This window comes from Octopus bimaculoides, chromosome 4 (genome assembly GCF_046866305.1).
Source record: "Octopus bimaculoides isolate indiv1 chromosome 4, ASM4686630v1, whole genome shotgun sequence".
Lineage (NCBI taxonomy): Eukaryota > Metazoa > Mollusca > Cephalopoda > Octopoda > Octopodidae > Octopus > Octopus bimaculoides.
Window position 1 is genome coordinate 146,865,395 of NC_142931.1, and position 71,415 is coordinate 146,936,809.

A 71,415-nucleotide genomic window follows, 5' to 3' on the forward strand; every position below is an offset into this window, starting at 1 on the left:
ACAGGTGGATGCCTTTCCTGTTCATAACCCTCACCTATTTCCTAACAAGGCAATGCTTCTCCATGGACAGACATACAGGAAGAACAGAGAGCAACTGACATCACTTTGTATGGTGACATTCATGTACAATTGTCATGCAGTAATATCAAGACATGCATGAATACACACATGCATATGTTCACACACACACACATGATGAGTTTCTAACAGTTTCTGTGTCTGAAATCACTTTACAAGGATTTAGGGCTGTGGCTAGAGTAGAAGACACTTGACCTGTGTTTAGGAAGCATGTTTCTTACAGTGTGTGTGTGTGTGTGTGTGTTTGGTTAAGAATGTTGTTGCATAGCACTTTGAGGAAATGTTTACTAGTATAGCACCAGGCTGACTACTAAAGTGTTGTGAGTAGAATTGGTAGACAATAGCTGAAATTAGCATGCATTGTGTGTGTGTGTGTGTGCATATTTATATATATTAATTGAAGTGTGCAGAATTATATATCCATTATAGTCAATCCTTCCAATCAGTTTCACACTGGGGTCCAACAGGATGTTAGATAACAGCCCAATTATGTAATCCCACACTCTTCAGAGAAAGCAGTTATGGAAGAAACTATGGTGACTGCTCTCTATTGTTGGAGACAGTATATGTATATGTATGTATCTATGTGTGTGTGTGTACATATATCTGTATGTGTGCATACACACACACTCAGATTGACAGACAGATATATTCTTATGTTTTTGATTGTGTACGTATTATTTTTGCATTTATATTTATTTACATATGCACACACACACATGTGCACACACACAGACACACACACACATATGCACACATACATACATGAGTAGAATGTTTATGTGTGTATGCACACACACACATATTTTTGTATTTATTTTTGCCAGTTGAATTCAAAAATCTTTACAACTAATCCACCCTGGTTATATGACAATGACCCAATCATTATGACAGCTATATCTTCTTTTACTGTTTTACTACAGTATCAGCCATATTTTAGTAATAAAAACTGTTTTTTCTTTGACTCCTTAATCTATATTTTTCCAGAATATACCATCCATGCCTTTTCTATTTCTCCACAATGGTTTTTTTTTTTTTTGCTTACTACATTTTTGTTATTCGTACATCTATTTTGCAATCATTGTACAAGAACTTTTTACAGGTCAGCAGGTCAGGAATTAGACCAATCAGAGCCATTATTACTGTTCCATTATCTGGGATGGTGCTGATACTGGACACAGAGACATCTTAGACTGTTTGTCACTTCAACTGTAGCTTCTACTGGTCGGTCTTGTGTTCTCTCTAACTAATCCCCGTCTAACTTGCTAGATTTTTCACTTCTCATCATCCATATCATATCCTACCCACTGTCCCTGTAGCCACTATGCCATTCCTTCTTTCCCTTGAATATCATCCCTCTGGAATTCTCTCCCTGGTCATATTTTTTCCAGCAGTCATTGACTTATATCTGTTCAAGACAAAAAACAAAACAAAAAGAAAACCCTCCTCAAACACGTCGATCTCGTTGGCCTGGAGTGCAGGAGGACCCTGCAAACGTTTCGGTGCAGCCCCTCACCTTCAGACCAAACCATTAAATGCTGTTATATTCAATGGTACAAGAATTCATGTAGAATGGTGCAGAAGAAAGACACAAGCATTTACAATAGTTGTAACACAGCTGTAACATTGATGTAACGCAGTTGTATCATTGATGTAAAACTGACACAACACAGTTGTGACAATAATATAACATTGATCTAACATATTTGTAACATTGATGTCACACAGTTTTAACAATACTGTAATTCAGTCATAATCTTGATGTAACATTACTATAACACAGTTGTAACACAATCCTTAACACCAGTGTGACACGTCAATAAAGCTATCATCACCATACAGTTGTGATATAGGGTAACACAACTGCAATTTAGTTGTTACACCATCATAACACCCCTGTAACACACTATGTGACACTGTTATTATGGTGGTGACATAATACATTGTAACACTGATATAACACTGCAGTATTTCAGTTGGAACTGAATACTGTAACAAAACTGTAACATTTATACAGCTCATTCAATAAACATTTGTAACACTACTTGAGCACATATAATATAAATGTAACAGTTTTAAAATTACTGTAACACATTTGTAACACTACTGTCCCACATTAGGTATCTCTAATTCTGCTTCAAATACTTAAAAAAAAATTCTGTTATATTTGTAACATAACTGTTGTCAAATTGAAAAAAATTGCTATCACATCAATGAAACAGTTGTAAAACTATTATTATTATTACAATGTTACAGTTAGATCAACTGTAACAATATTATTGTAACACATTTATAAATCTACTGTAACATTACTCAAACATTGCTGTAACGATACTGTAATAATACTGCTACATAATGTGACACAGTTTTAAAAAAAATCACTGAAATATAGTAACACTGCATCAATTTTACTGTAACACAGTTTACTGTAACACACTGTAACATTGCTTCAACATAGTAACAATAACGTAACGGTCATCACAATTCTTCTGTACCTCAGTTGTAACAATGCCACAATGCTACTGTAACACACTTTAATAATAATGTTACAATGTAACAATGATATATTGCTATTCAATAATAATGTAACATGGTTTAATACAGCTGTTACAATTTTGTAACATAGACTTATAAGATTGTTACAATTTGTAACACGTCAATAAATCTGTTACAATTTTGTAACACTTTAAGAAGAATGTAACTCTTACAGTATATCAATACTGTACCAATAATATTGTAATACAATTATATGACTACTGTGTCACACGGGTGTTACACTGGTGTAACACAGCAGTTATTGTGTCCACCTTTACAAGAAAAAACTTATATAAACATTTATCATCAATCTCTCTTGACTTGTTTTTATTTATTCTTTCACATTCATTCACTTGTTGTTGTTGTACTTATTGACATTCATGTTGTTGTTGCTGTTATTGTTTCTAAGAGAGGTGGAGGTAGTAGTGGTGGTGTTTGACCCTGAGTAAGCAGACTTATAATCAAAGACATTCCAGTCATAGCCTTACATTTTTTCTTTAAATCAAGCCATCTTTTCATTCTTAAGACAACAGGGTGTAATTTGAGTGAAAATTGGCTATTATTTCTAGCAGCTCAGAGGATCACATAGAGGCACCTTTGTGTTAAGCACAGAAGTAGGAGAGTTGATGAAAGGTTGAAGTGAAAGTGAGGTGCTGGTGTTTTACCAATGTTTTTATATATATATATATATATATATATATATATATATATATATATATATATATATATATATATGTATATGTATGTATATGTAAATACGACGGGCTTCGTTCAGTTTCCATCTACCAAATCCACTTACAAGGCTTTGGTCGGCCCGAGGCTATAGTAGAATGCACTTGTCCAAGGTGGTCATCACTGTTACTGCTGACAGCAGCATCATAGTGGTAGCAGAAGCAGTGGTGATGGGTGTGTTGTAGGTGTTAATAATAGTTATGGGGGGGGGGGGGGGTAGAGGTCAGTGATTGTAGTGGTTGTGGCTGTAGCAATGGTTGTAGTAGTAATAATGGTTGCAGAGGCCGTGGTGATGATGTAGGTAGTGGCAGTAGTAGTAGTAGTAATAGCTGGTGTTGTTAGTGGTGGTAACAATGGTGGTGTCTGTGGTAATGGTGGCAATGACAATAGTGGCAGTAGTGGTGGAGGTGGTGGTAGTGATGCTGGTGGTAGCAGCGACCATGGTGCTGGTGGTGGCAGTGACAGTGGTGGTGGTGGTGGTGGTGGTGGTGGTGGCAGTGACAGTGTTATTAGGAAGTTTGATAAATTGTGTTTTTATATATTTTATTTCGTCGTTGTTTCTATTGTTGCTGAAGTTGTTGTTGCTGTTTGATATCTGTCTGTGTGTCCTACAGCAGTATTGGCAATCTGTTCTGTCTGGTATTGTTCCACCATTCCTCCGCAGCAGTGTCTTATCTCTGAAATAAGAAGACAACCCCTTCTCAAATGGCTGCAAGTGGAGACAGTTTCTTCAAATCCATTTCTTCTTCCATCTTCTCCGCTTCTCTGTTTATTATCATTGACAAGCTAGCAGAATCATTACCATGCTGGATAAAATGCTTAGCAACATTTCTTCTAACTTTATGTTCTGAGTTCAAATGGCACCGGGGTCGACTTTGCATTTCATCCTTTCAGGGTCGATAAAATAAAGTACCAGTTAAGTGGTGGAGTCAATATAACTGACTATCCCCATGCCTGCAAAATTACTGACCTTGTGTCACAATTTGAAACCATACTATTATCATTGCCTTTGCACAGCTTCTAACACTGGAGATGTACGACAGTGTCAGCTGTTCACTACCAGTGAACTAAGGTAACACCTCTTATTTTTCGAGCACCTTCCGGAGTATTCGAGCAGTTCCAAGCAGTGCTGTTTTCTGCAAGTGCTCCACCCTTGTTACAGCCCCTATTTCTTCCATGTACTTTTCAAGATTTTTGCTCACTGTTTCCAGGGCTCCGACAATTATTGGTACTACTGCTACCTTTTTCATCGACCACAACTGCTTAACTTCCCAAGCTAACCTGTCATATCTATCGACTTTTCTTTCTTCCTTATCACATACCTTGTTGTCAGCTGGGCATGCTATATCTATGATCCAGCATAGTTTGTTTTCTTTCTCAATTAAGACTATGTCTGGCTTCCTATTCTCTATCTCATGGTCACACTGAATCATAAAATCCCATAGGATCTTCGCATTTCTATTTTTGATGATGCCTTCAGGTTTGTGGTCATACCAATTTTTTGCTCTGTCAAGTCCAAACTTGTTGCAAAGTGTCCAATGGACAAACCTGGCCATATTGTTGTAGCATCACTTATATTCCTTCTAGGCTAGTGACATTCATTGGCTGGTAATATACCATACGCTTTCACCATTTTGTCCAAAGATTCTGCACTTATCACTTTCTGATGCATTGTCTATTCTACTATTATCATTATCATTATTATTATTATTATTATTATTATTATTATTATTATTATTATTATTATTATTATTCCTTCGTAACACAGTGTAAGTAAAAATGTACCAGAGTCTTTAGTCATCCGTCAAGTCACAACAAGGACCTCAGACAGATGATACAAGCTGTTACAGTACTGGGTCCTTATTTCTGTGTACCCATTCTCCCTCATAAGACGAGGGTTGACATGAGCCAATGGTAAAAGACACTTGTTCAAGATGCTGTGCAATGAGATTGAACCCAGGGCCTCATGATTGTGAGGCAATATTCTCAAATATTTGGCCATGATGTATCCACATTTATTTATTGTATTTATGCAAAGAATAAATACGTTTTAATCAGATTTTATTTGAAGGATGAGAGTTGGGTGGAAGAAATGTCAATCAGTTTTAGTAGAAGAAGAGTGAGGAAGAAGAAATGGTAAGAATGAAGGAAGATTAATTTGAAGATGGCAAGGAACCTGTCCAGCCTATAGGAGCATAGAAAAACAGATGCAACATGATGATGGTGGTAAGTGATGATAGTTGTGGTGGTGGTGGAGCTGAGGGTGATGGTGACCATGATTAAGAAGATGATGTCAACAACAATGGTGGTGAAGTTAGGAGGTTGTTGTTGTTGATGATGATGATGATGATGATGATGATGATGATGATGATGATGATGAGGGGGTGGTGGAGGAGGAGGAGGAGGAGGAAAACAACAATGATGACAATTGTGATGAAGGCAATGATGCTGATATCATTCATTTGTCCTCATCCAAACTAAATTCTCTCTGGAGGTGTAGAGTTAACAATTAATGTATGGGAAAGATTAAGTCATTTCCCCCAATCCACTCCACTCCACTCCACTCCACCAAGGTTGTAGGAAATAATTAAACTCTCTCCATCACAAAAACATGTCTAAATTACTTTAAAACAATTTTGCTGTAGGTGCCACATATAAAGCACCCAACACACTCTGTAAAGTGGCTGGCTTTAGGAAGGGCATCCAGCCATAGAAACCATGCCAAAAGCAGACAATTGGAGCCTGGTGCTGCCTTCTGGCTTGCCAGCTCCTCTCAAACCATCCAACCCATGCCAGCCAGCATGGAAAGCAGACATTAAACGATGATGATGATGTAAATAGACCCAGCATGATGCTGATGGAACCCGTTATTGGAATTCAACAATTCTTTCCCTGTCAACTCTTTTTCCTGCAAATGTTCACACTGGTCATCGGACATACCAATCTTAGCATCTGAAAGTGGGATCTGTAAGCAGAGCCAGATTTAGGTATGAGCAAAACAAGCAAGAAATTAAAGCCACAAAGTTCTCAACATTGTCTTCATTGTTTAACATCCTCTTTTCATGCTGGCATGGGTGGGACAGTTTGCCAGGGGTTGGCCAGGCAGAAGCCTGCACCAGACTTCTGTGACTGTTTTGGCAGGATTTTTACAGCTGGATGCCCTTCCTAACATCAACCACTTGGCAGAGTGGACTTAGTGCAAAAATTCCAGTTTTGTGCGCCACTCCTTAGTGTAACACAGAATACGTGTGTGTGTGTGTGTGTGTCCTTCACAATCACTTGGTTCCAAGTTTGATCCCATTCAAAGGTACTTTTGGCAACTGTTCTCTGACAACTGTTAATCTTAATCAAGATGAACTGAAGGCAAGGATTATGGCAGCATTAAACAACTTAAACAAGGAGACCGTCCAGAAGAGTTGCAGGAGATTCTGAAGCCATCTGGGGACTGTGCTTGAAAACAAGGCCGATTTTATTGAATAAATTTACTCTTTAGTATTTCAAGATATTTTTATGTAATTTTGGTAAATATATCTGTTAAAATGAGATGTCAGTGTTATTTTCATTTTCGCGTAATTTAGACGACAGTTTATTCACCACACCCTGTACATACATATATATACATACATACACACATACACTCACAGAGAAAGAAAGAGAGAGACAGAGAGACAGAGTGGGAGAGAGAGATGTACATACACACACATATATACACATGTATACACACACATGATATAAATATTTACAGCAAACAAAAGCTGCATTGATAAACACTAGTCAAGCTATAAATAACTTTATTGATAAAAGATATATTGATAAATTCCATTCAATGTTACAGATAAAAAAAAAACACCTCTAATGATTGGCTGGGGATATTATAAATCTGTCAATAGACAGAGATGTATGTCTGAAATTGTAGTATTAATAGGTGATATTTATCCCCACTTAAATGTAGATACTGCGTTAGAACAGAGAATATTGTAATAGATATCATGAGAGGACCTCTTATAAGGACTTTCTGGTGCATATGAGCACACCTGTTTATATTGCTAGTGGGAGATCAATTACCTGTCATCCTCCCACTTGTGATATAAACAGGAGTGTTTATATGCACCAAAAGCACATATAAGGGGTCCTCTCGTGATATCTATCACAGTATTCTCTGTTCTAAAACAACATCCACTTTTAAATGGGGATAAATATTACCTTTTGGTATTAATACTGCTTCTATCACTATTACTTATACATATACATATTCGATAAAAACAAATAACAAAGCTGTTATCTGTTTTCGTCAAATATATATATATATATATATATATATGTAGGCTAATACAAGAACCCACACTAAACTCCTCAATCGTATCATGATTGAACCAAGAGTTTAACTATGGTCTGTCCTTAGCACTTACTTAGCATTACCTGCCACTCTTTGGGTCTCCTGGATACCAATACCGTTTATACATATATACACATGATGCTTGAGATACAAATAATTACAGAGGTATCAAGTTATTGGATCAGGTAATGAAGGTCACGGAGACGGTCATAGCCCAACTAATTAGGGAGAGAGTCAGTTTAGATGAGATGTAGTTTGGATTCATGCCAGGGAAAAGCATTACTGATGCTATATTTCTGCTAAGACAGCTGCAGGAGAAGAAGCGATGAACAAATTTCATATCTGCGCATTTTCTGATTTTCATTCAAATCGTATGGTACACATTTGTCAAGCTTTTCTGATTATTCAATCGCATGCAATTGGTTGCAGGCAGTTTTTTGGCTAACTTGAAATCCTTTCGCCAGTTCTCAAGTGGTTTTACATAGACCTTTCTCAATGACAGTCTTTAATTGACCGTCATTGATGACAGATGGCCATCCACTCAGGTCTCCACTGCGAAATCATTTAAACCATTTTTGAGTTGACCACTCACTGGTCATTTCCTCACCAAATGTTTCATTGATATTGTGAGTAGTTTCAGCTGCTTTACGTCCCTTTTTGAAGTTGAATAGCAAAATTGCTCGAATATCAGGCTTTGACAGTTCCATTTCAAATGGTTGTAACAATGGTGAAAAAAATATCAATGTTAATTTATTGATCCATTTGGGCAAGTCTATGTCTGTATTATCAGAAAATTGCAAAAAAATGTTTAAAAAAAAATTTGACTCTTCAAAAATCTGGTACAAATTCTTCATGTTCAAAACATTGCTTACTTTTTACACAACCTGATAGAAAGAGAGATAGATAAATAGACAGATGGATGGATGGATGGATGGATGGATGGATAGATAGATAGATAGATCGATAGATAGACAGAAAGATAGAGAGATGGATATAGACGTATATGTACATATATGATGGGCTTCTTTTAGTTACTATCAACAAAATTCACCTGGGGCTATAGTAGGAGACATTTGCTCAAGGTGCCACACATTGGGACTGAACCTAGACTCATGTGGTTGGGGAGCAAACTGTCTACCACTTGCCTGTCAAAAATTGTGAGAAAAATCTTATTAAAATTCATGTAGTTTATTTCACCATAATTGAATTGTCTCTTCTCTACATCAACATCATCATCACCACCGGCATCGTCCTTATCATCATCTAGATCATCATTATCTTTTCCACCACCACCGCCACTGCCATATTTATCATGTCTAATTAAAGATGATGGTTTTATATTCCATTGTCTGTACAGAATCTGTCTCTACTGGGATTGAGGAATCTTTCTATTAATGTTGGCACTACCCCAACCACCACCACCACCACCACCACCACCATCACCATTACCATAGCCATTAACAAACTGTTCTTCGCACAATAACACCAACACTACTGCCAATGACACCATGACCACCACCACCACCACCACCACCACCACCAACAACAACAACAACAACAACAACAAACACAACAACAACGAAGGCAATAACAAGAACAGCAGCAATAATGGTAACAATAACGACAATAATAGTTGAAACAACAACAGCAACAAAAACAACATCACCAACTACTACTACTACTACTACTACTACTAATAATAATAATAATCATGGCAAGGCTGGTTGAGATTGTACAAATGTGCAACAAGGATATAGGGATGGAATTTGGTATCTCGAAGTGTGCAGTGCTTACTTTGAAGCAGGGGAGAAGAATTGCAGAGAATTGCCAAACGGAGAGAGAATGGAAGATCCAGATGATGATGGATACGAGTACCTTGGGATCTTGGAGCTGGACAATATCTTGCATTAAGAAATGAAGGACAAGGTCATTACTGCATATTTCAAGTGCCTTAAACTTCTCTTGAAATCAAAACTTGACTCAAGAAACCTTGTGACAGCCATCAACATATCGGCAGTTGCTGTAGTCTGCTATAGTGCACCCATCCTGAGATGGACACAAGTGGAGACTGACCAGCTCAATCGCACTACCTGAAAGACAATAACAATGCATGGTACCATCCACCCTAAGACAAATGTATACAGGTTCTACATGAAGAGTGGTAAAGGTGGACATGGGCTGATTAGCATATGGGAGAGCATCAACAGTGAAAGAAGAAACATGGCAGAGTATTTGGTAAACAGCAAAGAAGACTTGCTACAGTATGCTGCTTGTGCAGAAGGATGTAACAAAAATGGACTTGAGAGTGCTGCTCATGAATTCCGATCAAGAACAGCCAACGAGAGTGAAGAAATGCTACTCCGTATGGAATTACATGGTCAGTTCCATTGTGAAAGCAACAAATTAAAAGACCAGGAAGCATCATGGAGGTGGCTCAACAAGGGTGACCTAAAAAAGAATACTGGAAGCCTAATCATCGCTGCCCAGGACCAGGCATTGAATACAAACTCAGTGAAAAAGAATATGTCACTATCCTCTAGGATTTTCCAGTCAACATCGACAGAACAATCTAGGCTAATCGACCAGACATAGTCATTAAAGACAGAGAAGAAAATACTCGTAGACTAATAGGTGCAGGTGTTCCCACTGATAAAAATATATCTGTAAAAGAATTTGAGAAATTAAGTAAATATAAGGACCTGGAAATTGAAATAGAAAAGATGTGGCATCTTAAGGCAAGAACTATTCCTGTTATTGTGGGTGCCCTAGGTATGATAAAAAAAGGAATGTCAGAAACATCTAGATAAGATCCCAGGAGAACCATGTCTCAGAGAAATCCAGAAGATTGTGCTGCCCACATCTTTAGAAAAACCGTATCCATTTAAATGTCTGTGTTGTATTACATGAAGATATTTTGCTACAGCCCCTGCCACTTCCCTTCCCCAAACTTTCAGTCATACTGTAACATCTCTTACCCTTCACTCGCCCTAGGACGCTGGGTGTGTCTTGGCAAGTGATTGTAACAAGCATGCAGATTAAAAGTAAAAAATAACAACAATAATCCTTTCGACTATAGGCACAAGGCCTGAAATTTTGGGAGAGTGTGTAGTGAAATTCATCGATCCCCAGTACTCAGCTGGTATTTATTTTATTGACCCCGAGAGGATGAAAGGCAAAGTTGACCTGGGGGGAATTCGAACTCAGAAATGTAAAACCAGATGAAATACCATCAAACATTTTGCCTAGTGGGCTAACAATTTTGTGCCTTGAAAAAGATGAAAGGTTAAAGTTGACCTCAAAGAATTTGAACCCAGATTGTAAAGAGCCAGGAAGAGAGAGTATTGCTGAACATTTTGTCCAATGTGCTGATGATCCTATTGAATCACCACCTAACTGCTGCTACTGCTACTACTACTACTACTACTACTACTACGACCACCACCACCACCACCATCACCACCACTACTACTACAACTACTACCACCACCACCACCACCACCATCACCACTACTACTACTACTACTACTACTACTACTACTACTACTATTAATAATAATAATATCAATATGATACGTAACAAGGTTGGGGGTGGGGGAAGGATGGTTAAAACCCTGAGGGTGTTGAACTTAGGGTATCGAGTTGCATTCCTTTAATTTCTGAGTTCAAATCCTCGCAAGGTTGACTTTACTCTTTCATTTTTCCCCAGAGTTAATAAAATGAAAATAAAATGCTTGTCAAGTTACTCCTGGGGGTTGATGTAATACATTGTCCACCCCCACCCCCACCCCTCCACCTTCCACCCTTCGCCCTAATCAATAATTTAATCAATGTCAGAAATGGTAAATACATTATCGAAGTGACAGACATAAATAGAATTAGTTTTTTTTTAATGTTGAAATATTAAATGGCTTGTTGTTGTTGTTGATGCTGTTGTTGTTGCTGCTGTTGCTGCTGCTGCTGCTGCTGCTACTGTTTTTATTGTTATCACAGATGCTGTGGTTTGCATTTGCAGTTGTTGTTGTTGTTGTTGTTGCAGCTGGTGTTGTTGAGCTATTGACTGTCAGAGAAAATGGAGAAATGATATGGGGGTGGGGATTCGGGTTGGTGGAGGGGGGTGGGTGTCGCAAACGAAGGAACTTTAGTTTCTCTGGAATTGATTTATGGCAGTAGTTTAGAGGGTGGGGCAGGGTGTTCATGGGGTGGCGGTGGTGAAGAATAGTAAGAATGTATATAGTCAGTATAGGGTAGTGGGTTGTCAGTGATACTATCAAGATTATACATATATATATCTTAGTATATATATATGTGTGTGTGTGTATAAATAAATATGTGTGTATACATATATATATATGTGTTTGTGTGTGTGTATGTATATGTATATATATATATATATATGTGTATGCATGTATACATGTGTGTGTGTAAAACATACTGTTCTGTACACTCATGCACTCACATATACAAACACACAGAAATATAAATTTTAACTTAATGGTTTAAAAAAAGATTTAAAAATGCAAGTTGTTCAAATTTTGCTTTGCTTTTCTTCCAGCTGACAAAGCAAGCCTGTTGCCTCTTAAATCAACAGGTATTTTAATATATTTTAAAATACATGGAAGCTATCAAAAAACACTTACCTCAATGATTTTTAAAATGCCAGGCAAATGATATTTGATAAAAATCAGTTTTCAAGTTTACATTTTCTACCTCTTTTCCCCGGCTCTTGTGGCAACAAAACCATTAATCTAAATGCTTCCACACTTATGATTTCTCATGACACGTAGAATCCAACCTTGTACAAGAAAGGTCACATTAAAACTATTCTTCTCTTATGAAATTCTATTACTGTTTAAACAATTTTTTTAAACAATTTTTTTAAACAACTATCTGAAGTGAATTACAGTTGTAAAACAAATAGTTTTGGTTTAAACCAGGTTAAAAATCAAGGAGATTGATACTTACATAAAAGATATTTGACATTATGAATACAAGGTGCTAATAGTTCTAATCTTTTTTTCAACCTATAATTGTCTTGGAGCAAAATTTTTATTTTCTTATTCAAAGGTCATGCTACATGTTTGATCTGAAGTTACCATCCCTATAAACTTGTGCTACCTCCAACTGACCATGTAATTTTGATTTCATGAGGATTTGTCTCATATAAGAAGCACAAAGATTCTGACAAGCCATAACTCTTTTTTATCATGGTTGATAAATGAATGTTACTGCTTTTAGTGTCTATTTTTGAATGTGAATTCAGTTGCACCAAAAAAAGCATTTGTAATTTGTTGCCTTTTGCTGGATCATCAGAAAGGGATCAAGTGGTTAGGGTGTTGCATTCATCATCACAAGATCATGGTTTCGATTCCCAGACCAGTTGTGCATCGTGTTCTTCTGCAAAACACTTCATTTTATGTTGCTTCAGTCTACTCAGTGGTAAATGGGTGACCTGTGAGCCCTGTTCATTGTACAACAGCATGAATCAGGTGAACACCATGACAAATTCCAACAGAAAAATTACGAATGCAGGACCTGTAATGACTCGTATCAGGAAAATCAGTGGCAACAAATTTTGTCTTAGCATGCGATTGTCAGTGAGTAAATGCTACTGATAAAGTGCAACGAGACAGAAATGTATACCTAGCATTCTCACTACCATTGCCCCATGATTTTCGTCTGCTACTGATATATTCATAAGAGACATCATATTCAGATGAATACTGCAGTTAACTTGGACTCTCAAAAAGGTTGTTTTTTTTTCTGTAGTTTCAGCTCAGAGCTGCGGCCATGCTGACACACCACCATTGTAAGCTCTATTGGATTAATGGGTGGTGCTTGCAAATTCTTACAAACTTCTACATAGATGGCTATATTGATAGAGGCAAGAACTTTGAGAGAAATAGTATTAGTTTGTTGTTTACACAACAGTGCAGATGGATTGCATAATATCCTGTAAGTCCAAACAACAAAGAAATCCAACGTAAACTAATGCGAAAAATGCCTGAAGAAGTATGCATGTTGAATTAATGGGCCCTCATAGGGTCCACGGATATTATAAATAATATTTAATGATATCCTATGGTGAGGTGGTCACAGGAAAACATGCATGAAATGCCGAAACATATGTAGCAATGCATTAATAAAAATGAAATCGCCATCCGTGGAGTATTTCTTGTTATTAATGTGTGTGTGTGTGTGTGTGTGTGTGTGTGTATGCTTGACAACTGGTGTTGGTGCGGTTACTTTGTCGTAACTTCCCAGTTCGGCAAAAATGATCGATACAATAAGAATCAGGTTTTTAAAAAATAATCTCTGGGGTCGATTCATTCAACTAAAAGTTCTTGAAAGTGGTGCTCCAGCATGGCTGTAGAAGTCTAACGACTGAAACAAGTAAAAGATAAAAGGGAGTCCGATTTAAATTGCTCGGCATATAACCAATATTTGGAAGTCTATGAGAATATTTATACATCAAAAGAGAAAGCTGTGAGAAAGAACACGTGTATTATAGACAGTTTTCTACCACTGGTCTCCATAGTAACAAAGGCGACAGGGTCCACACGGAAAAAAAAATTCTTTTTCTATTCAAGAATGTATATACACACATTATACATACATTCTCCAAGTCTGCCTGTGTATGCCGACCTGTATCTTTGTCCATGTTGATATTAATAAATCCATGTACGTTGTCAGGTTAAAATATAAATAACTCTTAGAGAGGTAATATTTATGAAAATGTCAAAGTCCCTTTGAAGTTTAGAGACATATTAAGATAAATAAACTAAAGTGTTTTAACATGAATCTATTTGTAACTGACAAAATATAAATAATATTTTCACTCGATCCACCTATCTTTAACCTGTCATCAACAGCTTTAGCCCTCGCCTCCCCTCTCAATTGGTTTGTCGTTTTTATTTCTGACATGTGAACAACGTGCTTTCAGGCCTTGCGTGACAAGGACACTAATTATGAAATATCTATGCTGTCAACATAGAACGTTTACATGGAGTTTCGATTCATTTTTCACACTGAAGTTTGGCTCTTCCAGCAAGTATTAAACAAAAGACATTTTTAACCTGTTTCGTATATTGAATTTTTTCTGAAGCGGATCCAAAAAGCGTGACGTACGTGACATCGCACAAACTTTTTTTTTTTTTTTTTTTACCTGATAATTGTAAGCGATAATTCCTTTGAATTTTTTCTTAGCAGTATGAAAAGTCTCGTGGTGTTTATAGACATCGATTTTAAAATTTCAAGAGAAAAAAGAAAAAAAGTGGTAATGAATTTGCTGGACAACAATGTCTGTGGTCACAATTCTCATCTACCTGGTGTGACGTACGTGACAAACGGTTTCATGTTGAAGTCAACGATGCAAGGACTTATGTTGTTGATACATAATGGGTATCTGGTCGAAAAGGAACCATTGCAACATTCTTGTAAAAATACATTCTCTTGTTTTATTTGTTCCAGTCATCGGAGTGCGGCCGTGGAGAATCCTAGTCGAACGAACTGACCCCAGTACTAATGTTTTTGAAGCCTGGTGCTTATTCTATTGACCTGCTTTGCCGAACCGCTAGGATACGGGGACGTAAACGCACCAACACCGGTTGTGAAGTGGTGGTGGTGGTGAGGGGACAAAACAAACACAAACACACACACACACACACACACACACACAAACACGCACACAAACACGTACACAAACACACACACATATATATATACATATACGACAAGCTTCTTTCAGTTTACGCCTACGAAATCCACTCTCAAGGTATTGGTCAACCCGAAGCTATAGTCAACGAGGCTTGCCTAAGGTGTCATGCAGTGGGAGTGAACCTGGAACCATGTGGTTGGGAAACCTGCGCCTATACAGAGCTGTAGTTGCAGTCGTTTAACCTAGGTCAGTCCTACTTCAGTAGACTTCTGATTAAAGGTGTTCCAGCTGTCGTCACTTGTTTATTTTATCGAACATAGTTGTAGCTAGGTTACATTATAATTATTACATCTTGTCTACACAATTTCTAGTTCAACCAAGCTGTGCCCAGACGTTAGTGTAATGCGTGGACACAGAATGGTTCCACAAAGTCCAGGTTTGATCCAGTTGTGTGGCATATTGGACAAGTGTCTTTTACTACAGCTGCTTATGGCTGGCTAAGATTATCCTACCCAGGGTGCGGCGGGACATCGACGTGTTGCTGAGGTTCAGCGTCTTGATCAGGCCAACAGAGATGGGGGACTCCGCTGCATTCAGTGGTAGCATGTTGTCGACAAATAGGTCTACAATCCTTCTGTCCACCATGGACTGATGGACACCAGTGCCAGCAGTTTGGGCAAACACCACACCAATGCTGGTCTGGCGTACTTTCTTTGCACATGGCTGCGACGACTGGCTACTGGCTCTGCCACCAGAAAATTGCCTGTGTTTCCCACGGGGAGAGCCAGCCTTGATCCTCTCCTCAAACTGGATGGCATGCGCTGGGTGTTGGTTAGAGCGCCAGTCTTGTAAACTGGAGGTTGAGGGTTCGAATTCCTCTGGAGCCTTCTTTTGCCATTTTCTTTTTTGGATTGTTTTCAAAGTCTGTCATATATCGTATGCTTGTTTTTCTTATTATTTCATTTTTCTTTTCACACTTCCCAAAGTGACAAATGCACACGGACAAAAGTAGTCGTGGCTCACTGCTTGTCCCTTGATGGTAGTCTCCTTGAACTTGCACATGATGCACCGGCAGTACAGGATTTTGGCGTTCCTCTTATCCCTTGACGTAAGGACAGAATAGTCCTTCAGGTGGGGCCACGGGTTCTGAGATTGTGGCTCTCCACCTGAGCGACCTCTGCTTCACCCACAGCCGTTGCGGACTCCTCAACAAGCTCTTTATCCCCAGGCCAAACAAAAACATCTACACCTCACATAACGATAAGTGATAACTTGATAAACCGATAACATACACTGCTGTCGCTAACAATGTAAGACTATCAGTAACGTGACAACGTCGTAAGTGAACACAACTCAAAACTGCAGAATTATACAATGCTGCTCAGCTGGCTGCTGCTGCTGCGTCGACCAATCACGTCTTGACACGTGTACACGTAATTAGCCAATAGCGTGCCTGACGGACTCTTCGACACACGCACACAACAGACAGGTACAAACGAATGAATTTTGTTGACAGACTTAAAGTTAGCGGAACTAAATTTAGCGGAAGCTAATTGGTCTGCTAACGGTTTCCAAAGTTAGCGAAAACGTTAATCTGCTAATTGAAAAGTTAGCTTCGCTAATTAGCTGTTAGCGGATTTGCGGAACCGTGCCCACCACTGTTGTATACCCATTTTTATACTCATTTTCACTTATCGTGCACAACGTCGGTAGCTGAGGATTGCGTTAAAGGTACACGTCTTTGTAGAATATTCCACCAGGTTCACATTTATTTAACCAGTTGGAAGATAGTTCGAGTGATTGGACAAGCGAATGATCATCGTCGAGACTGATGGAGTAAACGTCGCAGTGGGTAGAATATATTACGGAAGTTATCAAGAGGATCCTTGTGCTTGCTGGGGACTACATAAGCACTTTAGATAATAAGGGGAAACTTAACACACTACTACCAAGTCATACACGTGAGCAAGTGGTGTTTTAAATATATCTGTAGTGGATCTTGCATGCATGAAGTGGATTCGATCCACCATAGCCAAATTTAAATTAACACTGCAACAGAACTTTTCTCACGCTGGAACAATGGTTTTTCTCTGACAGCAGTTTTACATTTTCCAGATGCCTTTAGCTTGGCCGAAATAATGTCTTCACCACTTGACCCTTTCTAACCTCTTCTACTTCGCCAAAAGCTAGAATAGAGATAACAAGACCATCAACTAAATCTATTTTCTCAATGATATGTCTATCCTCCTGGCCAGTTATATATATATATATATATATATATATATATATATATATATATATATATATATATATATATATATATATATATATATATATATATATATATTATATATATCGTCGATAAATCAAGTTAAGTTAAAGAGCAGTAGGGTAGTTAAATATAGTTATGGCCGGTCTATGGTGTTACCCTGGGTTTCACATGTCCATAAAGTGCTTAGCTTTACGCTGTTTCCTCAGTCCCTAATGACCAGTGGCCGATAACCGCTCTTCAAAGTATGTATATATATATATACATATATATATATATATACATATATATATATATATATATATATATATATATATATACATATATATACATATATATATACATATATATATATATACATATATATACATATATATATATATATATATATATAAATAGATAGATAGATAGATAGATAGATATGCATAGCTACAGAAATGACCCATCTCCGATTTTGTTTCCTCATAACTTGACATTTTTTGATGAAATTTCCCACAAATACTTTTCAGATGGTGTAGACTCTTGATTATATCTGGGTTTGTTGTGAAAAAATATATATACAGAAAACACACGCACGCACACGCACGTACACACACACGCACACACACACGCACACACGCACACACACACACGCGCACGCGCGCACACAATCAACCGATTATTGTTTTCGAATAACCAGCTTAGAATAAATATGATAAAAATTTTACAATACCTCATCTCCAGAACACGCTTTGTCTCCTAGTTTGCGCAATCTTGGTCATAATGGCTCACACACACACAACACACATATCACAATACTAAACGTATAGACTTACAATGTATATACACACACACAAAGAAATCCCTGAGTGATGTAACACAACTGCAGCAAGCGTGTGTAGAAATTTATCAGAAATATATGATACGTAAAGGTAACTTTTTGCACAATGGCTCAAAGAACAACCCGTAAACTTCAATAGAACAGACGTGACTGTAGACGAAAAAGACATTTCAGTGAATGTTAAAGCAGATGACCACGCCAGGTTGCGTCACGAAAGCGACAGCCGACATATATATAACGATCAGGAATAGAAAATGTTGCCATTACAATACTGAACAGCACATGTTACTTTATATAGCTTAATTTTCACAGTTTCAAGCAACTGAGGCTCCATAGCTCAGTTGGTTAGAGCGCCAGTCTAGTAAACTGGAGGTCGAGGGTTCGAATCCCCCTGGAGCCTTCTTTTGCCATTTTCTTTTTTGGATTGTTTTCAAAGTCTGTTACATATATTATGCTTATTTTTCTTATTATTTCACTTTTTTTTCACACTTCGTAAAAAGGCAAATGCAAACGGACAGAATACCATGAGTTGGTTAAAATTACCAACATTAAGCAAATAAATTCTACCCGTTTGCTCTTTGTGTGTATTATTTTTGCTTTATGTAAGAGTTGATCTCGAAGTAAATAAAGCTATAAATGATAGCGTATAAAGTGTGAGATAGGCCCACGAGCAGCCTTCGACTTTTCTATCCACGAAATTTTCTTTAACTCAATATTTACATAGTTTTATTGAGAGCTTTATTAGCTTCGAGATTCACTGTTCCAAAACAAAAAAAGAAAGAAAGAAAAAAGTCACATCCTCTCGAAGTTTCTAAATTTTCTTTTACGTATGTGTGCGTGTGTATATATATGTGTGTGTGTATAAATATATGTATATATACGGATAGATTGTGGATATAATCATTAAAATGATTATATCAGTGGCTAGCGTATAAAAAGCCACCATATCGGTAGAATTAATTTTTAAGTATATAATTATAATTATAATAAAGGGCGCTGGAGGGCCGTCACCAATACGCTAGAAATAGATGCCAAATGCCTACAAACCACTCGAAATTTGTTCTCTTTTTATAGACATTTGACATCTACTTCTAGCGTATTGGCGTTGGTCCCCCCAGCGCCCTTAATTATAATTATATAGTGAAAAATTTATATATATGCTTTGCTTTTATTATTTTATTCTTTTACTTGTTTCAGTCATTTGACCCGCGGCCATGCTGGAGCACCACCTTTAGTCGAGCAAATCGACCCAAGGACTTATTCTTTGTAAACTTAGTACTTATTCTATCGGTTTTCAAGCGATGGTAGGGGGACAAACACACACACAGAGTCAGGTGGCACTGGCAATGACCATGCTCAAATGGTATAGGCCACGGTTACGGTCTCACTTAGCTTGCCAGGTCTTCTCAAGCACAGCATATCTCCAAAAGTCTCGGTCACTCGTCATCGCTTCCATGAGGCCCAGTGTCCGAAGGTCATGCTTCACCACCTCATCCCAAGTCTTCCTGGCTCTACCGCTTCCACAGATTCCCTCAACTGCTAGGGTGTGACACCTTTTCACACAGCTGTCCTCATCCATACACAATACATGACCATACCCGTGCAGTCATCTCTCTTGCACACCACATCTGATGTTTCTTAAGTTCAACTTTTCTCTCAGCGCACTTACACTCTGTCATGTATGCACACTAACATTACACATCTGATGGAGCATACTAGTTTCATTTCTTGCAAGCTTATGTATGTCCTCAGCAGGCACGGCCCATGTTTCACTGCCATGTAGCATGGCTGTTCGCACACATACATCATACAGTCTACCTTTTACTCTGAGTGAGGGACCCTTTGTCACCAGCAGAGGTAGGAGCTCTCTGAATTTTGCCCAGGTTATTTTTATTCTAGCAGCTACACTCGCAGAACATCCACCCCCACTACTGACTTGGTCACCTAGGTAACAGAAGTTATCAACTACTTCTAGTTTTTCCTCACTGGAATGTGATGGAACCTGTTTTCTGCACATTTTCAGTGTTTTATTGCCCCTGAGCATTTGCCACATGCAAAAACTATCTTCCCAGTTAGCCTTCCTTTGATATTGCTGGGCCATCTACCTGAAGGGATTTGTGATTTGTCTACCTGCCTACTTATTAAGACTTTGGTTTTTGCTGTGTAAACGTATTTCTATATGAAAGAAATTTACACACACATGCATACGCATGCGCACGCCACATACACACATGCCCTCACACATGCACACGCACACACACACACATGCATGCATCAAATTTAGGCATAATGGAATGTTCAATAGATCAAAATAGCTGTCAGTTTCATCTTGTGTTTCACAGTCTCATGAATCGCAAGATAAAACTGACAGTCAATTTGATCTTTTAAACTTTCTGATGTTTGAATTAAATCTTATTTTACCGTCAGTATTAGTTCCTCTATTTCATATTGGTTTATATACATGTGTGTATGTGTGTGTGGATATATATATGTATATATATATATATGTGTGTGTGTGTGTGTGTGTGTGTGTGTGTGTATATATATATATATATATATATATATATATATAGAGAGAGAGAGAGAGAGAGAGATAAATAGATAGATTGATAGATAGATATATAAATAGATATATATATATACATATATATATTCGATTTTAGGTTGTGTTAACTTCATGAAGGTACGATTTCATCCAAGAAAAAACTTGATATTTACTTAATACTTACTGAGTATTAATTGAAACAGCTGTAAAGGGTAATGATTAATTTGCTGTTAATAATAAACAATTATTAACTTCCCAATCTCCATTTTCTTTTTCTTCTGTTATACATATATGTTGGGTGGAGGTGCAATGGCCCAGTAGTTAGGGCAGTGGACCCACGGTCATGAGATTGTGGTTTCGATTCTCAGACTGGGCATCATGAGTGTTTATTGAGCGAAAACACCTAAAAAGCTCCACGAGGCTCTGGCAGGGGATGGTGGCGAACCCTACTGCATTCTTTCACCACAACTTCTCTCAGTCTTTCTTCTGTTGTACCTGTGTTTCAAAGGACCAGTCTTGTCACAGTCTGTGTCACACTGAATCTCCCCGAGAACTAAGTTAAGGGTACAGGTATCTGTGGAGTGCTCAGCCACTTGCACATTAATTTCACGAGCAGGCTGTTCTGTTGATCGGATCAGTTGGAGCCCTCATTGTGGTAACCGACGGAGTGCCATGATATATGATGGACTCTCTCATCATTAGATGATGTATGAGGGCTCAACGTATGAGGGCTCAATGTATGAGGGCTCAACGTATGAGGGCTCAACGTATGAGGGCTCAACGTATGAGGGCTCAACAATGTTCTTACCGAACAACCACACAGATGATTTCTTTATAGTGATCAAATATTTGCGTATACATAAGCTCACTGTCTCACTCAAATCGACATTACCTGTACAGATGCAAATGGGTGCGACATGTCAGATGACGAAATGATCGCAGAGCAACGTGAAATGAAGTGCCTTGCTTAAGAACACAATGCAACACCCGGTCTGCGAATTGAACTCACGATCTTGCAATCGTGAATGCAACACCCTAACCACTAATCCATGTGCCTATATATAGAAAGTCCTTATATATGTAGACACATGCCCTTATATATATATATATATATATATATATATATGTATAAGAATATGCAGGTTGTACCTTGCACATGTCTATAAAGAACCTATGTAAATAGGCTCAAATAATGCTTTATATATTCAGTGTAGGAAATACATATTTGTATATACACATACTTATATATAATTCAAATAATGACGGTTATTATTTTATACATTCTCAGGGAATAAAATACTTCTTTTTAGTAACACACACACACACACACACGCGCGCACACACACACACACACACACGCGCACACACACACACACACACACACACACACACACACACACACACACACACACACACACAGATATGCATTCGTCAATCTTAATGACATTAAGCAAAATCAGAAATCGATTTTGTTCTCTGGTTCTATATTTAATTCATTGCAGAGGCAGAACTCATGGCACTCCTGGCTTTCAAAGGGTTGGCTGCAATACATACATTGGACCTGGAAAGCAGTGGAAAAATTATTCTGGTCGAAAATCAAAATAATTGTCATTTTTTTTTCATGCATCAAATTAGCATTTTTCTATAATAAACAGGAAATTATATATTTTCACATCATCATCATCGTCACTACTCTCCTCCTCCTCATCATCATCATCGTCATCATCATCATCATCATCATCATCATCATCATCATCACCACCATCACCACCACCACCATCACCACCATCACCACCACCACCATCACCACCATCACCACCACCACCATCACCACCATCACCACCATCACCACCATCACCACCGCTGCCGCTGCCGCCGCCACCAACACTACATGGGCTGGTTGGTTTGGCAAAATCCAGTGAAGGGCGCATAACAATGTTGAGCTCAACTGTCAACTCTGGCTTGACCCAAACAACTGGATGCCCTTTCTAATCCCAACCAGTGCAAACTGCAAACCACATCTCATCTAAACCAATTCTCTTCCTAATTAATTGGACTATGACTCTCTCTCTCTCTCTCTCTCTCTCTCTAACTTTAATGGTCCAATAATTTGTGGAACCAGCATGGATGTTTTTTACATGTAAATGATAAATGAAATTATATCAGACACTTGAGTGACATGAATCCAAGATGGGAAAAATGTACCAAAATGAGAAGAAAAAAGCCAAACTGCCAATGGCATTCAGACCGTGCAGCTGTCATAATCTTGACAACCATTTTAACCTTTACATGAAAGCAACCAGGAACAACATTCACACACACACACACTCTCTCTATATATATATATGTGTGTGTGTGTGTGTGTGTGTGTCTGTGTGTGAAGGCACATGACTCAGTGGTTAGTGCCTCGAGCTTACGATCGTGAGGTTGTGAGTTCGAATCCCGGACTGGGCTGCGTGTTGTGTTCTTGAGCAAGACACTTTATTTCAAGTTGGTCCAGTTTACTCAGCTGTAGAAATGAGTTGCGACATCACTGGTGCCGAGCTGTATTGGCCCCTTTGCCTTTCCCTTGGATAACATCAGTGGTGTGGAGAGGGGAGGCTGGTATGCATGGGTGACTGCTGGTCTTCAATTACAAACAACCCTAGGTTGTGCAATCGCTGGTGAGGTGGCTTTTCACGCAGATTTGTACCCCGGAAGGGACTCTCTTAGGTGCACCCATGGTCATTCGTGACCGATGGAGTCGAGAGAATATATATATATATATATATATATATATATAGGCATGGCTGTGTGGTGAGAGGCTTGCTTCCCAACCTCATGGTTCTGCGTTCAGTCCTACTGTGTAGCACTTTGGACCTCAGACCGACCAAAGCCTTGTGAGTGGATTTGGTAGATGGAAACTGAAAGAAGCCCGTCATGTATATATATATTTATATGTATATGTCTTTGTGTCTGTTTGTCCCCGATCACCATTGCTTGATAACCGATGTTGGTGCATTTATGTTCCCGAAACTTAGTGGTTTGGCAAAAGAGACTGATAAAATAAGTATTAGGCTTACAAAGAATAAATCCTGGAGTTGATTTCTTTGACTAAAGGCAATGCTCCAGCATGGTTACTTCAGCATTTAATCTCCTTAGAAGTTGTCCCATTCTGGAGCCACACCATTTATTGAGCATTATTTCCATGGATGGAAGCATTCCTTGAACTCTTCTTTCGGGATAGTGAGCAGCTTGCCCTGTTGCATTCTCTTGCATTTTCTTCTGGGATGTCTTGAAATCTTGTTCCATACATGTGCAATTTGGTTTTTGGCTGCAATAACCATGCTCCACACACTTTGCTTCCAGGCAGTTCTATAAATAACGGAAGTGAGCAAGAAATTTATAACTTGGAGTGCCTACGTGATAGATTTGAAAGTCAATCTGTGCCAAGTGGCTTCACTCTGCGTACTTTAGCTCCGTTACCATAGCAACATTTGATACCATTTGACCAGACCATCTATCTGGCTATCTATCTATCTGTCTGACTGTCTGTCTATCTATCTATCTATCTATCTATCTGTCTGTCTGTCTGTCTGTCTGTCTATCTATCTATCTATCTATCTATCTATCTGTCTATCCATTTATCTATCTATCTACTTATCTATCAATCTTTCTCTCTTTATCTCCCCCTCCCCCTCTCTCCCTCTCTCTCTCTCTCTCTCTATCTATCTATCTATTTGTATGTCTGTTATTCTCCCTCTCTCTCCCTCTCTCCATATATCTATCTATCTGTCTATCTATCGATCTTACCATTGGTTTCATTAATTCATATCCAATTCGTTAATCTGAAGTGAATGACTGAGCTCTTTCACCCTGATGCCTGAGGTGGCTATTCAGGCCAAGTGCACGATAGAAGGGGCCAGGGCCATGCATTGCAGGTGAGGGTTGGTGGGGAATGAGGAACAGTGAGTCACCCTTGGCGTTTTTGATGTCTGATCTCTGCCTGATCATGTCTGTTACTTTCCATCTGGTCCATTCCCTTGATAATTACAGGCTGCCAATTTGGGAAGTCCTTGGTGATTGTCTCCCAGGTATTTGGGTCAGTACACACACACACACACACACACACACACACACACACACACACACACACACACACATATATATATATATATATATATATATATATATATATATATATGTGTATGTATTTATCAGTATATATACATATATATATGTATATATATATGTATACATCATCATCATATATATATAATATGTGTGTGTATGTGTATGTGTATTTATAATGTATATGCATGTGTGTATGTATATATGTGTGTGTGTGTGTGTATATATATATATATATCATCATCATCATCATCATCATCATCATCAAATGATGATGATATATATTGCTGTATCTTGGGAGGGTCATTCTGCCATAAAAAAAAAAGAAAAGGAATTGGTTGTTGTCTAGTTCTGTTTTATTATCAATTAACTAATTAGCTAATTAATAAATTAGGTTATAAAAATGCTTTCGCGACCTGATGGAGGCTGTGTCCCACATGTACACTCTCCATAATATTCTGCTCTTACTCTGGGTTGTGTTCAATTCCTCAAAGTAGTTAGACACGCACACACACACACACACATACACATACACATACACACACAGATACACACACATACACACTCACTCACACATGCACACAAATACATCCAGACACACACATACACATGCATGCATGCACACACGGACACACTCACACACATGTGCACACACACCCACACATGCACACACACACACACACGTGCATACAAACACATCCAGACACACACATGCACATGCATGCATGCACACACACACACACACTAACACACACACATGTGCACACACAGACACATGCATACACTCACTCGCACATGCACACACACACACACACACATGTGCACACAAACATATTGAGACACACACATACACAAGTGTGCATGAACACACACAGCCACACACACACACTCACTCACACAGAGGCACACACACATACATGAATACACATACACACATACATGATAACTACAGCGTTTGGTTTTGTGAAAAAATGCTTACGTGATAATGTGGAAAAGCTGGGTGTTTTTAGAAAAAGAAAGCAACCGGCTAAGACGGACATTACAAATGCAATCTGTAAGTGGAACAGTAAAAACATGCAAGACTTTTCTCAAGTTTCAAATGTGACATTGTTTTTGTTATCTTACATTCCAACTTTGGAGCTTTGTGCTTTTGTTTGAAACCAATTCCTTCCAAAGAGGAAGAATTTAGATAATTATAAACAAAGGAGAACACACATCCGTCCATCCATCCATCTATACATACATACATGCATACATACATGTATGCATACATACATACATACATGTATGCATACATACATACATACATTCATACATACATACATACATGTATGCATACATACATACATACATTCATACATACATACATGCATGCATACATACATACATACATGCATGCATACATACATACATACATACATACATACATACATACATACATACATTCATACATACATATATATATCATCATTTAACATCCGTTGTCCATGCTGGCATGGACTGGACGGTTTGACAGGGGCTGGTAAGCTGGAAGGCTGCACCAGACTCCAGTCTGATTTGGCATGGTTTTCTATGGCTGGATGCCCTTCCTAATGCCAACTGCTCCGAGAGTGTAATGGATGCATTTACATACCACCAGCACAGGTGCCAATAAATAGTAGAGGCACACTCACACACACACACATATATGCAAACAGATATACAATGTTTGTAATGGTGGTCATGATGATGGTGATGATGGTGGTAATGATGGCAGTAATAAAGATGATGATGATGATGATGATGATGATGATGATGTTCTTGGTGATAATGATAATGATGATGTTTTTTTTTATTGTGAAGATAATGATGATGTTCATGGTGATGACAATGACAACAATAAAAATGACAATGATGACAGCGGTGTTGATGGCAGTGGTGGTGGTGGTGGTGGTGGTGGTGATGATGATAATGATGATGATGACAGTGTGACAACGACGACAGTTGCAATGATGACAACGACGACGACGACAACGACAATGATGATGATGATGACGTCTGCGATAATGGGTGTAACAGAGAAAACAGAAAGAACATTCTTCAGAGAAGCCATTGCAATGCTGCTAGTAATATGGCGTTTCATGTGGAAACAGATAATTCTTCTTCTTATTTATTATTATTACTTTTTAAAACAAATGATTGGCATCATCATCATCATCATCATCATCATCATCATTATCATCATCATCATCATCATCATCATCATTATCATCATCATCATCATCATCATCATCGTTGCCATCATCATCATCATCATTCTTATTATTTGTTTGTTTTATTCCTATTGCAAGTTTTGGCACTGCATCTGCCAAGCACAGCTCTGGGAGATGGAAATAATCTGGATTTCTGGAACTGAAAACAGAACCAGCTCCTGTAATAAATAATCGGTAGATTGGGAATGGCAAACAATGGTGCGAATGAATCCCTAACCGCAGACCCTAGGACTTCCACATCTCTGCAACATGCAGTAAAACATCACCACTAGGCATTGAGTACTTATTACATACTGTCAATCGACAAGAGACTATGAAACTAAAGGAAAATTGCAAATGGGCCGGGTGAACAGAGCTGTACTCAATGAGGGCAGTGAGTACAGTGGAAAGGAAGACAACTCTATGAGATAATTATGAGAATGACATACATAACATACCTAGGGACATAGCATACATATGTACATATGTATGTACATGCATATATGCATACATACATACATGCTTACGTACATACATACAGATATACATACATCACCACCATGACCACCACCACCACCACCACGACCACCATGACCACCACCACCACCACCACTACCACAACCACCACCACGACCACCACAACCACCACCACCACAACCACGACGACAATGACCACCACCACCACCACCACCACCACATCAAAAAATACCTTAGGAATGAGAACCCAGGTTCGAAATTTCCCCAAGACACCTGATGAAGGCTATAGGGTATATCAGCTGAAACGTTGTGTTAACAGCAAACAAGATGAGGACAAATATCCGTCAAATGTAAATAATGTAAATAATGATGATTTTATTTAACATATTCCCCTCTCAGATTCACCCACTTATGGCAGTAGTCCTTCAGTTTTTCTAAGAAGAACTCAAAAGGTTGGGCCTCCAACCAGGTCTTTTGTGATGCCCTTAAAACCAGGACCTTTTCAGTTCTCTACCCTCATATATAGGTTGCAGTGGGGTTTCCCCTTAAACCTAAAGTTATCAACTGCAAAAACTGATCATTAAAAGCCTTCAACAAGCAGAGATCCATCTGTAATATACTTTAGTGGGTAAAATTATGTAGCAGCATATTTTCTTATTTAATAAAAGTCTTAAAATCTATGTTGGGGCTCTTCAATGTTAAGCAATATGATGTGTGTCTCTTCTTATCAGGTAAACTGACCACCCTCATATATAATGCATGTGTGTATGTATGTGGGTATATGTGTGTGTGTGCTGTGTGTTTATTTCATATCACATGCTAGTTGTAAATGAACATCACCATAATTCATTTGCAATCTACTGTAAAAACATGTCCAGTCATTGAGCTGCTTGCTGTTGGAAGGACTAAGGTAACTGTTATCTATCATACGTGGAAACAAGTGAGGGTTGGCAACAGGAAAAGCATCTAGCCTTAGAAAATCTGTTTCTGTCTATCTATCTATCTATCTATCTATCTATCTATCTATCTATCTATCTATCTGTCTATCTGTCTATCTGTCTGTCTGTCTGTCTGTCTGTCTGTCTGTCTGTCTGTCTGTCTGTATTTATATAAGTATGTGTGTGTGTGTGTACATATATACACAGGAGTGACTGGCTGTGTGGTAAGTAGCTTGCCTACCGACCACATGGTTCCAGGTTCACTGTGTGGCACCTTGGGCAAGAGTTTTCTACTATAGCCTCGGGCTGACCAAAGCCTTGTGAGTGGATTTGGTAGACGGAAACTGAAGGAAGTCCGTCGTATATATGTATTTATATATATGTATGTGTGTGTATATGTTTGTGTGTCTATGCTTGTCCCCCCCCCCCCCCACCATCACTTGACAACCGATGGTGGTGTGTTTACGTCCCCGTAACTTAGCGGTTCGGCAAAAGAGACTGATAGAATAAGTATTAGGATTACAAAGAATAAGTTCTGGAGTCGATTTGCTCGACTAAAGGCGGTGCTCCAGCATGGCCGCAGTCAAATGACTGAAACAAGTAAAAGAGTATATATATATATATATATATATATATATCATAAGGTTTTTAAACTTTTAAATTTTCATATTCAAAAGAGACAGAGACTTCAAATTCGATATATCGATTTATTCACCACTCTATGTTAACATAAGGTAAGTTCTTATGCTATATTGGTAACGGTTGCTACATCCTCTGGGAAAATTATATATATATATATATATATATATATATATATATATATATATATATATATATATATATATATCCCATTATTTCAAGAGTATGTAAATTTATAACCCCTTCATTCTTTATAAAAGATGATAGAGATGTAATCCAAAGGAAAGTTTAAGCTACTACTTCTAGCATGTCAAAGCTCCCTTCCAGGCATACGAGGCCGTCTCACTTTGATCTATGAGTCGTGCATGCATTGGTCAGTCTGGCTTCTCTGTAAAAATAGGAAAAACAAGTGCAAGGGAGATAACTAGGTAACCGTGTCAGTTTGTTATTATTACTATTATTTGTTGTTGTTGTTGTTGTTGTTGTTATCATTATTATTATTATTATTATTATTATTATTATTATTATTATTATTATTATTATTAGTGGCAGCAGCAGCAGCAGCAGCATGTTCAGAAGGACAAGAGTGTTTGTGATTAAAACATTCATAAATCTGTTGAATAACGATTAAGTATATTAAGCTTTTGATTTTCCTGAGTACTACACGTGAACCTGATTCACAAGTCATATTTCCTTGGCTTCCATGCATCATATACAATACACATTCCTAATTCTTTTCCCAGCCCCCAGAGCAGGTCCGCCGCCAGATTTCGGTGCCCGGGGTGTACTTCAGAATATTCTGGGTGGGCACTGATTTGTAATAATGCTAAAGTGAAGTTTCGAAATAAGTGTATCACTGTAAAGGTGAGGGTGCACCATTGAATAGTGAGGGGCCAGTGCCGTCCAGTGCACCCCTAGGGGCGTGCACCAGAGTGACTTAGGGCTAGTGAAAGGAGAGCTTTATATTATTCAGAAAGTATGGCACAAGGACTGGCAAAAGAAGATCTAAAAACAAGCAAGGGCGTTTAGGATAAACTTATGAAAATATTTTGGACAGGTAACGGGTTAACATGTAATTAAGGTAATTTATATATTTATTTATTTTAATGACAATCTTAAATCATTCCTGTTGTAAGCTATTGCTGTAGGCAATACATGTTTTTTTGTGGGGTCCAGGGAATGGGAAACGGAAGGGCCGCCCCGGGCGGCTCACACTCTAGCCACGCTAGAGGGCTGGATGCTCTTACTGTTGTCAACCCTTGTTTGTTTTCAAGTGAGATAATATTTCCCATGGCCAGACATGTTTTCATGGAAAATTGGAAATGAAGGACACTGCTTGTTTGGCAGTGATACTCGTTTACAGCTATCATGCATACAATGTTAAGGTAAAGAGACAGTGATACATGCACACGCACGCACACACACACACACACACACACACACACACACACACACACACACAATGGGCTTTTTTCAGTTTCCGTTTCCCAAATCCACTCACAAGGCTTTGGTCAGCTTGAAGCAATTGTAGAAGACACTTGCCCAAGGTGCCACGCAGTGGGGCTGAACCTGAGACCACATGGTTGGTTAGGAAGCATCTTAAAGCACACAGCCACGTCTGTAGAAACAAAGAACAGACAAGCAGAGTTAATCTCGGCAGGTGTATTAGTATGAAGGTATTTATTTACACGGATTATAATAAAGATAATTAAATATTTCCGGGTAATGATGAAAAATAAAACAAAACAATCTCAACGAATGATGAACAATGTTTTTGTCTCTTTGAGAATAAATACAGAAGACATCACGCGGCGGGTTTTCTTCTAATTCATTAATTCCACCATTCTTGCTCAAATGGAGATAAGAGAACCATTTCGTAACTGTACGAGAGAGTATAACTATTGTCTTAGGAAAATAGAATTGTTTAAGGAATGAATAATTTGGCAATGTTGTCTGTATGAAGAATATATTTATTACATGGTGCTTAAAAAATACATGGAGCTCAATAATAAATATATCTTTATTGTAAAATATAATAAATCAAGTGGCTTAAAACCGTTTGTACTGTCCCCCAACTGCAGGAAGAATCTACTGGAAATCCGTCTGTCGGAATCTAACTTAAGGCTGACAGCCACAGCTTGCTTTTGCCTGAGTGTATGGTGTGTGTACGGAGTGTATGGTAAGAAGTTTGCCTTCCAACCACATGGTTTCTGGTTCAATCTCATTGCATGCCATCTTGAACAAATGTCTTCTACTATAGCCCTAGGTCGACCAAAGCCTTGAGGCTGGATTTGGTTGATGGAAACTGAAAGAAGTTCATTGTTTGTGTGTTTGTGTGTTACTATCTCCTTGTCTTGATATTTTGTGATAGTTGTAAATGAGTGTGACTGTTGTATGCGTGGTGTTCCTTCATTTCCAATCTTCCGTGGAAAATATGCCTGGCCACGAGGAAATGTTACCTTACATGGAAACAAATGAGTGTTGGGCACAGGAAGGGCATCTGGCAATAGAGAATCCGCCTCAACAAATTCTGTCTGACCCACGCAAGAATGAAAAAGTGATGGTGATGATGTATGTTTACCAAGCATTTATCTTCCTGCAGATTTGTGCAAAGAGGTTGTTACCATTATGACTATGATGGTAACAACTTTCCAAGACAAATGTTCTGACAAGAATCAGGATTCCATCACTTTCAAAGGGGTCTCATATTGCATTCGTTAACCATCTCCAGAAATTCTATGGCCCTGCAATCTATTGTCAGTTAGTTGTTGATTCTAGACAGGGTTCATGTTTATATATACTTCTATGTTTCTAATATTCTACAAAGACCTTTGTGGAGAACGGCATGAACATCACAACATCCTGTTTCCTCCTTCGTAATTATCTCAAGTGCGTTGTGTCTATATCAGATCAGATTCGGATAAGATTTTGTTCTAGGATAGCGACTAAAACACCAGGATTGTCGAACTAAAAATAAGAAGATACTGTGAGAATTTTTTCTTCAAGCCGTCATATTTTAGCTTCGAATTAGCGACTGTTTTATTTAATAAACAGAATTAAACAAAAGTGAGATGTTCGATTTTTAGCGAACAAAAACAGCAACGGGGTCTCAAATTTCAATTGATGTGTGTGTGACTAAGGCACAACAAGAATCTTCAGTTAAAATTAGTAAGACTCTTGTGGAAGACATAACTATCACAACATCACTTCATGTTTAACGAGAGAGCATCAATGAGAACGCGTGATTTACTAGAAATAGCAACTAAATCGAGTAGTGGTTGTGTGGGGTGATGGGGCAGCACATTTGGGTCTTTTGTGTAAGCCTGTACGAAAGGGTTGCCCCGACGGCAGACACTGTAGCTACGTCACTAACTGAATCTCCCTCCAGTCTTTAAAAAAGGGGAAGACTCCCGTTGGATTATTTAATGCTCGATGCTTATAAACAGACGTGATGCTCATGGGTGGAACATCGCTGATCATAGGTCTGCTCGATCAGAATTGATCTGGGGTTAAACAATAACAATGACGATAGGTGTTGTTATCTATTTAGAGAATTCAGCGAGTAAAGCTGTGGTTTACAGCTTGACGAAATGCTTCCCAGCTGCTGCTGCTGCTGCTGCTACTGCTGTTTCTGGGGCATGTGTTCACTAGCGTAGCCGATTGCAGGAAAGACGCCACGTTACAAAAAACCGCTGCCGGTTTGCCTTATATTGCCACACTAATCACCGAAAAAGCTAAACCTATAATGTAACTGAGGTGGAACAAAACATCAAAGCAACAAAACAAGGCTTCCGTGGAACCCTTTACATTGTTTTAAGACGAGAAAAGAGTCTGTAGATATCCAGAATTCTTCAGTAAATCGCTGAAAGTATGCGACGTCGGACTGCGAACGGTGAAACCACTGTGAACCAGGCACATGGAGAGAATCGATCAGATTCTCACGGACCCCATCATCATCATCATCACCAACAGACACACAACGTAAGCATGGACGCATCATTTTAATATATTTCTTATTTATCCCTTTATTTAAAAAATATTTTCTCTTCCTTTACTGCATTTGGTAATATATATGTTACTTGCTGCATGGAATATCGAACCTTTGTTAAGCTCTGTTTGAAATTTAGGGTATATTCAGGGTGTCAGAAAACCTTTTTCGATTAGGGTGCGTAGTATTTATTATATTACGACTATACATATTATATACAGCATTGTATATAATCTTCTGATTACCATTAACTCTGTTAAAAGAGGTTTCTGGTGCCTCATATAGAAAACACTAAAGGGAAGTTTATTGTAATTAAAATTTACAAACATGATTTCTTTCACCAAGTAACATGAAATACTGTATACACATACACAAATTATATATATGTATGTGTGTGTATATGTATATATATATATATATATATATATATATATATATCTCAAACTTAGGCTTCTATGCAGGTACTGTTAAATACACGTATATAACTGTGTGTGTGTATATATATATATACAGTTGGTTATATATATAACCAACTGTATATACATATACGGTCCCTTCTGTACAATTATATACTTGTATGTGTATATTCGTTTAGTATATACGTTTGCTCATATTTTCATATTTTAATTAATCTTTAATTGCAAATGTGTCTCGTGTTCGCACCCGCCACTTTATCAAAACCAGTGTTTATTATCTGGACGGAGAAATTCGTTTTATCAATTGGAACCTTTTATTAACCAAAATTATAAAGGGCAGATGCAACATTAACTGTTCCCTTAATGTTAACTACATGTGTTCCTCCTTAAATTTAAGCGGTATAAACAAGGTTAATATTTGTACAAGTTGCTTATTTTATCATATACTAAATGATGCTTCTTTTTTTTTTATGATATCGATCCTTTTGTAAATCCAAGCAGTTTATGTATCAAAACAAACCTTAGAAAACTTGGATGGCTATGCTAATACTTGTTTCTTTCGCCAGAAATCTTGTGTAATTTAATTATTTGTGAAGTTTCTTTTCTTATTTTTAATTTCTGATTTTATTTATAGCGATTTCTAGAGAGGAATATTAAACTATATACACTCGTAAAATTTGGTATTATGTAGAAAATTGAGCACCTATTAATTATTAATTTAAAGGTCCCCACTTCTCTCCATCCTCCTGGTTCCCGTCTGCAAATACTTTGTTTTTTTAAAAATTTCTGAATTGTTTCTATTCTTATAGTTTCCTCTGGTGTTTTCTGTTCGTCTTTATTTTTGTGTGTAAACAAACCCACTCTTTATCTGTGGTAGCTAGCTCAGTTTAATCGGATATTTATTCTGGTCCTTCAGTGAACTTTGGACCCTAAATTCACAACTGTTCTTCGTTCGAATGACATTTTAAAGTTTATTAAATTCCACGTAGGACCAATATTTCCTTTGTGTTGCGTTTTAAACACTAGTCATATGTAATCCCATTTGTATTAATACTTTTAATATATTTACAGATAGCTACCCACAACTTATAGAATTCTTTTTTGGACTCTTTGAATAAAACCTTAGGCGAAACTATGAGTCCCAGTCAACGTGTATCTTACAATATTTTTGACTCTACTTTCAATATTGAGTCTACCTATCACACCAATGTTCCATAGTTATTCTTGAACTAGCTTTAAAATAATAATTACCTCAGTTTATAACACATAAGCAGCCTCCCAGATATATTTGTTAAATTTTACTATTATCCAAGTTTAAATTAAATTATTTGGCACAGCATCTACTCTTAAAAACCCATAATTGTTGTTAGACTGAATTCAGATTTTATTGAACAATTTTTTACTTTGCCGTCGAATGGTTTTGTATTTCTTCTGTTATATCATTCTTCACGCCTCCGCATTCATTGTATTAATTCAGATTTCTGCGACAACCTGCTTATTACGAAGAACGGTTATCATATCCACGACTGAAGCAATTCTTTAAATAGCACTTCAGCACTTACGTGCAATTGGCGCACTTGACTCAGAATCAAAGAGGAAGTTTGGTTAGAGCGGAGGGCAACATCAACAACTCGATGTGTCACGAACCTGTTTCAACTGGCATTGGGTTCGTTGTTGATTTAGTTTTCTTGCAATCTTGAAGAAGAAAACAAAACCACTTGGAATCAATTCCTCACCTTGCGGTGCGATTGGATGGCAGCTATTAAGTCTCTAGTGTTTCTAAATATCTTTTTACCTTTATTATGTTTTTTCTTTCATTCATCATACATAATCCTTGTAAAAGACACGTCTTCAATATAGTTTCTTAACAAGCAAAGTCACTATTATCTCCACCACCATAACCAATATTGAAAGTACTAAACGACTAAAAAACATTGTTTTAAAAGATTTGTATTTTTCTTTATTAAAATTACACTGTAATTAAAATAAGATAGTTTACTGTATTTATTAATTCATTATTAGTCACGATGTTCTATTTATAGCCATTTATAATAGGATTAATTGCTTTTTTTTTAATCTGTGATTTATTATTTATTCAATTAATCCAGGAACGACTGTTACATTGCTAGATTTTGTAGTTTTTCTCCATCTGTGAGTCAGCTGACGAGAGAGATCGTTAATTTAATAAAAGACGATTGACATGATAATACAACAGCAGTCGGAATCTGATAGCTGAGTGTATTTATGGTGTTGTTGTTTGTTTTTGCTGTTGTTGGCATAAATATAATGAGTTGAAGAGGTTTCCTCTACTCTTCGCATAAAATATCTGCTGGAACACTGTCAAACAAAAAGTTCGCCGCTATTTCGAGAGAGATTCGCTTCAATAATCAAATAAAACCTGTGTATCAGATATTGATTTCGTTATAAAGTTAGCAGCCATCTCTTGTTGTTTAGCATCATTTCAGCTCTGCCTGAGCACACCTATGACCAAATGCATCTCAGACGTGACCATTCCATCTGTTTTATATATCGATTCAGGCGTGATTATGTGGAAGAAGTTTGCTTCCCAGCCACGCGGTTTCTTGTTCAGCCCCGTTCGTGATACTTTGGGCAAGCGTCTTTCTACTGCAGCCCTGAGCCGACCAAAGCCTTGTGAGTGGATTTAGTTGATGGAAACTGAAAGAATCCTCTGTGTGTGTGTGTGTTAGAAGTTGGACCCGGCGTTGCTCCTGTTTTCCGTGTTGAAGTTAAGCCCACCTCTGACCTTGTATTTAATAAGCATTTCCTTAGAGACTATTCTATCGATTTTGTTGAAATTTTACATTTGAAAAATGCAAAAGCTGCAGGAATAATAGCATCGTTATGGGAATTTCCGTTCAAACGCCCGATTGAGCTCACAAAAATCGATGCCAACAGAGCATTACCGAGTTTTCAAAGAATTCCAGCCTTATTTGAACTTCAGAGCATGTGACCTGCCTATGTGCCAAAAATCATTAAAATCAGTTGGAGGGTGTGGGAGGAGTTAGAGTAACCCCAAACACACAGACACACCATCTATTTTACTCTCTCTCTCTATGAGCTATATCGACCTTGTTGATGTGGGCACTCCAACTGAGATTGTTATCAACAATTGTACCTAGGTCTCTGATATTATTGGATGCTGTGAGCAGTTCCCCTGAAGGAAGAGAGTATGGTTGGTTTAGTATAGTCTTTCTTCCAAAATGCATCAGCTCAAATTTTCCCTCGTTTAGTTGCATTTTGTTTTTGCCTGCCCATTGACTCACAGCATATAGATCAGTCTGGAGTCGGCTTCGGTCTTCTTCTTCTTTGATGATTTGCTGGAGCTTAGCGTCATCAGCAAATATCTTCAGTTTGCAGTGATTTACGATGCTGGAAAGGTCATTTATGTAAATTATAAAGAAGAGTGGACCCAAGACAGTCTCCTGAGGGACACCACTGGTGACTTTTGCTGGGCTTGAGTGGACTCCATCGACCACAACTTCTTGTGTTCTATTCGCCAGGAAGTACTTAATCCAGTGTAGAAGTTTTCCACGGACTCCAACATTTGCCAATTTTGAGAGTAAGATATTATGGTCAACCCTGTCAAATGCTTTACTGAAGTCAAGATATATGACATCAGAGTTCGAACCTGTTCCCAAGGCTTTAAGTATATCTTCAATGTGGTGTAAGAGTTGTATTAGACAGTCCTTGCCACAGCAAAACCCATGCTGGTTTACATTTAAGAGTTTGTGGGTCTCCAGGAAGTCAGCTATCCTTGATCTTACCACTCTTTCAAACACATATATATGTATTTGTGTATTTACATATCATCATCATCATCATCATCGTTTAACGTCCGCTTTCCATGCTAGCATGGGTTGGACGATTTGACTGAGGACTGGTGAACCAGATGGCTGCACCAGGCTCCAATCTGGTCTGGCAGAGTTTCTACAGCTGGATGCCCTTCCTAACGCCAACCACTCCGAGAATGTAGTGGGTGCTTTTACGTGCCACCGGCACGAAGACCAGTCAGGCGGTACTGGCAACGGCCACGCTCGAAATGGTGTCTTTTACGTGTACCTGCACGGGAGCCAGTCCAGCGGCACTGGCAACGATCTCGCTCAAATGTCTTTACACGTGCCACCAGCACAAGTGCCAGGGCACAGGTGCCATCTCGATTTCAACAGGTCTTTGCAAGCCGAGTTTCTGTGTCCAATGAAGGAGACGACGTTGGCATGGGTGCCATCCGTTGAAATTAGTTCGATTTCACTTGCCTCAACAGGTCTTCGCAAGCGGAGTTTAGTGTCCAATGTAGGAAGGTACGCATCCTGGCAGAGGCCTTGGATTTAGGTCTCACTTTGCCTGCCGGGTCTTTTCACGCACAACATAATTCCAAAGATCTCGGTCAGAAGTCATTGCCTTGGTGAAGCCCAATGTTCGAAGGTCGTGCCTCACCACCTCATCCCAGGTCTTCCTGGGCCTACCTCTTCCACAGGTTCCCTCAACTGCTAGGGCGTGATACTTTTTCACACAGCTATCCTCATCCATTCTCGCCACATGCCCATATATATATATATATATATATATATATATATATGTATGTATGTAGTTCCGCCTGACTGGCCCTCGTGCCGGTGGCACGTAAAACACCCACTACACTCTCGGAGTAGTTGGCGTTAGGAAGGGCATCCAGCTGTAGAAACTCTGCCAAATCAGATTGGAGCCTGGTCCACCAGTCCTCAGTCAAATCGTCCAACCCATGCCAGCATGGAAAGCGGACGTTAAATGATGATGATGATGTGTGTATATGTGTTTATATATCTCTTTTACTTGTTTCAATCATTTGACTGCGGCCATGCTGGAGCACCGCATTTAGTTGAGCAAATCAACCCCAGGATTTATTCTTTGGAAGCCTAGTACTTATTCTATCGACCTCTTTTGCTGAACTGCTAAGTTACGGGGACATAAACACACCACCATCGGTTGTCACGCGATAGTGGTGGTGGGGGGAACAAACACAGACACAAACATATACACACACACACACACATATATATATATATATATATATATATACGACGGGCTTCTTTCAGTTTCTGTCTACCAAATCCACTCACAAGGCTTTGGTCGGCCTGAGGCAATAGTAGAAGACACTTGCCCAAGGTACCATGCAGTGGGAATGAACCTGGAACTATGTGGTTGGTAAGCAAGCTACTTACCACACAGCCACACCTGTGCCTATGTATATATATTTATATATATGTACATGTATTTATATATATGTTTTTATGTATATGTATTTATATATGTATATGTATTTATACATATGTATTTATGTTTACACACATAGATATACATACATGCATACGCAAACACTCGTGTTACTTGGTTTACGTAACACATTGATTGTGTCAGTCTCCAGGCAAATAAAAATGATGCAAATCAAAAGGAATACATTTTTAATGGTATTATCAATAGAAATAAAAACAAAAATATGCTAACAAAATTGAGACCATTATGCATTGGAATGGAGATAATCAGTACAATTATTTTGTGTGTGTGTGTGTGTGTGTGTGTATGTGTGTGTGTCTAGACCTATCATCATCATCATCGTTGTTTTAATGTCAACTGGCTCAGACAGAATTTTGTTGGACCAGATTATTCTAAGGTTGGATGCCCTCCCTGTCACCAACCTTCAATTGTTTCCATGTAAGGTAATATTTTTCCATGGCTGGACATGTTTCCATAGAAAATTGGAAAAGGAGACCACTTGAATGACAGTGACACTCGTTTACAGCCATAACCTGATGTAAAGACAAGGAGACATTGGTTGGAAAGCCCTGCTCTAACACATTGACCTCTTTTTCTTTAACATTGACAAGAAGGTGACTTTTAGCATTTGGATTACCCTCTCAGATGTTATGTTTATTTATTCCAGTTGTTTTGAGTTAATCACGCTTTATTATCTTGTAACTTTGAGATTTCAATGATGTGATTTTTTATTTTTAGAATGACTTTGTAGGGTAGGTGTGAAAGGCTGGATCTGGTCAGTTTGAATATAAAACAGGGAGAATATTTGGACTGGATATGGCTGGTTTAAACACTCAAGTGTTCTTTCTTTGAAGTTTGATGGCGTTTTTCATGGTTTCTGAGACTGATTGGAGGAAGGGTGGAAGTTATTCTCAGAACGGTTCCCTGGGCCTAATTGCTTACAACTCTGCCAGAAGTAGCCAACAACCATGTGGTGGTATTAAACCAAATACCAGAGTATATCTCCCCCCCCCCCCCCCCAATACAAAACTGTTCCCTTCAATGGGTTTCCTTCTTTCTCTCTCCAGTGCAATCTATTTTAGGGGCTGGTAGATTCAGCAGATAAGTTGTTATACATTCCCAACTGGATTCTGACTTCTATGGTCACCACCCTACTGTCTATAGCTATCAACACCCTATCAAAGATCTAATGGGAGAAGCCTGGGCCATCTTGGCTAGGCATTCACTTCATCCCACATCACCAGGTCTGCTTTACCAAAAGTGGCCCTCCTGGCATCGTGCATTTATTGCTGCTTTGTCTGGCACAGCTGCCTCTGACTGAGGCAGGGTTGCCCCGCTTTGACCTTTCAGAGTTCAAGAGTACATTGAGGCAATCAGCACACCCAGACCTAAATTCACACACAAAACTTCATTGAACCCAAGGCCTTTGTGGAAGCCAGCCAAGGTACAGTGCAGTAGGGTTGAACCCCAAACCACATTGCTATGGAATGAAGTTCTTCTCCATGTAAAGATTCCTGCACCCATTGACCAATATTGAACTCTGGAGGTGGGCCAAGCTGAGGTGTAGCAGAAAGTGAGTGGTGGTGGTGGTGGTGGTGTTCTGGTTGTTATTGATCACTCATCTATTAATATTTCATGGTTTATTGATTTGCTAAACACACGTATAATACAATATAATATATAAATATACCCATACACAAATATATATATACACTTTTGTGTATGTATATATATATATATATATATATATACATGTGTATACATACATAGACACATATACTTATGTGTGTATACATATATATATATATATATATATATATATATACTCACACGTATATACTTGTGTGTTCACATACTCATGTGTGTGTGTGTGTATATATATATATATACTCACACGTATATACTTGTGTTCACATACTTGTGTGTGTGTGTGTGTGTATATATATACACACACACACACACACACACACACACACACACACACACACACACACACACACACACACACACACACACACACACACACACACACACGACAGGAGTAAATAGACACCCTTATAATCACTAAAATTTATTCAAACCTGAAATTATACATTCAAATTATTTATCAGTTGTTATAATGTGAATATTTAATATTTAATAGACATGTCCTTTGCATTTTTCAATGCAAGGACCCTGGTTGATCTGGGCAGGGTTATGTGGACTCCGTCCTCTTTCTGATGAATTGCACAATCACTCTATTAACTGTAGAAAGCAGGATCCCAAGGTTTTCTGTGATGTTATGCCAACTATGTCCACCTTGAGATTGACCCACAATATGGCCCCTTTGAAATTCAGACAGTTCCAAGACTTCTTTTGTATATGGAATGATTAAAAAGTCACACATAGAACCTGAAACATAAAAATGTCAATTAATGAAAAATATAAACCTTTACAAGTTAGGATAAACTTAAAATAATGTTTTATGGGGTGTATATATATGTGTGTGTGTGTGTAATTACAAAAATTGTTTTAAGAAAATATATATATAGGGTAGGAAAATTAGAAAATGTTTCTACCATTGGCTAGCATGCATAAAATAACCAATAGTGTACATTTATACACAAGAGGTGACCCTAACAGGACACCTTACATGCTAAAAGGAGCAGTCAAAGTTTGGACTTTGACTGCTCCTTTTAGCATGAAAGGGTCATTTCTTTTGTGTATAAATATACACAAATTTTATATATGTGTGTGTATATATATATATATATATATATATATATAGACAGATATATGCACACACATAGACACATATATATCTAAATACACACACACACACACACACACACATAACCTTGTTATTTCTTTTCAGACCCAGAGCAGCCGACCTGGTATCCTCTCACAGATCTTCTCCTGGGGTTGGAAGATTGCAGTGGTGGCCCTAATCGCTCCACCATTCTTGAATTATGCCTCCTTGAAGAATGAAGAAATGCACTTAAAGCCAGAAGGTAGTTTTCATCACATCATCGTTTCCATTCCATTCTCTCTCTCTCTCCCTCTCTCCCTCTCTCTCTCTCTCTCCCTTATTCTTTTACTGGTTTCATTCATTGGGCTGTGGCCATGATGGAGCACCACTTCCAAGGATATTTAATCATGTTAACCACAGCCTGCAGTTCAATCTGTTTCTTTTATTGAACGCCTGAGTCATGTTTTGGTATAGGAGCATCTAACTTTGCTGCACTGCTATATGCTTAGTTTCAGGGTATGTTTCCATTTTATCAAAATTTCACTCACAAAGCACTATTGAAGCTGGGGCGCCAATATAAAATACTTGCCTAACATGCTGCACTTGAGGATTGAACCCATAACCACATGGTTTCCACAATAGACCTTTTAACCATGCTTCTACAGCTACATTTATGTTATTTACTATTAATTAACAAACATAAAGTGGTTTCTGTATCTTTGTTGGGGTGTTAAGGTCATCACCTGAGAAAATAGGGTTTTCTACCTGTATCAATTGATGAGGTTTTGCGCTTGAAAATGCCTCTGCTCTAAACGAGTCTGGCACTTTCTCCATCTCTTTTACCTGTTGGACTACCTCATCCCTTATTCACAGGTGTAGATCCACTGGGTTTAGAGTTTGTTGTTCAATTTGGAGGGTTTATGCCTTCTTTCTCTTCATCCGCAGAGCAGAGACAGATAACTTGATAACTTTAAGGTCTCTCTCTCTCTCTCTCATTCTCTTTCTCTCTCTCTCTCTCTCTCTCTCTCCTCATCAAGATTTTTGTGTTCTCTCCATGTGCTGGCTTTAAGTCTTCTTTCTCTCTTCATCTTCCTAATTGATGGTCCATTCCTTAACTTGCTGGATCTAGGCTTTACTCTGTTTCCATTGACTGGGTTTAAGGTTCCTCTCCCCCTCACTCTCCTGCTCTCTCTTTTGCCCCTCCTTTCTCTTTAGCTAAACGTAAACCACACATTCCATTCCTCTCTTCAGCAGGTATCTCCAATCTCTTCTCTTCGCTGCTTGCCATGCTTTCCACTTGAATTTCCATGTAAAAGGCAAAATGTCTGTGTTTACAAATAACCCCCACTCTCGCTCCCCCTCCCCCCCCCCCGATACCTGTCAACCAGAAACAACTTCCACTTTGCATCTGAGTCTTTCTACCTCATTGCTCTGAGTTCACCTGCTGCTCTTTCCCACTCCCCACCCTTCCCCCACCCCCTGGGCTCTTCCAGTCACTAACAGCTACTCAACTATTTCTCACTTACTTACGTTAGTGACATCTATCTTCCCTTGCATCCTGTTTAACATTTTAAACTGTCTGCACTAGTTATCATCATCATCACCATCATCTTCACCATCGCCATCATCATCATCACCATCACCATCATCATCTTCCAGTTGTTTATTTTACTGATCTAATACATTGATATACAGACATGGCTGTGTAATTAAGAAGTTCATTTTGCAACCATGTGATTCCAGGTTCAATACCAATGTACTACACTTTGAGTTAGTATCTTCTGTTACAGACTCTGTTGATCAATGCCCCAACAATAAGGGGCGTTTTAATATGCATGTCCCCTGCTGGGATGGGTTGGACAGTTTGACAGGATCCAACGGACCCATGGACTGCATTGTGTTTCAGTGTCTGCTTTGGTATGGTTTCCATGACTCGATTCCCTTCCTAACTCCAGCCACTCTACAGTGTGGACTGTCGGATTTTCTGCATGCTACCGATGCCAGACAAATTTCCATTCAGCTTTCATGATTATAAAACCAGCCATTGGAACTGCCGAAGCTGATATAGGGGCCTGACACAACTCTGCAGTCTGCTGGATCCTATCTGACCATGCAACCCATATCAGCACGGAAAATAGACATTAAATGTTGATGATGTTGATGATAAGGGTGAAAGACAGAGTTAACCTTGATAGGGTTTGAACTCAGAAAAGAGCCTTTAAGAAATCCTGTCAGACATTTAATCCAAGGCTGTAACGACTCTGCCAATTCACCTACATCATTTTATTTTGTGCTTTCATGTTTTGTTTTTTGTAGGTCAACTTTATGACATTGGTTGGGGTCAGAGGTTATTTATGAAATGTCAAGGTGATGGACCTCCTACTGGTGAGTAACTGAAAATATTTTATTGTGAATTTTTTGGACAGTGTGTAGATTAGGGTTAATGAAATATAGTTGAATACTGGGGTTGATATAATTGACTAAGCCTCTCCCACCAAAATGTCAGGCCTTGTACCTATAGAAAAGAAAGAATTATTATTATTAATCATTAATATTAATAATAGAAGTTGCAGTATTTCCTATAGTTTAATACAAGTTTTTCATTGCACAACAATGTGCATCAGTGTTTCTTGTGTCTATGTGCTGCATTGTCCTTCCAAAGAATGGTGGTGGTGGTGTTACTGCATTTAATTGGCTTTATTGTTGAAATTCATTTTGTTGTTGTTTGTTATAAAATCAATCATTGTATTGTGAGGTGTGTATTGTGTTGAGATGGTTCTCTGTACAACCGGTGGCTGTTTTCCCAATTAAAGTATCTTATGGAAGAATGTGCTGTACCCAGCCATATTGGTGAGGAAGATTTTCTATGGGTGGTCGCTTTTCCTGTGTCCAACCCTTATCTATTTCTAAGCATGGTTATATTTTCCCTGCTTGTCCTTCAAACATGAACAGCACAATGGTCAGACATATTTTCCCAGAATGTTTGTGAATAAACAACGCTTCTCGTTTATTTACATTTCGTATGTGATGTCAAGACAAGGAGACATAAACACACACATACACACATGACTGGCTCTTTGCCTTGCTATTTTTTTGTCTACCAAATACACCCAAAAGGCTTTGGTCTGCCCAGGGCTATTGCAGAAAACTCTTGCCCAACGTGCTATGCAGTGGGACTGACCCTAAAAGCAAACTTCTGAGTTCTGGTGGCAATTTTTCTTGATGGCTTTGGTTTCCACCTGTAACAACCCTAGGCTTCCCTTTCAACAACACCATAGACTGGGTACATTTCATCATTTACTAAGACTTAATAATGTCTGAAGTGGGACGAAAACATTTCTATACCTTATTTTACTGTTTTCATTCATAGTTACTCTTCTCCTAGATTGTGTATGTATGTGTGTACTGGGTATTGTGGTTGATCTGTGCCTTGTCTATTCTTTTTTCCTCCTTTTTTTTTGATGTTTTTTTTTTAATGCTAGACGCCCTGCCCCCCCCTCTTACCAATGTATTTTTCTGCAATGTGTGTTAATGTTTTCGTTTGTCTAAATATCTGCATGCTTTTGTTTGTAGGTAAGTCTCTAGGATGGTTTTTGGGTAACCTTCTTTCACCTTTGATTGGAAACAGATGAGAATTGATGACTGGAAGATCATCCAGCCATAGATAATCTACCTTAACAAACTTTGTCTGACCCATGCAAGCATGGAAAAGTGGATGTTAAAACAATATTGATGATAGTAGTGATGATGATGTGTGCGTGTGAGAGATAGATAGATGAGATAGATAGAGAGAGAGAGAGAGAGAGAGAAAGAGAGATACTACTATTGTTGATGACTCTTGAAATAATTGTCAATTTTCAGTGATACTCGATGCCCCCACAGGAATGTCATCTGATGTCTGGTCTCTTGTATGGCCTGAAATTGCTAATGTGACAAGAGTATGTATTATTTGTTACTTATATCTATATAATATATTCATTTTAGATTGTTAAGCTTTGCTTTCAACTGAAGTAATATCTTAAGAAATGTCCCAATGTATCTGCTTCGTCTTATATTGCCATCTTAGACCAATGTCCACCTGAAATGGTTTCTGGCGTTGAACCAACTTGCCTGTCATTCTATTATTATCAGTCTGTTTTTTGTTTTTTTCTGATACCTGAATTTTTTGTTGTTTAGCTGCTGTTGACAGTGACGCTAAAAATATTTGTTAAACATAAAACTGTAACTTTACAGATTTAATATCGTACAGTTTACCGTTTCTGTGCTGCCGTTAAGGCATAAGCATGACCAGCTTTGTACAGATAGGAAAATAAAGTAATTAGATCAGATATTTACGATATTGTATTTGCTGAATTTTCACTGAAACCTCAGTAAAATGGCCAAGTCCTGTTTATGGCCTTAGTAAAAGCCAAGTTTAAACAATTTATTAACTCTTTCTTTGTTATTGATTAGCGAAAGCCTTGTGTTTTAACCACAACACACCAGGCCATTCCATCACCTGCCTATCAGTGTGCAGCATCTCTCCAAACCATGGAACCACATATTCAAGGAAACGGAAGGATCAACATTGTTATTTGAACTTGACACCCACAGGTTTAAAGGAATGCTTTTCCTTCTACTCCTACACCAATTCTGATCAGTAGACCCTTTCTGATCCTTCAACTCCCCTCTCACCTCATTGTTTCCTGTCACTTCGCTTTTGGCTTTGTCCACTTCTTCTCCTCATTCCTTCTACTTCTCTCATACTGTCTTTCTCTTATTACATCTTGTTCACATTAAGCTCCCATGATCCTATGTTCCTCATCAGTTGCAGCCAGTTTGTTTTTTCACAGACGATGTAAAACCTTGCTGTGTCTTTAATTCCTCCCTTGTTAATTTTCCCTGAAGAAGGAATCAGTCTGAAGCATTGCATTTTCCCTTTCCCATGCTAATCTTTTTGTCAATTTTATTAAATGAAACAAGTATTGCTCACACAAATCAATACCAGTTTCTTAAGGATCATTAACCTTTCTCTAAATCTTCTAAATATTATAGTATATTAACAAACCCATTTTCTTTCACAGGTTTGTATATTTGACCGTGCTGGCTTAGGGTACAGTGATCGGCCCCGTGAGGTGAGTATTTCTCCTTTTCACATTTTCCTTTGATATAATTTGTCAATAAGGATAGACCACAGAGTTTTCTAGGTCAAAGTTAAGTTGTGCTGTGTCTTCCTCTGTACCCCCCCTCCACATGCACATTCTCTCCTTTCTCCTCTCTCTTTTTCTATACACATTATACTCTCTCTTTATACACAGTAGGCCTGTGTTTGTGTGTATACACATGCATACACACACAGTTCCTACTGTCCATACAATACACAATACGACCTCAGTATTCATTATTGAGAAACACTACGGTGTATACACTTTACACTTTACACCATGACATATCTGTGATACGCGATCCCTATTGATCATTTTTCTTTTTTACAATCCCTTTTGATCGAAAACCTACTCCCCCACCTTTTTTTTCTCTCCAAAAAGAAAAGCTCTACTTTGTAATTTGTCCCCTCTGTGTTCAGCCCTGTGTAGCTAATAAAGAAACATATCTATCTATATCTATCTATCTGTCTGTGTCTATCTGTCTGTCTGTCTGTCTATCTATCTATTCATCTTTCTTTCTGTCTTCCTTCCTTCCTTTCTTAGACACAGTACACAGTCTATATACATGATAATGTCTATACTGACAGTCTGTTCTGTGTATAAGAAACAATGTATTGTCTTCATATTGTGTAACATGATTTTTCAATTGATTTTTTTTCCAGAACTTTACCTCGACTGATGGCTCAGAAGGGAAATCGAATTATCGTAACCGTTGGGAACCATTCACAGTAGAGAGGTACATTAATATGTGTGTGTGTGTGTGTGTGTGTGTGTGTGTGTGTGTGTGTGTGTGTGTATTAAAGTAATTGGTATAATGATGTATCTATGTCAGTAAAAATATATATTCAATAGACATTACATTAAGGTTCCTCTGTCAGAAAACTTTATACAGAAGGATAAATAGGAATCTCTTAGATTCTATTCTGCTTTTTCCTTTCTCAAGTTCTTTGTAAAAAAATTTGGTTATATTTCTTGCACTGAAGAGTACATTGATATATAATTAATTTAACCAAATTCAATTCAACCATGAATTTGCAAGATTTTTATATCTCTCTACGAAACGATCGTCTGCGTGAATTAAAATTCTCTTATATATTTTAACATCTTTTCTTCTCCATGTTTAACTAAATTGTTGAGTTTTATGGGATTTTTTTCCATAAATTCACAACACATCATATATAAAAATATATAATCTAAGTAAGCTTAAAATAAAAGTTGTGCCTTCCCGAAACGCATCTGTTTATTCCAGTATTCCAATTCTGTATAGTTTTACGTGAGCTCCAATGTGACGAGATGAAAATTCTGGAGATATTATTTGCAGTGTTGTTATTATATACACCATTACATATGTTGCATTTGCTATTAGGAGTCATAGAATTGTACATGTTGGGTAGAAATGTAAAGAAATTTCCTATTGGAAATTCTTGAAGAATTCCTCAAGAGACAGCTGTAAGCTTATGAAGTCCATTACATAATTTCCTATTCCCTTGTCATTCATTTAATCTTTTATCACTGCTCTGTACTCAGCTAACTCTTTATTCTGAAGCATATTGAGTTCTAGCACCAGGTTATTAGTATCACTCTGCCTAAGCTAGTATATATATATATATATATATATAAATATATATAATTAGTGTTTTTTATTGCTCACAAGGGGCTAAACATAGAGGGGACAAACAAGGACAGACAAAGGGGTTAAGTCGATTACATCGACCCCAGTGTATAACTGGTACATATTTAATTGACCCTGAAAGGATGAAAGGCAAAGTCGACCTCGGCGGAATTTGAACTCAGAACGTAACAGCAGACGAAATACCACTAAGCATTTCGCCCGGCATGCTAATGATTCTGCCAGCTTACCGATGATATATATATCATCATCATCATCATTTAGCATCTGTTGTCCATGCTGGCATGGATTGGACAGTTTGATCAGGGCTAGGAATCTGGAAGGCTGCACCAGACTCCAGTCTGACTTGGCATGATTTCTACAGCTGGATGCCCTTCCTAATGCCAACCACTCCGAGAGTGTAATGGGTGCTTTTATGTGCCACCGGTACAGGTGCCATTTGCATGATGCTGGTATCTGTCATGACTATGATTTTACTTGGCTTGATGGGTCTTCTTCTCAAGCGCAGCATAATGCCAAAGGTCTCTGTCGTTGCCTCTGTGTGGCCCAACGTTTGAAGATCATGCTGCACCACCTCATCCCATGTCTTCCTGGGTCTACCTCTGCCACAGGTTCCCTCCACAGTCAGATATTGGCTCTTCTTTGTCTTCATCCATAACACTCTGTTAATGTTTCTCTGTTGATAAATCGTTTATTTCTCTTCTAGGATGGCTGATGATATGCGACACTTGTTTACTTTGAGCAGCCAACAGCCGAAACCTTTCATCCTGGTCGGCTCCGAACTCAGTGCACTTTCTGCATATTTCTATGCTCAGATGCACGAAAAGTAAGTTTCCCTGTTTATATTCTTATTTCAGTCATTGAACTGCTGTTGCACTTGGTTCAATCCCACTCTGTGGCACTCTGGGCAAATGTCTTCTACTATAGACTCAGGCCAAGCAATACTCTGTGAGGGAATTTGGTACACAGAAACTGTGTGGAAGCCTGCTGTGTATGTACGTGTGTGTGTGTGTGTGTGGGTGTTATATATATATATATATATATATATATATATATATATATATATATTTATATATATATATAAATTTTGAATTTAGTTCACAGGTCCTCAGTACTACCTTTGTGGGCCACCAGGGGTCTGTGGTCCCCAGGTTGGGAAGGAACCACTGGACTAAAACATGTAAAAGAAAAATATGAAAATATAAGAAACTAATGTTTGTTTTTTTTTGTTTTGAATTTCAGTGATGTTACTGGATTGGTAATGATCAATCCAATTGCAGATGAACTCTTTGATTCTGACAATGGCTTATGGTCTCGTTATTGGTAAGTCAGTTTGGCGTTTTACGTGAGCTTGTAGGCACATGTCTGGTTGTGGGGTAAGGAGTTTGCTTCCCAACCACATGGTTCTGGGTTCAGTCCCTCCACACTGCACCTTGGGCCAGTGACTTCTGCTATTGCTACAGGTTGACCAAAACCTTGTGACTAGATTTGGTAGATGGAAACTGAGAGAAGCTTGTCCTATATATAGGTGCAGGGGTGGCTGTGTGGTAAGAAGCTTGAGGACTGTAGAGAAAGATGTGGCGGATATAGATCTGGCCAGGGAGCAGACTGATGACTGCGGCTGCAGGACTGCTGGGTTTTGAGTTGGTCCTAGAAGTTTGATCTACAGCAGAAACCTTTACAATTAGGCCCTATGGTGGTGCGATTAAGAGGCTTCCCAACCATGTGGCCTAGGGTTTAGTCCCACTGTGTGGCACCTTGGGTAAGTGTCTTCTGTCATGGCCCTGGGCTGAACAAAACCTTGTAAGTGGATTTGTTAGGTGGAGACTGAAAGAAGCTTATCAGATATATATACACACAGTGTGAGAGTATATATATATGTATATATACACATGCGCACACACATACTCCCTTGACAGATGATGGTTGTGAATAAGCATCATCGTCATACAAGTGATGTTAACCTTGCTTGGAAATGAGTAAGGGTTTGTGTCAGGAAAAGCATCCAGCTGTAGAAAACCTGCTGCAACAAACTCTGTCTGACCCATGCCAGCATGGAAAAGTGAACATTAAATGATGATGACCTCAGCACACTGAACACAAATTATATTTTGAAATTACATTCTTTGTTCCTGTTTAAACTGTTTTATTCTTGTTTTATTTGCAGGTTTGGTAAAATAATTCCTGATTTGCAACTTCTTCAATTTGGTGCTTCTCTTGGAATCTCAAGAATAGCCATCCATTTTGGATTTTTAGAACAACCTTTGAGAGAGACTTCAATCACTGAACAGGTGAAGAACAGGCAGGTAAGAGAGCTTAATTAACTAATGCTTGTAATGATGAGCTGATATTATTTAATCATCATCATCATCATCATCGTTTGATGTCCGTTTTCCATGCTGGCATGGGTTGGACAGTTTGACTGGGAACTGGCAAACCAGGAGGCCGCACCAATCTCCAATCTGATCTGGCAATGTTTCTACAGCTGGATGCCCTTCCTAATGCCGACCACTCCAAGAGTGTAGTGGATGCTTTGTACGTGCCACCGGTACGGGAGCCAGTCAAGTGGTAAAATACTTTTTAACAATAAATTGAAGTAAGAAAATGGTTCAGTTCGTATATTGTTTTGTTTTGTTTAATGAAAAAAAAAAAAAAAAAACTAAGCTTGTTAGCCTGAAGGATTAAAGAATGAGGTTGGTAGGGTTCTGAGTTTTGAAAAGTTGGACAAATGCAACGTTGAGGTTTGAAAATGCAGTTTGATTTTTGTTGGAAGTTAAGGAACATGGATTGTAGAAAGTAAGTTCTGATATAGCAACTGAGGAAGAGGCACTATTGAATCATTGCACCATTCCAATTATTCTGAACTTCCCAGATTTATTATTATTTGTTATGTACAGCAGAAACAGTATTGGTTTAAAATAGCGATATGTGTATCATACTCAAAGCAGATGCATCATGGAAAGGTAAATTTATGGGTGTATTGGTTGGTGTTAGGAAGGGCATCCAGCCGAAAAATCTATGCGAAAACTGTGGAGCATGGTGCGGTCTTCTGCCCAGCCAGCTCCTGTCAAATCATCCGACGCATGCGAGTCTGGAAAGCAGATGTTAAATGATGACGATGATGACTGTGTTTAAAAATAGAACTATATTGGTAGTCAACAAAAATCATCCTGTATGCTATTTCCTGCAGAAGATGGGTCTGGTATCCAGACAACTGAAAAAAGCCGTCAAGGAAACCAGCACAGCAGTTGAAACTAACTCAGGATGGCTACGGTTGATAAGAGACTGCAAGTGGAACCCTTCTGTGGGTGAAGAATAGCTCAGTCCTCGTTGCCTCACTCAGGTGAGGTGTACAGGCTAAGGAGCAAAACACTTGTAACTCTGGGATACCGGCTGATGATACAGAAGGCTTTCCAGCATTGCACTGGATTTAAAACAGTTTACAAAACCTTTGAGCAGTTCATTTAGTTTCTGCATGAGGCCAAGCATCTCTGATGTTTATTTCACTGAGTTGTATATTTCTGCTTCATTGGACTTTGTTGCATATTCTCACTGCCAATCACGCCAACCACATGCTAAGACAAAATCCATCACTACTGATATAGGAAAACAGTAATTGGAAAATCACTGATATTGCAATTAGTTGTCCAGCTAAATGAAAATTTGTCATGCGCAACAAAAGCAGTATTAGACTAAAACAGTCACCTGTGTATCACACTTAATGCATATTCATCATGAAAGGCAAAGTATTGTTTTTAATGTCAGACAATGCCTTGTGGTATTTAGTTATGTCATTTAAAGTTCAAACCCTGCTGAGGACAACTTTGTCTTTCATCCAAAGATGTCATTTTCATTGACTAAGACTCTTGCCACAAAATTGCTGGCTTTGTTCCTAAATTATTATTATTATTATTATTATTAAGGTGGTGAGCTGGCAGGATCGTTAGCAGACCGGGTGAAATGCTTAATGGCATTTCATAAGTCTTTATGTTCTAAGTTCAAATTCTGCCTGGATTGACTTTGTTTTTCATCCTTTTGGGGTTGATTAATGAAGTACCAGTGAGACACTGGGGTCAATGTAATCAACTAGTCCTCTTTCCCAAAATTTCAGGCCTTGTGCCTTTAGTAGGACGGATTGTTATTATTATTGTTGTTGTTTGCCTGTTTTACTGCTCTGTTGAAAAATATATCTCTATATTTCTCTTTCCAGAAATATCTCTTATGTCATCCCAAACATCTTAGTTCAGCAGTTGATGAACATCACTTTATTAATGAATCTATATCACAGATTAGGTAACATAGCAATTTTTTTGGTTCTTCAACTGTCACTCACGCACTCACACACACACACACACACTCACACACACTCACACACACACACACACACTCACTCACTCACTCACTCACTCACTCACTCACTCACTCACTCACTCACTCACTCACTCACTCACTCAAATATTGAACAATGAGAATGAGTGCTCGACACTGCATTGGTGGGTAAATATTCAGATGAATATTGGTACTTGTCTCTAAAAGGGAGACAAGTACCAATGTTCTCTCGTGACAGGCTTGATAATTAAGAGATTCCTCTTTACATGAAACCATTGGTAGCATTGTTAACCCACAAATCTAGTGTGTGTGTGTATATATATGCAAATATACCCCTCCAAACATACAACTTGCTTCTACAGAACCCACATAAATTGCTGGTATTCAATTCTGATTTCAGGTTGGCAAGAATTATGAAGAATTTACCAAGCAATATGACAACAACAGTAATTTCTGGAAACATGTATGATAAAACACTTTCACGAGAACTTAATGAGGTAAGTTAAACTTGTACACTTGTAGTTTAGTCCTGATCTAGTAGATCAACGACCAGGTGACCAGAGTTGGTCTTCAAGGAGAAACTACCATTTTTGGTAGCATAAAAGGTGCACTGGCATTTTAGACACATACTAATTTCAGCAGCACATATTGAGGGGGGGGGGGGGAAATGGTTTTAGTGTGTTCAAGACATTTCATATTGGCTCAAATTAGACAATGAGCTGGCAGAAGTGTTAACGTGGACAAAATGGTTAATGACATGTTGTCCCTGTTTACATTCTGAGTTCAAATTCTGCCAAGGTCGACTTTGCCTTTCAGGATTGTGGTAAGTACCAGCAGAGTACTGGGGGTCAATGTAGGTTCAAACTGATTAAGCCAACCTTTGATCAACCTGAAGCAGAAGATAGTTGATTAAAATGTCAGAGTGAGATTGAACCGAGAACCATATGTTTGTGAAGTGAACGTATTAACCTCACAACCATTTTTGAGTACTAGACTGGAGCCTGGTGTTGCCATCCGGTTTCACCAGTCCTCAGTCAAATCGTCCAACCCATGCTAGCATGGAAGGCGGACGTTAAACGATGATGATGATGATGATGATAGGTGTAGGAGTGGCTGTGTGGTAAGTAGCTTGCTTACCAACCACATGGTTCTGGGTTCATTCCCACTGTGTGGCATCTTGGGCAAGTGTCATCTACCATAGCCTCGGGCAGACCAAAGCCTTGTGAGTGGATTTGGTAGACGGAAACTGAAAGAAGCCCGTCGTATATATGTATATATATATATGTATGTGTTTGTGTGTCTGTGTTTGTCCCCCCAGCATTGCTTGACAACCGATGCTGGTGTGTTTACGTCCCTGTAACTTAGCGGTTCGGCAAAAGAGCCCGATAGAATAAGTACTAGGCTTACAAAGAATAAGTCCTGGGGGCGATTTGCTTCATTAAAGGCAGTGCTCCAGCATGGCCGCAGTCAAAAAGACTGAAACAAGTAAAAGAGTAAAAGAAGCGAGTGGTGGGCTGGGTTGACAAATTCTCACTTGATGCAGAGGTTAAGGGGCTCACTTTGTGACCATATGGGTTTGGGTTCAATCCCATTGTGGGACACCTCGGACAAGCGTCTCCCACAATATATCCATAGGCTGACCAATGCCTTCTGAGTGAAATTGGTGAATAGAAACTGTGTGGAAGCCTCTGTGTGTGTGTGTGTGTGTGTGTGTGAATATATACAATAGTATAAGTACAAGACTTAAAATATAAAATAAGCCCTGGGGTCAATTAAAATCCTTCAAGGTGATGCCCCAGCATGGCCTTAGTTTAATATAGATGGGGTTAAGAAAAGAGTGCGAGTGAAAGAGAGAGAGAGAGAGGTGTAGTAGTAAAACGAAGACCTGGGAATAATATAAAGACCATTTGGTGGAATTAGTTACCTCCCTTTAATAATATATTAATGCCGTATTAAACTCGGAGTTGGTTTGTGTCAGTAAATGTGAACAGTGACGAAATAAGTTGCTTAGGTCCTCATCCTTAGCAGCAGCATTACATCCACTTTTCTTTGCTGACATGGGTCAGACAGAATTTGTTGAGCAGGGTTTTTTTATTATGGCCAGATGCCGTTCCTATTGTCAATCCTCCCCTATTTTCAAACAAGGTAATATTTCTCCATGGTGTGACATGCTCTTGGAGGAATACTGGGAGTAAAATGACCCTGCCTGTATGACAGTGACTCTCATTCACAGTTATTGCACAATGTCAAGACCAGGCAGCGCACGCACACACACACACACACACACACACACACACACATATGAATGATAGATCACTGACCACTAAACCATTTTTTATTTTCTCTCTGTTTATTCTTGTGTTCCTTTCTGTTGAAGAGCGTAGGCTCGAAACGTAAAAGACTTTCTCACTTCCCAAGCATTAAACTAATACATCTGTTTGTTGTTTACACACCCGTCTTCGTCTTTTGTTTTTTTGTAAATATATAGATGTATATATATATATATGAGACCAAAGTGTATGTATGCCGCTATATTTTATTATATATAAAAAATGCAAAATGGGACAAAAACGCAAGACATCCAGACAGTCAGGGGATACAAAAAAAGGGACAACAAGACATCCAGACAGACGATACAAAGAAAACAAGGATGGGTCATTTGGAGTTTTCTATCCTCAGTTGAGTTCTAGATTATCTTTGCAATTTTGGCTGGTTATACTCGAGATTGCTCCAATCTGGCCAGCCCCAAGGAAAAACTAAGCTAAGAGCCTTAGATTCCATAGAAGAAAGCAGCGAATGTATACGAAAACAAAGACCGAAAAAAACGGAGAATGTTACACAAATACAAATAACAGGACATAACAACTGGTGTCTTTCAACTAAGGACGAATAAAATGAAGCTGGCGTCTTCTACAGCCTTGCTCTGTGCAATGAGTTGGGAGTGAATTTGGTAGATCAAAACTGTAGAAACCTGTTGTATGTATGTATGTATGTGTGTATGTGTCTTTGTCCCTCATAACAGTTTGACAGCCGGTGTTGGTTTGTTTGTCTCCGTAACTTGACAATTTAGCAAAAAAGACTGACAGGATAAGTACCAGTACTTAAAAATGAGTAAAGGGTGTGGGGTGGGGGTTGCTTTGTTTGACTAAACTTCCCAAGGTGGTGCTCCAGCATGGCCACAGTGAATGATGGAAACAAGTAAAAGGATGAAGTAGAGGTACACCACCAACTTATCAGACTCTGAAAGTCCAGAACCAATTATAATCTACACTAATTTATACTAACGAATAGTTATCTGTATTTCATTTAATTATTGAACTAAATTTAATATTTGTTTACTTTAGAGTGTGTTGACCAAGTCTGGGAAAACCAGGAAACTGGAATGGCTTTAGAACCAAATGTTTCATGAGATCAATGTTGTACCTTTATAATTATTTGCTAATTTCTGTACTGTTTCTTTTATAATTTACATGTTAATTATGTGTTAATTTTACATATAATGTCTTCTATATTCTTTGTAGGCTTGGGCTCGTAGCGAGCGGAAAATGATCCAAAAATTCTTCAGCAATGCCCACCATATTATCATAAATGGCGTCGACCATCATATGATGTACAAGAAACCTGCAGCTGTGATAAAACCAATTTTAGAGATTGTTCAGAACTGGAAAGACCAGCCGTCAGTGTGACTAGAGTCGGGTTATGCTACGAAACTAAATCTCTATAATTATTGATTGTTGATCATGGTGGTGGTGGTGATGATGATGATGATGATGATATTTACTTGATTTCTGAAGAGAAGCGGAAGAGCACATACCATTTTATTGTTTTTTTTTTGTGCTGTGGGAGAGGTGCACAGATGGACAATCAGTTAAACCAACCCCCATCCCCCACCCGTCCCCTACTACTACCTGATCTATCAAATGGACAGAAGAATATTCCTTAGCAAATAAAATATTTTTTTTTTTTTGTCGTGTGTTTTTGGGTGTTTACCGTCTCAACATTGCAAAAGGGGAAATAAGTAAAAATTCCTGGTAAAAACATAAATGAAAGACAGCAATTATCAATCACCATTCCAAATTGTTTTATATTTGAAGAAAAATTTAGTTTCTCTTTTATACATTTTAGAAAACTAACCAAAAAAAAAAAATGGTATTTGACATTTCTGAAATGGAATATTTTTTTTTTAATTTTGTTTCTTTCACTTCAGATATTTTAAAATATTATTATTATTATTATCATCATTATTATTATTATTATTATCAAGGTGGCGAGCTGGCAGAATCGTTAGCACGCCGGGCGAAGTGCTTAGCAGTATCTCGTCTGCTGTTACATTCTGAGTTCAAATTCTGCCGAGGTCGACTTTGCCTTTCATCCTTTCGAGGTTGATTAAATAAGTACCAGTTATGCACTGGGGCTGATGTAGTCGACTTAATCCCTTCCCCCAAATTTGAGGCCTTGTGCTTCTAGTAGAAAGGATTATTATTATTATCATTAAGGCAATGAGCTGGCAGAATCGTTAGCACGCCAGGTGAAATGTTTTGCCCGTCAACTTTGCCTTTCATCCTTTTTAGGGGGTCGATAAATTAAATACCAGTTGAGTACTGGGGTCAATGTAATCGACTTCATCCCTCCCCCAAAATTTCAGGCCTTGTGTCTTTAGTAGAAAAGATTATTATTATTATCACTAAAAAAGCGAGCTGGCAGAATCGTTAGCAACATTTTGTCCATTAGGGTCAATGTAATGGACTCATCCTCTCCCTCAAAATTGTGGCAGAATTTGAAACCGTTATCATTATTATTATTAAGGCAGTGAGCTGGCAGACTGGTTAGCATGACGGGTGGAATGCTTAGTGGCATTTCCTCCATCTTTACATTCTGATTTCAAATTCTGCCGAGCCTGTCATCCTTTCTGGGTTAATAAATTAAGTACCAGTTGTGTACTGGGGTTGGTGTAGTCGACTCCTCCCCCAAAATTTCAGGCCTTGTGCCTATAAGCAGAAAGGCTTATCATTGTTATGTTTATGTATTTCGTTGGCCTTGTGCCTCTGCTAGATATTACGTGTTTAGTTTCTGTTGACTGAAATGAAATATTTAATCACAAATAATGTGTCTAGATAATCTGGAATGATCCAGTTGTAAAATGAGAAAAAAGGCAGAACATTATTAGATTATTATTATTATTATTATTATTATTATTATCTTATTTGACAATCTGAGCTTCCATTGTTTCCAAACAGTTTCTTGTTGATCTTAGCAGACCAAGGGTCTCCTGTATGATTATGCTCCTCTTGGAGGTTGTACTCATTCATTCCAACTCAGCAGTATTCCATTCTGGTTGTTACATTCCATATCAAGCTAGCAGTCCCTTACCCTTATGCTATAATACTGGATCTCCTATACTATAGTATTGGACACCAAAATGGTAATAATTTATTCCAATGTTGCACTGCTTCACAAGATGGTAATATTCCGCTGCAGTTTTGCAATATGTTTGTTTTCCACATCAAAATTGCAATATTCCGTTCCAACTCTGCAGTTCTGTATATCAAGGATGCAATACTTTTTAGCTCTGCAGTATTGCACATCAATCGAATGAGATTCCATTCCAACATTGCAGTGCTGCACATCAAAACAGCAATACTTCACACCCAAAATGGCAGTACTGCACATTAGTGACATAGGTAATAATAATAATAATAATTCTGATGTGTTCATGCTTTCCATCAAGGTTGTGAATATTTCACATCAACACTGCAGTATATATTGCACATGGTGGCTGCAGTATTTTACCTCAACATTGCAGTGTTGCACATCAAGGTTGCAGCAATATGTCACATCAACACAGCACTGCTGTGGTACTGTAATATATCAATGTACAACATCAGTATAACCTTGTGATGTATGACTGTACCCCAGTTTAATTGTACTCCAACAGGAAATCGCTCCAAGATGGTTGTAATGACACAATTAAAAAAAAAAACAGAATGTTGGTTATTTATCCACATTGTTTTGAATTAATCATGCATTATCTCTTGGCCTTGAGATTTCAGTGATTTGATTGATTATTTAAAAAAATGACATAGTGGGGTATGTGTGAGATGCCAGATCTGGCTAGTTTGAACCTAAAACAGGTTGAATATTTGGGTCAGATTTGGCTGGATTAAATGCTGAAGGGTGAAACTATTGTTAATTCCTCTTGGAACTCTACATCCCATCAAAGATCTCTTGTCTGCTAATTTCTAACAAGATGAACATCTTGTCATTTCATATCTCCTCCCCCCCCCCTCCTCAAATCCCCTCTCATTTATCAATTGGTTGTGTCTATTAAATTCCTAACAAAACCATAATCCAAAGAAGGAGGGTAAAGGATCTAATCCTAAGTCTATTTGCTTTCCATATTCCGGAACTTTTTTTATATCTACCCGAACTTTCCTTGCTTCAAGACATTCTATTATTAGAGCCTTCCACATTGCAATATTCCATGCACTGTAACCTTCCACTTACAGGGATTCCCCAGATTCTGGAAGTTTCTAAACATTGGAAACTTCCACAGATTAGCTGGAAGTTTGTGAGGACCGGAATTAATTTTTATGACAAGTGAAATACAAATATTTTCTGAACTGATATTTAAAATATTTATTTTTGTTGTACACCTTGCCTGTTCCATTAGACCATTTTGTAAAAAAATCTCTTCTGTAGCAATAGTTGTCCAAAGACATTTATTTATAGAAATCAGAGCTTTTTGACATTTTGATGCTCAATTTTTTTCTTTAAATTATACATATTTTTTTTTTCCAATTTAAATAATTTTTTAATATATCACATGTCATTATAAGAAAATTAGATGTTTAGTTAGGGATTTTGACAACTGAAATTCTTGTAGAAAGCACTGGAATATTTTTACTCCCATTTCCTGTATGTCTGTAGATATCAGAAGCTTGTTATTCTAAAAAACAGAAATTACCGTAAATTTTTGTATCATAGCATTTTCATTTGTATTCATTCCATATTTTCAGCTAGACTCAATAAAACCACAACTTTTAATAAACATTATTTAAGTTTTATTTTGTTTTAAATCTTCAAGTCTTTTTGTTTTTGAGTGGTTGTGTGGTTAAGAAGCTTGTTTCCTAACCACATCATTTTGGGTTCAGTCCTATTCCATGTAGATTCCAATTGTAGATTTAGTTGATGGAAACTGAAAGAAGCCTGTTGTATAAGCGTCACAATCATCATTTTTTTTATGTCTGTATGAGTTAGAGGTTAAGCAACCATCTAAGGGATAATAAATATCCAATAAACTACTGGAGGGATACCTATGTATTTATATCCAAGCGCTTACTATTGCAGGGCAATATCGCAATTGAATAATAGGTATGGCTGGGGGTAAATTGGAAAGTTACCCAGGATTTATAAGACAAACAAGAAAATGGAGAGGATAAACAGTCGACCAACATTAGCCAGTAAACATTCCATTATATCTATTAAATGATAACAAATGTATTTAAGTGGTACAAGTAAACAAATGATATCAGCCAATAAATACGTAAATATATATATATATATATATATATATATATATAATGGTAATAATAATAGGGATAAAAATCCAAATTTACAGGCAAAAACTCAATTAAATTCAATTTATCAAAATTAAAATTCAATTTTCATAATATATAAATATATAATTTAGAGAAAAGAATCAAAGTTCATGAATTCATCCATGAAAATCCACAGTCACATATAGAAAAATTTAATAGGTAAATACACGATAAATAAGTATAATAAAATACAAAGTAAAAATAATAATAAAACTGTTTGACTTGTTTATATTTGATCCCCAGCATCGCTTGACAACTGGTGTTCGTTTGTTTACGTCTCCGTAACTTAGTGATTCAGCAAAAGAAACCGAAAGAGTACCAGACTTGAAAAGAAAAAAAAGTATTGAGATCACTTTGTTTGACTCAACCCCTGAAGGCGGTGCTCCAGCATGGCGCAGGCCAATGATGCTTAAATATTCGTAGATTGGCTTGCAGAATTTCTCAGTGAGAAAGAGGTTTGCCTTCACGCCAAATCGAAGATATCTACAAAAATATACATGCAACGGTCGATGGTAAGACATAGCGTACGATTTGAATAATTCGCTTGAAATAGAAAGAGAAAAGAGAATCGATCGTATATAATTCCTAACTGTTTTAAAGGAACATAGAACAACTAATTCCATGATCCTAAGTTGTGTAGTATTAAGGAGCTCATAAAAGGGTGAAATAACGTTATCTACAGTTAATAGAGGACTCAAAAAGTGAATTATATGGAAATATTATTTCATGTTCTCTTACTCGTACAAAACAGGCTTCTCATAATAATAACAAGCAAAAAAAAAAAAAAAATTGTAAACCCTCAGCGGTTCTCTCCTCTCAGAGGGACACTTCACATCCCTTTTATTTCTTGGTAAACTCTCTTTCTCTCCCTCTCTTACTCCGAAAGTAACTGTAGATGGCAGCACCAAAAGTCGTCAGTTAAATTTCCCGCGTATATAAATATACATATACACACACATATACATACACACATATATATGTGTATGTATATGTTATATATATATATATATATATATATATATATATATATATGTACAAAAGTGATTATTTGGACCTTGGGTATACGATTCGTGGTATGCCGATTAAAGAATTTTCACTGTTTAGGCTGCCTGATATAAGTGTCAATGGAATTTTGCAGCGTTCATTGATTTTATAATGAATGAGGAAAGAAAATGGAGTTCGCAAGAATCTTTATTTAGCAGAACGATCGTTTCCACCCATCCTGCATCTGTCCCCTGTGGGTGGGATACTGTACAAATGGTTGTGTTGCTTCCTCCAGTGCAGAATGCATCTCATCGGGCGTCTTGTTTGAAATAATATATATACTTCGCTAAATATACTCAGTTTCGTTTGACATGACCACATATGTAGATATGTATATATGTATGTCTATATATGTGTTCATGTCAAGACGTGTTTACTTACTTTTCTTCATTTTATCTTTTAATTGTTTACTTTTGACATTATTCTATTTTTTATCGTGTATTACTTTACTCTATGCCAGGTACTCACAATGAACTGCAACCGGACACATTAATCGGTTATAACCGGGAAATTGTACCTATCCACTAATATTACAGTCAACACCCTACTGGCGACAACAACATGCCAAGCGAAGCGATGTAGATTTGGCGAGGCATCTTATTTAAAACAAGACACCCAATGTGATATATTTTGCACTGGAGGATGCAGCGCAACCAGTTGCACAGTATCCCACCCACAAGGGACAGATGCAAGATGGGTCGAAACGATAGTTGTGTTGAATAAAGATTCTTGCTAACTCAATTTTCCGTTTCCTTCATTCATAATATATATATATAAATATATATATATAGACTATATGCATGTGTGTGTGTATGAATTTTGTTAGCGAAACTAAATTTAGCGGAAGCTGATTGGTCCACCAACGGTTTCCAAAGTGAGCGAAAACGCTAATCCGCTAAACGAAAAGTTAGCTTCGCTAAATAGCTGCTTGCGGATTAGTGGATCTGTGTCCATTATTGTATGTGTGTGTGTATATATGTATATATATATATATATATATATATATATATATATATATATATATATATATATATATATATATATACACACAGAGTGGATTTTCATTGATGAGTTCATGAACCTTGGTTCGTTTCCCTAAAACTACATATATATATATATATATATATATATATATATATATCAAAGGTGAAATATTTAAGATTAAATCAAATTTCACTTGTGCCTCGGAAAATCTAATCTATGCCATTACATGCTTAGGGTGTTGTAATAATTATATTAGCCAAACAGGAATATCACTCCGTAGAAGAACCACTCTCCACAAAGAACAAATCCGCTACCAACAATACAAACAGATACAGGTCAGTGGACACATAGAAAGGTGTGCGAGGAATCTTAATCCTAATTTCCTAATTTTCCCCTTCTATCAATGTTCATAAAACACCCCAATACAACAAAGAATGAATAAAGAGACAACTTTCATCAATAAATATCTTCCACAAGTAAATATGAACACATAACATAATGCAGAACACTACTAACCTTTCAGTTAATACCACTAACCCCCATACATCCCATACACCATTCACATTACAGATCTATATCTACCCTAATTGCACCAAATCCAGAACTACTTACCTCCCTTACACATAATCATTTTACTCAGGGGCTGGTAGACCTGACATCGTTCAGTAATCGGTGTGCATTCAAAGCAATGACTAGTATTATTACGAAACCGGTATGCTTTTGAATCTCTTTAACAACTCACAATAATGACCTTTATTACCTTTATTCCTATCTCAGTTCATCTAATTGTGTATATCTATCGTTACTTTTCATAAAAAGCCTTACCTTCTTTTTGATTTCCAATGTGCATTTTCGCTTATTTTTTTTCCCCTTACATTTCCACGTGTAGTTTCTATTTTGTTTTTGTAACATTTATATGACACACACACACACACACACACACACACACACACACACACACACACACACACACACACACACACACACACACACGCAGGTGCAGGCGTGGCTGTGTGGTAAGAAGCTTGCTTCTGAACCACATGGTTCCGAGTTCAGTCCCGCTTCGTAGCACCTTGGACAAATGTCTTTTAATATAGCTTGGGGCCGAAACTGAAAGACTCGAGACGGAAACTGAAAGAAGCCCGACGTATATATATATATATATGTATATATTCATGTGTGTGTGTTTGCCCCTCTCCACACCACCATCCTAATCAAGCACCAGGGGTCGATTTCTGCGACTAAAAGGCGGTGCTCCAGCATGGCCGCAGTAAAAATGCCCGAAACAAGTAAAAGAGAAAAAGAAGAAAAGAATATTTATATATTACTCACCGTAAACAGATGCTCGGAATCTGAAGTATGTGCTACATGTGTTTCCCATAAATTTTCTGATTTTGTCTGCATGGGACGAAGAGAAAGGCGGAAAATATCAGAAAAATTCAAATCTTTGCAACATAACGATAACAACAAAAACAACAACAATGGCGATACTACTACTACTACTACTAATAATAATAATGATAATAATAATAATAATAATAATAGCAACACTACTACTACTACTACTTTTTTCTCTTTGTAATAACAGTTTTTAATAAAATTTTAGTCAGCGTTTATGTTTGCGATTGTATGTGTGTGTGTGTGCGTGTGTGCGCGCGCGCATGCGTGTGTATGTTTGTTTTTTAGAATTTAAATAACCCCGCCTTTGTCATCATCATCATCATATTGTCATCATCATCATCATCATCATATTGTCATCATCACTGCAAGAGACTTGTAATGTAAACGTGTTCTTATGTCGGTTTATTATTAAATCATGATTAATGTTCGTATAAGAGTACATACATACATGCATGCATACATACATGCATACATACATACATGCATGCATACATCCAAAATGGCGCAAAAGTCAGTGACTTTCACACAAAGAGACTATTTATCTTTCGTGTAATGTATGCTGTCTCCTAAAAATGTTACCATTAATAGAAGTGTTGCCAAAAAATTGGTTATCTTCGGATAAATGCGAAGAATTCCCATTTTAAGTAAAGATTGTAGAAGTAATCAAATGCTAAAAATAATTGAAACTCAACGCGTAGGATCACTAGAGCATGCAGCATATCTGGACAATAGACTGGGATAAGCGACAGTGGCGGAGCTTAATGGGGTGGAGCGATAGGAGTCGAGCCACCCCAGATGATACTTTTACGGGGACAGGACTTTTGAGTCTTTTATACCAGCCTGTATGGGCTATATTGTCTCGGGAAGGCAGAGAACTCAAGGGTTGCTTCGGGTAGCACGCACGACCATTTTATAGTTCCCTCTCCATACCGTAATAATGCTATCGCCCATGTATTAACTGTTTGGATTTTATTCCATCCAGTCAGTTTTGAGCGCAACACCAACCTCAGTCTTCGGAAATCCTCCATCCTCAGTTGCTCTTTCATTTCTTTTTCCATTATCTCGTTGAACTCTAGTACACCAAGGTATTTGTATCGTTTCGTTTCAATTTGCTTAATCAAGTCTCTATTCGGTAATGCTGTCCCTGCTAGGGACTGTACCTTGCCTCTTTTTAGGTAGCTTATTCCGAACTTCTTGAGTCCAAATTCCATTCTAATATCGGTACTAAAACAGTGGACCGTGTTCATCAAGGAACTCACTTGTATCTTGGGCAGAGATAGCTAACATGTACATCGCATCTATCTCCTACTACCGTTTGACCGTCGTGCCTTGTCCCGGCCACCGTCTGATTATGCTGGAGGGTTTACTCTTCCGCTTCTTGAGAAAGGGACGCGTCCCAATGGTCAGGCGCTCTATCTGCTGTCAACACCTGCTGCGTGGTGGCCTGAGCATGTCGTGGTTGATGATATGCACACATGTGCTGAGGCAACGACATCCCCAGTGCTTCCTTGACGGTGAACAGTCGTGGTCGCCGTTCGCCAGACGCGTATTTCCCCAGCTGGTCTCTTTAACGAAGCTACAGTCATGGGTCAAACAGAGATCTATCTAGAGAAGGTATTTAGAAAGTGGAATGTCTTCAAGCGCTCACAGCCCTCAGCCAATCGGACACTGCAATAGGTGGAACGTCCACTTTAGCTTTCTGTAGAGGATTAGTGGAAGAAAAGTGCGACGCCGTTCTTGGAGAGGCCTTGGGCGTTGAAGATCAGCTAGCTGCTCCTTTCGGGAGAATTTCGATCCGGGAGAAATGGATAACTTCCAAAAATCTCTGGCCTGGCAGTGCTACCGGGAAGCTTTGCCTGTTCCAGATAAACTTTACAGGTACAGAAGTGCCGTCAGCCGAGCATGTCTGAGATGCGCGCAGGACGACGAGACGGTCCTGCATGCACTCGTTCAGCATTGCTGACCGGTGGGCTTATGTCGAACACCTGCTGTCGCATGTGGGACGGATCCAGCTGTCAACTGAATCCACCGTGAAGATTGTCCCGCCACCTTTCTTTATCCGGGAAGGAAAGGCTGTTTTTATATGCCTGGTGGCCATGGTGAAAGAGATTGTATGGTGGACGTGATTGAAGGGGTTGAAGACAAACACTTTTCTCTTTGGCCAATCCCTGAAGAACTTCGAGTTTCACGTGAAAAGGAAAATAAGGGTCGAGAGGAAAGTATTGTCTTCTGGTCAGTTTGCTGAAAGGTAGATGAAAGTGGCGAGAATGGTGCGAGTGAACGGGCCTGCCCTGAGCATACGCCTGTAATTGGAAAAGGCGAAAGAAGAAAAAAGCACCTGCCCCAAAAGTCAGGGTACCCATAGTTTTTTATGGAATTTTTCCATGAGCAGCCCTCGAACGTCTCCTCCCTACTGAGAATTACACAGTGTTGACTTTTTTTCTGCATTATGTTAATCTTGCTTACACGCAAAACCCTCACAATAACATCCCCCCCCCCCCCACATTCTTTGTTTTGTCTTGGACTGTCCATAATGTTTTTCTTAATGTAAACCCTTTGTGGTTAATAAAGAAATCATTATTACTATTAATTTAACTTTCAATCACCCTCGTCTCTGTTTCCATCTCAACGACCAGGCTTCTACTAAACAATATATAAATTGCACTTTCATAAGCTCTGAAAAAGTACAAAAAGTACAACAGAATGAGTTCTGTTAAGAAAGAGAACCAAAGTTTTCATAATTCAACAACAGCACCACAATCAGCAACATAAAAACTACAGTTCATGCAATCAACGAAATAATTATAGACACATTCAAAAAAATCTAAGCCGAAAGGCAATATAAAAGTTAGTTACAAATAGCTGACTTCATAAAAACCAGTGACAATACACCCACAGCATACACAACCGAAACAAAACTCATAATCAAACAATTAAACAAAAAAAGTAATTATATAAATCAGAAAAAATAGAGAACTGTTAGACATTTGTATCCAGCGTTAACTACAAAACAATTTATAAATCGCTGCTGTGAGTCAAATGGCAGCATTAATAATAACAATAATTACATCATAATCTGTCAAAATAAAAGCGTTAATAATTGTGTCAAAATTTGGCTTAAGGTTAGCAGTTTTAGGTGAGGAAGTACAACGTTTACATCAATCCCAGCCATTAACTGCTATTTGTTTTATCCACTCCAATAGGATGAAAGACAAAGTTGACCTCAGCGAAATTTGAACTCAGAGCATCAAGTTGGCACAGCTGCTGTTAAGTATTTCGTCCGTCATGCTAAGGGTTGCACCACCTCAGCACTCTTATAGTTGCTAAAAATGACTACAAACCTACACTGCAATACATCTACACTATAAGCCAATACCAGTGGCGGATCGTAGATAAAATTAGTGCGGGGGGGGGGGGGCTTTGCTGCTTCAGAAAATGTTTAGCCGTTGTTTTAATATTGTGTAAAAGGAAGCAAAACGTATGAAAAGAAAATCCATACATAAACTTGATCGGTTCGCGTTTTAGCCACTTAATTTGTTCACTGAACACCGCCTTGTTTTTCAACCCCTCGCCTCCATAAATCATAAAATAAGTGGGGGAAATCTGCCCTCATTTTCAAATTCTGGCAGCAATACTGTAGCTGGAAGCAGGATAATAATCTAATTCTACACTTTATCACATTCAAAAATATAAACACGATTTTAATTACAACACACGCGGAGTCAAAAAGAAACATTACATTTCATCAGCACACCAGGGTCGGCACTGCGTGAACCACTGTGCTCTCTTTCCCTAGTGTGCAGTTTCCTATCTCGGACATGTAAGCATGTGCACGACAGCCAAACAAATGAATAATCAGACATCAAAATCCTTACAAAGAAGAGAAGAACACTAAACGAGTAATACGTTCCTTCCAACAAGACCAGGTTTTTGACTACTTCATCCATCGGACACCCAGAAAGAAAGAGAGACATCTAAAGGTCAACAGCCTCAGGGTTGGACAAAATGGCTTACAAATGACTAACGCGAAGCTTTGACGCTTTGTAGAAATCATTGCACTCACTAACCTCAACAATTACACGTAGCAACACCATGCTGTTGTCGAACTTCAAATAGGAAATAGATGATGGCTTCAACAACAGCAACAACGACCTTCCCTACTTACCATTTTATTTATAGTCCCCCACTTTACATAAAAACCACTTCCAACTACTCAGACACGCATATAACTACCCCATGACACTACCACAACAATATTCTAAGAATACTAGAATAAGGAAGATGATCAAATAGTAACAGTTGTAACCGCACTGGTTTCGAATTCTGTTGAAATTAGGAAAACAGGTTGCAACCAAGAGGACGTCTCGCTTTATTTCCTCTCTTGTCAAGTTTTCTCTGAAGAAGAACTCCGTCCGAAACGCTTTTTGCTGATTTAACTACACACATACACACATACATACACACAATCACATATACACATACACACCTACACGCACTCTGTCAAACACACACATGCAAACACACAAACATACACGCAAACACACACACATACAACGTAATCACACACGCACTCTCTCTCTCTCTCTCTCTCTCTCTCTCACACACACACACACAAGCACAAATATACACTCATATGCACTCTCTCTTTCTCTCCCACACACACAAGCACACACGCACACTCTCAAGATTCTAAATGTCTACATAAAGAAAATTTCTCTGATGCGAACGTTTGATACCCCATGACCTCGTTAGTGCACGTGATGGAACCCCGCAGTCACAGAAATACGTGACCTCTGGGATGTTTTGCGGCAGCAAATGGAAACAGTTGAAGAGCCTAACGGGATAATTGCAAATCTGAAGACTTTATGTCAACTGAAATCCTTTGGTTTTAACTTTGGTGTCGCATTTCTTCAGATATGTTTCTCAAGAACATAAAGACTTTTAGATTTGTGAGAATTCTATGTTCAAAGCGAAGACGTGGTCTAGTGAACAAGGTGTTGCCCTCACGATCGTCAGACCATGGTATCGATTCCCGGAGCGGGCGGTAGGGTGTATCTTTCAAGTTTTTTTTCACGCTGCTCCATTTTACCCAGCTGTAAAGGATCCAGCCCTGCCATGGACTGGCATCGCCTTCAGGGGTGGGGGTGAGGGTAGTGTTGATATCTCAGTCACTTCTGCGCCGCCATGGAACCCGAGTAACCAGCCTTGTGAATCTGTAGACATGAAACTGTACCTTCTTACTTTTATTATGTTCAGAAAGAAAAGACATTCGTTGGACAACACAACTCAAGATAAATCACTTTGAGGTAAAAAATGGGATGATCACGGATGGAATGCATTTACGAGAGACTCGTTCTATGAAGGCCGAGCTGGAGTTAACAATGGATAACAACAAACGAATGGTAATTAAATTGATAGTTACCCCACATAGTTTACTGGTATAACACCTCGGAACAATTGGTCGTATCATGAAATAAAACGATTTCATTTTCACTAGTAATTGTATCATTAATTTATTAAAAGCATCAGTAATTTCGGTTTCAGTTCGTAATGATTAATTTTCATTAATTACCGAAAGGACACCCACTACAAAATGGAAAACTTTATGAAAAAACTTTAGAATTATTCTTCCGCTTTCTCTCCCGGTTCATTATATATATTTATATAGATGTGTGTGTCTGTGTGTGTGTCTGTGTGTGTGTACGTGACAATTTCTGCAAAAAAACACCTGACAGTCACGATATTTGAAAGATTTTCTAAAAAGTGATTCAGTATTTAATGAAAAAAATCTTGGAAAAACAGAATAACACACGATCCTGGTTGAAAGAAGTTTTCATAATGTATGCATCAGTGTATGTATGTCTATAGGCATACACATATACATGTATGCCTATATATATATATATATATATATATATATATATATATATATATATATATATATATATATATATATATATATATATACACACATAAATAAGGGATCAGCAAATATTTGCTTCACCATATACCGAAGTTCAGAAATAGCAGCTAAAAAAGCTGAGAATCCCACAGATAGCATCACTTGTGGGATTCTCAGCTTTTTTAGCTGCTATTTCTGAACTTCGGTATATGGTGAAGCAAATATTTGCTGATCCCTTAATTATGTTTATAAATATATATGAGCTTTTAAATAAGTTCTCCACCAATAATGGTGCTTTCATACCGATGGGCTTGGTAAAAATTATTAATTGTTAATTGATTTATTAATTAATAAATTGATAATCCTTTACCCTTTTAATTTGTATATATATATATATATATATATATATATATATATATATATATATATATATATGCATATGCTCACACACACATACACATACACACAAATATTTACACACACATACAACACACACACACACACACACACACACACACACACACATATACACACACACTTATCTACATATAGGTGCAGGCGTTGCTACTTGGTAAGAAGTTTGCTTCCCAACCCTAACGATCCTGGGTTCAATCCTGCTGCGGGGCACCTTGGACAAGTGTCTTCTATTGTAGTCGCAGCCCAAAGGCTTTTGGGTAGATTTAGCTGACAGAAAGAAGCGCTTTGTGTGTGTGTGTGTGTGTGTGTGTGTGTGTGTGTGTGTGTGTGTGTGTGTGTGTGTGTGTGTGTGTGTGTGTGTATATATATATATATACAGGGTGGCCACTGAAAAGCTGAAGGGTTTGAAAATGTCATAACCTGCTCGTTTTCAATCTTTCTTTTCCTTTTTTCTTTTTGTATGTTATAGAGCATCTCTTGGAGATCAAAATGGCTACGTACGATGTCCAGCAACGAATAAAACTCAATGAGTTTTTCTATTCCAGTGAAAGATCAATTATTGAAACTCTTAGAAAATACCGGCAACAGTTTAGTGTCAGAGCATCTCCCAGCAATAACATGATTCGGAACCTAATCGCCTGGTTTGAAAGAACTGGATCAGTCGGCGATCTTCCGGGAAGAGGTCCTAAGCCTACTGTGCGACCTGACGCACCAGTGGAAGCTGTACGGCAGAGTGTCCTTGAGGATCCATCAGCCTCTACCCGTCGTTATTCTGCTCAACTAGGCATCGCCAGAACATCGCTTCAGAAGATTCTGAAACTGGATTTAAAAATGTTTCCATCTAAATAAAATAATGGAATAACAAAAAACCCACGTGTTTGTAAAAATTATTTTTGTTTTATATCATTCAGTCTTTCAGTGGCCAACCTGTATGTATGTATGTATGTATGTATGTATGTATGTATGTATGTATGTATGTATGTATGTATGTATGTATGTCATCGTTCAGTTTTATTTCAAGATTTCTTGCTACTAAAGGAAGATGCATGTATAACATGTATGCATATATGTATAATATAGTTTGATAAGTACCATGTACGACGCTTCTGTCCTTCGCGCTTTGTACTTTCTGCCGATTTAAAATCATAAAAAAATTCCTACATATATTCATATATGTATTGAAAAGTTACTTTTAAGAA

The 71,415-nt window shown here is 38.1% G+C and overlaps 2 protein-coding genes and 1 non-coding gene across 5 annotated transcripts in view; 2 read left to right on the forward strand and 1 right to left on the reverse strand.

Moving 5' to 3' along the window:
- Window positions 1-18,454, reverse strand: part of LOC106878761 (uncharacterized) — a 145,346-nt gene extending 126,892 nt beyond the window's left edge. Inside the window, exon 1 of one of the 2 annotated variants that reach the window (XM_014928085.3) lies at window positions 18,317-18,454. The gene's annotated coding sequence lies outside the window, so the exon portion shown is untranslated. Of the gene's footprint in view, window positions 1-12,318; window positions 12,424-18,316 lie in introns of those variants that run through there. The other variant, XM_089351694.1, reaches the window with a different exon arrangement.
- A 296-nt stretch (window positions 18,455-18,750) lies between these two features.
- On the forward strand, window positions 18,751-18,824 carry Trnat-agu (transfer RNA threonine (anticodon AGU)). Its single transcript has one exon. It is a non-coding gene; the product is annotated as a tRNA-Thr (tRNA).
- Window positions 18,825-32,991: 14,167 nt separating this feature from the next.
- On the forward strand, window positions 32,992-59,923 carry LOC106878763 (uncharacterized). Of its 2 annotated transcripts, none has more exons than XM_014928087.3 (12): window positions 32,992-33,345; window positions 41,894-42,029; window positions 44,084-44,152; window positions 45,629-45,705; window positions 46,831-46,881; window positions 47,574-47,647; window positions 49,248-49,367; window positions 49,784-49,864; window positions 50,709-50,847; window positions 52,752-52,834; window positions 53,271-53,367; window positions 56,392-59,923. In XM_014928087.3, exons 1-12 carry the CDS (start codon window positions 33,235-33,237, stop codon window positions 56,554-56,556), a joined length of 1,203 nt encoding a protein of 400 aa, XP_014783573.1. In that variant the 5' UTR covers window positions 32,992-33,234; the 3' UTR covers window positions 56,557-59,923. The 2 variants fall into 2 exon arrangements, with proteins under 2 accessions (XP_014783573.1, XP_089207821.1); XM_089351695.1 differs by lacking the exon at window positions 32,992-33,345 and adding an exon at window positions 35,414-35,534.
- Window positions 59,924-71,415: the final 11,492 nt, after the last annotated feature.

Excerpts from the sequence above, each read along its gene's own strand:
- LOC106878763 (XM_014928087.3), top strand. The coding sequence starts at position 33,235 with ATGCGACGTCGGACTGCGAACGGTGAAACCACTGTGAACCAGGCACAT. Across the intron at positions 33,346-41,893 it reads ATCACCAACAGACACACAAC|ACCCAGAGCAGCCGACCTGG; the intron begins GTAAGCATGGAC and ends ATTTCTTTTCAG. Across the intron at positions 47,648-49,247 it reads GAACCATTCACAGTAGAGAG|GATGGCTGATGATATGCGAC; the intron begins GTACATTAATAT and ends TTTCTCTTCTAG.